This window comes from Oncorhynchus masou, chromosome 13 (genome assembly GCF_036934945.1).
Source record: "Oncorhynchus masou masou isolate Uvic2021 chromosome 13, UVic_Omas_1.1, whole genome shotgun sequence".
NCBI classification, from domain to species: domain Eukaryota; kingdom Metazoa; phylum Chordata; class Actinopteri; order Salmoniformes; family Salmonidae; genus Oncorhynchus; species Oncorhynchus masou.
This window is the reverse complement of record NC_088224.1, coordinates 22925831-22995117: the sequence shown is the minus strand read 5'-3', so window position 1 is coordinate 22995117 and position 69287 is coordinate 22925831. Positions and strand designations below refer to the sequence as shown.

Here is a 69287-nt window from a genome sequence, read left to right as displayed (position 1 = left end):
CTGAGACATGGGCTGACTGAGACATGGGCTGACTGAGACATGGGCTGACTGAGACATGGGCTGACTGAGACATGGGGCTGACTGAGACATGGGCTGACTGAGACATGGGCTGACTGAGACATGGGCTGACTGAGACATGGGCTGACTGAGACATGAGGGCTGACTGAGACATGGGCTGACTGAGACATGGGCTGACTGAGACATGGGCTGACTGACCCATGGGCTGACTGAGACATGGGCTGACTGAGACATGGGCTGACTGAGCCATGGGCTGACTGAGACATGGGCTGACTGAGACATGGGCTGACTGAGCCATGGGCTGACTGAGACATGGGCTGACTGAGACATGGGCTGACTGAGACATGGGCTGACTGAGACATGGGCTGACTGAGACATGGGCTGACTGGCTTATATTTGCTGATTTACTGTATATTGCTGATTTACTGTATATTTCTGCTTTTTGGCAGGGCAGTGTGGTGCTGTGTCTCTGTCTCCTTATGGTAAGAAAGTTATACTGTAAAAGGGGTGAAAGATCAAATGGTTATTACCATCATGAGTTGGCTATATACTGTATATCATGTAGTTACTTTAGGTATTTACTGTGAGGTTATTGCAGTTTTATGTAGAGGAGATATGCGTTTGACCTGGACTTCAACCCTGGATTTCGAATCTTGGAAAAGTACCTGGAAAAGCTCAACTGTATCACAAAGTTCAGTACCGAAGCACACACGGCTGTATTTCTTAAGCTATTGTGGCACCTTGTGGCCAAAGTGATTATGCTGAAAGTACCATGTTTGTGCGTTGTTAGAGCAGGGATTGATCCTTATGGACATGGTCCATTTGAAAGTAATAAACACATTGAAAAACGTTAATTTCTATTTTTAAAGAGGAAGATAAGGATTATCCACATAGTCCCCAAACACACTCTCTCTCTCTCTCTCTCTCTCTCTCTCTCTCTCTCTCTCTCTCTCTCTCCTCTCTCCTCTCTCCTCTCTCTCTCCTCTCTCCTCTCTCTCCTCTCTCTCTCTTGTCTCTCTTGTCTCTCTCTCTGTCTCTCTCTCTCTCTCTCTCTCTCTCTCTCTCTCTCTCTCTCTGTGTCTTAGGGTATTGATATCAGTGTCAGGGCTGCACAGGGAGTAATGCCCCTACTGGACAGAAGGTGTGCTCTACAGGGCTGCAGTGCTGCTGAGTCTCACTGCAGTGTGCAGTGGCGTGTGTGTGTTTACAAGATATGTGTGTCACCTCTGCGGCTGCTGCTGCCACTCTGTCGCGGGAAAGGGAGGGGAGAGGGAGACAGGGAAAAGAAGAAAGAAAGAGGAGAGGGAAGGGGAAAGAGAAGGAGAGGAGGGAGAGAGAGAGAGGGAAGGGGAAAGAGAAGGAGACGAGAGTAGGGAGAGAGAGAGAGGGAAGGGGAAAGAGAAGGAGAGGAGGGAGAGAGAGAGGGAAGGGGAAAGAGCAAGAGAGTCCGGGGCCACGCCAAATAAAGCCATGTGGGCCTGGGCTGGGACGGCATCCCATACACTATAAATACGCTGCGCTCCTGGAGGTTCGGGTTTGGTGGCTGGGGCTTGAGACCTACAAAGACCACAGCAACCTGGTGCCTCGGAAGAGCCTCCTCTGTGATCCTCCGTAACTCAGCCTCCGTTGTAGCAACCTCAGCAACTATGCCCCGCGTAGATGCAGACCTCAAATTGGACTTTAAGGATGTCCTATTCAGACCCAAGAGGAGCAGTCTGAAGAGCAGATCAGAGGTAGGCCTGGAGGGGGCTGGGGACTGGGTGTAGGGGACTGTGGGTCGTGGACTGGAGGTAGGGGACTGGATGTATGGGACTGGGGGTAGGGGACTGGAGGTATGGGACTGGGGGTAGGGGACTGAATGTATGGGACTGGGGGTAGGGGACTGAATGTATGGGACTGGGGGTAGGGGATTGGGGGTTGGGGACTGGAGGTAGGGGACTGGATGTATGGGACTGGGGGTAGGGGACTGAATGTATGGGACTGGGGGGGGGTGAATGGGGATTGGGGGTTGGGGACTGGATGGGACTGGGGGGGACTGGGGGCTGGGGGTAGGGGACTGGAGGTTGGGGACTGGAGGTAGGGGACTGGGGGCTGGAGGGGTATGGGACTGGAGGTAGGGGACTGGAGGTATGGGACTGGAGGTAGGGGGCTGGAGGTATGGAACTGGGGGTAGGGGACTGGAGGTATGGAACTGGGGGTAGGGGACTGGAGGTTGGGGACTGGAGGTATGGGACTGGGGGTATGGGATTGGGGGTAGGGGACTGGGGGTAGTGGACTAGAGGTATGGGATTGGGGGTAAGGGGACTGGGGGTAAGGGGACTGGGGGTAGGGGACTGGGGTATGGAACTGTGGGTAGGGGAATGGGGACAGGAGGTAGGGGAATGGGGGTAGGGGACTGGGGGTAAGGGGACTGGGGTTAGGGGACTGGGGGTAGGGGACTGGAGGTAGGGGACTGGCGGTAGGGGACAGGAGGTATGGAACTGGGGGTAGGGGACTGGAGGTAGGGACAGGAGGTAGGGGAATGGGGAATGGGGGTAGGGGACTGGGGGTAGGGGACTGGAGATGGGGACTGGGGGTAGGGGACTGGAGATAGGTGACTGGGGGTAGGGGGACTGGAGGGGATTGGGGGTAGGGGACTGGGGGTAAGGGGACTGGGGACTGGGGGTAGGGGACTGGGGGTAGGGACCGGAGGTAGGGGACTGGCGGTAGGGGACAGGAGGTATGGAACTGGGGGTAGGGGACTGGAGGTAGGGACAGGAGGTAGGGGAATGGGGGTAGGGGACTGGCGGTAGGGGACAGGAGGTAGGGGACTGGCGGTAGGGGAATTGGGAATGGGGATAAGGGACTGGGGGTAGGGGACTGGAGGTAGGGGACTGGCGGTAGGGGACTGGAGGTAGGGGACTGGCGGTAGGGGAATTGGGAATGGGGATAGGGGACTGGGTAGGGGACTGGAGGTAGGGAATGGGGATAGGGGAATGGGGGTAGGGGACTGGCGGTAGGGGGGACAGGGGAGGTAGGGGAATGGGGGTAGGGGACTGGCGGTAGGGGACAGGAGGTAGGGGACTGGCGGTAGGGGAATTGGGAATGGGGATAAGGGACTGGGGGTAGGGGATTGGCGGTAGGGGACTGGAGGTAGGGGACTGGCGGTAGGGGAATTGGGAATGGGGATAAGGGACTGGGGGTAAGGGGACTGGAGGTAGGGACAGGAGGTAGGGGAATGGGGGTAGGGGACTGGCGGTAGGGGACAGGAGGTAGGGGACTGGAGGTAGGGGAATTGGGAATGGGGATAAGGGACTGGGGGTAAGGGGAAGGGGAAGTTGTGTTCCTCTTGGTTCGCTGTGTGTTGTTTATGTCCTTGGCATTATTACAGGGAACATCTTATTAACTATTTGTAGTGGCTGGTGTTGATGTTATTGATCTGTAACCACAATTCGTTACTGTATCTGAATAAGGAGGACATGTCAGACTACTTGATTCATTTGAGAGTAATTTAGATCAAGGGTACTCAGTATAAATATATGTATGAGTTGTGTATGTGTGCATGATAGAAATTCTGAACAAGAAGAGGGAGGGACTTAGGGGAGTCGGTGACCTTCTCTTGGGTGACAGAGACAAGGGTTTGTTTTAGGCCTGCTGTGTAGAAGCATACAGTCATGTCAAGACATGAGCCAGTAGCCCAGTCTAGGCCTATGGCATGTCAGCTCTTACCTTGCTCTTGGGTCTTAAACTAAACCCAGACACTAAACCATGTAGTTTGGCATCAGGGTTTACTGTGTGTCAATGTAGGGGGCAACATGAGACAGGAGGACGCTTCTTGGAAAATCTGTTTAAAAATAGTCCTGCAGAGCTCTATGTGTTAACTGTCAATGAGAGCATTTTCCACATGCAGAGGGCCTACTGGAATAACACAAAGAGATAAACACACACACACACACAGTCTTGTACAGCTAACCTTGTGGGGACAAAATTCAGTCTCATTCAAAATCCTATTTTCCCTAACCAGTACTCTAACCCTAACCTTAACCCAAAAAACCTAACCTTAAACTTTACTCTAAACCTAAACCTAGCTTCTAACCCTAACACTAATTCTAACCTTAACATTAAACCCCCTAAAAATAACATTTGACCTTGTGGGTACCAACACAATATCCCCAGTTGGTCAAATGTTTGTTTGTTTACTATTCTTATGGGGACTTCTGGTCCCCACCAGAATAGTTTATCACTTCCAGACACACACACACACCATTTAATACACACATCCAAGGGTCCACAGGCGTGATAGGACACATGCATATCTGCTGTAGAGTACTAGACACACTGGAGTGTAACATGGGAGTACACATTTTGTTTCCGCCTATCTGTTCAGTGTTCATTCATTCAGTGCCTGCGGCCAGGCAGCTCTTGTCTTCTCTGCTGAAGTATTCTACTGTCTCTCTGGACAGCCACCGGGTCAAACAGTTTCTACCGTATAACACATGGTTTACTCCTGAGATCCACAACACATCACATCTACAGTATTTTACATCATTACGCATAATAGCTTCCAATTTAACACTGAGACTTCAGTATTGAATGTATGATTGGACATATCATGTACATATAATGATATGCAGATAATCAGCCATGCCCGAGTACTATTGATTAGATAGCCTGCAGCAGAAGAGGAAGCAAAAAGACTGCAGTAGCAGTTGGGATCAGTGTTTAGATGTGAATGGAGATGGTAGCTATATCACGCAGCATGGTATAAGAGATGCTGAAGTGCAGACTCCCTCCCTCCCTCTCTTTCCCTCTCTCCCTGAGCTTCACTGCAGCATGATGTCAGGGTGTGTGTGTGTGGACAACCTGACCTGAAAGACATGACATAGTAAACATAAATCTGTGACACTCAAAATAGTATGATGTTACATTTGGTACGGTTAATCAAATCAAATGTATTTATATAGCCCTTCGTACATCAGCTGATATCTCAAAGTGCTGTACAGAAACCCAGCCTAAAATACCAAACAGCAAGCAATGCAGGTGTAGAAGCATGGTGGTTAGGAAAAACTCCCTAGAAAGGCCAAAACCTAGGAAGAAACCTAGAGAGGAACCAGGCTATGTGGGGTGGCCAGTCCTCTTCTGGCTGTGCCGGGTAGAGATTATAACAGAACATGGCCAAGATGTTCAAATGTTCATAAATGACCAGCATGGTCGAATAATAATAAGGTAGAACAGTTGAAACTGGAGCAGCAGCACGGCCAGGTGGACTGGGGACAGCAAGGAGTCATCATGTCAGGTAGTCCTGGGGCATGGTCCTAGGGCTCAGGTCCTCCGAGAGAGTGAAGGAGAGAATTAGAGAACGCACACTTAGATTCACACAGGACACCGAATTGGACAGGAGAAGTACTCCAGATATAACAAACTGACCCCAGCCCCCTGACACATACACTACTGCAGCATAAATACTGGAGGCTGAGACAGGAGGGGTCAGGAGACACTGTGGCCCCACCCGAGGACACCCCCGGACAGGGCCAAACAGGAAGGATATAACCCCACCCACTTTGCCAAAGCACAGCCCCCACACCACTAGAGGGATATCTTCAACCACCAACTTACCATCCTGAGACAAAGCTACATAAGCTACATAAGACAGAAACCTTAACCCCTAAAATTTACCCCTAACCTTAATCTTTAACCTTAACCATAACCTTAATCCCTAACCATAATCCTAGCCGAGCTAATGTTAACCACCTAGCTAACGTTGGCTACAACACATTTAAATTCGTAACATATCATCCGAATAGTAATTAGTAACATATCACACGAAATGGATGATGGACATCCACAAATTAATACATACCATACAAAACGTAACATATCATACTAAATGGAGGGAGACAGATTTACATTTAATATGTCACATCTACGCCTGAGTCCAGGTTGGTGTGCAGTGGGGAGGCCGGAGTTCCCCCGCTTTGTCAGGCTATTATTTAATGGGCCTACAGTGATGGACTGACCTGCATCCCCAGCATCCCTGCTCCAACCCCTGCCCTCCAGCTCCCAGCTCCCATTCTCCAAGCCCCCCAGCCCTCCAGCCCAGCTCCCAGCCTCCACGCCCTCCAGCCCAGCCTCCAAGCCCCCCAGCCCTCCAACCCAGCTCCCAGCCTCCAAGCCCCCCAGCCCTCCAGCCCAGCCTCCAAGCCCTCCAGCCCAGCTCCCAGGCTCCAAGCCCCCCAGCCCAGCTCCAAGCCAACAAGCCCCCAGCCCAGCTCCAAGCCTCCAAGCCCCCCAGCCCAGCTCTCAGCCTCCAAGCCCCCCAGCCCAGCTCCCAGCCTCCAAGCCCTCCAGCCCAGCTCCCAGCCTCCAAGCCCCCAGCCCAGCTCCCAGCCTCAAAGCCCCCAGCCCAGCTCCCAGCCTCAAAGCCCCCCAGTCCAGCTCCCAGCCTCCAAGCCCCCCAGCCCAGCTCCAAGCCCCCAGCCCAGCTCCCAGCCTCCAAGCCCCCCAGCCCAGCACCAAGCCTCCAAGCCCCCCAGCCCAGCTCCCAGCCTCCAAGCCCCCAGCCCAGCTCCCAGCCTCCAAGCCCCCCAGCCCAGCTCCCAGCCTCCAAGCCCCCGGCCCAGCTCCCAGCCTCCCAGCCCCCAGCCCAGATCCCAGCATCCCTGCTACAGCCTCAACCCCCCAGCCCAGCTCCCTGACTCCCAGTTTTCAGCCCAGATCCCAGCATCCCTACTTCAACCCAACCCCCAGCCCAACTACCATCCTCCTTGACCACCAGCCCAGCTCCAAGCCTCCCTCCTCTCTTCCAGCCCAGCTCCCAGCCTCCCTGCCCCCCAGCCCAGCTCCCAGCCTCCAAGCCCCCAGCCCTCCAACCCAGCCCAGCCTCCAAGCCCCCAGCCCCAGCCCAGCCCCCAAGCCCTCCAGCACAGCTCCCAGCTCCAAGCCCCCAGCCCAGCTCCAAGCCTACAAGCCCCCAGCCCCTCCAAGCCCAGCCCCCAAGCCCTCCAGCACAGCTCCCAGGCTCCAAGCCCCCCCATCCCAGCTCCAAGCCTCCAGCCCACAAGCCCCCCAGCCCAGCCCAGCTCCAAGCCCAGCTCCCAGCCCAAAGCCCCCAGCCCAGCTCCCAGCCTCCAAGCCCCCCAGCCCAGCTCCCAGCTTCCAAGCCCTCCAGCCCAGCTCCCAGCCCCCAAGCACCCCCTCCAGCCCAGCTCCCAGCCTCCAAGCCCCCAAGCCCAGCTCCCAGCCTCCAAGCCCCCAGCCCAGCTCCCAGCCTCCAAGCCCCCGGCCCAGCCTCCCAGCCCCCAGTCCAGCTCCCAGCCTCCAAGCCCCCAGCCCAGCTTCCAGCCCCCAGCCCAGCTCCCAGCCTCCAAGCCCCCAGCCCAGCACCCTGCCTCCAAGCCCCCAGCCCAGCTCCCTGCCTCCAAGCCCCCAAGCCCAGCTCCCAGCCTCCAAGCCCCCCAGCCTAGCTCCCTGCCTCCAAGCCCCCGGCCCAGCTCCCTGCCTCCCAGCCCCCAGCCCAGATCCCAGCATCCCTGCTACAACCTCAACCCCCAGCCCAGCTCCCTGCCTCCCAGTTTTCAGCCCAGATCCCAGCATCCCTACTTCAACCCAACCCCCAGCCCAACTACCATCCTCCTTGACCACCAGCCCAGCTCCAAGCCTCCCTCCCTCCCTTCCAGCCCAGCTCCCAGCCTCCCTGCCCCCCAGCCCAGCTCCCAGCCTCCCTCCAGCCCAGCCTCCAGCCCAGCTCCCAGCCTCCCAGCCCCTAGCCCAGCCCCCAGCCCTCCAGCACAGCTCCCAGGCTCCAAGCCCCCATCCCAGCTCCAAGCCTCCCCCCCAGCCCAGCTCCAAGCCTCCCTTCTTTCCAGCCCCCCCAGACTCCCTGCTCCAACCCCAGCTCCCAGCTTCCAAGCCTCCAGCCCCTCCCAGCCTCCAAGCCCTCCAGCCCAGCTCCCAGCCCCCTGCTCCCCAGCCCAGCTTCAAAGCCCCCAGTCCAGCTCCCAGCCTCCAAGCCCCCAGCCCAGCTCCCAGTCACCCAGGGCAGCTCCCAGTCCAAGCCCCCCAGGCACCTGCCTCCAAGCCCCCAGCCCCTCCCTCTCCAGGGCTATTGATCCAAGCCCCCAGCCTAGCTCCCCTGCCTCCAAGCCCCGGCCCAGCTAGCCTCCCAGCCCCCCAGCCCAGGCATCCCTGCTACAACCTCAACCCCCCAGCCCAGGCCTCCCAGTTTCCAGGATCCCAGCATCCCTACTCAAGGGAGACCATCCTCCTGACCACCAGGGAGAGCCTCCCTCCCTCCCTTCCAGAGAGGGCCCAGCTCCCAGGGAGAGCCTCCCAGCCCCCCAGCCCAGCTCCCAGCCTCCTTGACCACCAGAGCCTCCAAGCCTCCCTCATTTCCAGAGAGGAGCCCAGCTCCCAGCCTCCCTTCTTTCCAGAGCTCCCAGAGCTCCAAGGGAGAACACCCAGAGCCCTCTGCCTCCCAGGAGCTTTAGTCCAGGTGATCTACAGCCATAGTCACTCCAGGGCTGAGGGAGAAGGGGCCAGGCACCTACCATTAGAGGGCTATTGATCTAGGAGAGGGAGAAGGAGAGGGAGAAGAATAGGGAGAGGGAGAAGAAGAGGGAGAGGGAGAAGAAGAGGGAGAGAGAGGGGGAGAGGGAGAGGGAGAGAGAGAGAAGAAGAGGGAGAGGGAGAGGGAGAGGGAGAAGAAGAGGGAGAGGGAGAGGGAGAAGAAGAGGGAGAAGGAGAAGAAGAGGGAGAGGGAGAGGGAGAAGAAGAGGGAGAGAGAGGGGAAGAGGGAGAGGGAGAGAGAGAAGAAGAGGGAGAGAGAGAGGGAGAGGGAGAAGAAGAGGGAGAGGGAGAGGGAGAGGGAGAAGAAGAGGGAGAGAGAGAGGGAGAGGGAGAAGAAGAGGGAGAGGGAGAAGAAGAGGGAGAGAGAGAGGGAGAGGGAGAGGGAGAAGAAGAGGGAGAGGGAGAAGAAGAGGGAGAGGGAGAGAGAGAAGAAGAGGGAGAGGGAGAGGGAGAAGAAGAGGGAGAGGGAGAAGAAGAGGGAGAGAGAAAGAGAGAGAGAAGCGAAAGAGACACAGGCCACTGAAACCCCATTAAACAGAGAGACTAGTGGACGTCCAGTCACAGGTGGAGTTCACAGGAAACGCTCTGTGACTTATTGATTTCCTGTTGGGAGGAATTCACAGCAACAGAGCAGAGGCAGAGGGAGTTTTTTCATCTAACCGGAACATTGGTAATTCATACTCTCACCTCTCCCACCGTCCAGCCCCATGTCTCCTTGACTGGACATGTAATACTGGCATAATGAAATGTGGGGCTATAAAATGTTGCTCCCTCGAGGGAGTAATTTAATATGGAGATGAAACAGTAAGTGCTGTCTGTGAAATGAAGAGGAGGCTGGCAATTTCAGCAGAAATTATATTCACTTTTGGTGGGAGTTAAATAAATATTAGCTATTGATCAGCAAACACTTACTGGTGTCAAGCTATGAGTGATGTCCTTTTTAGAGAACCATGTTTAAACCAGTCAGTCACTCTCCAGCCAACTGAGCTCCTAGATAAGAACCAACCAATCAACCTGCCGCTGAATAGACAGAGCTTTGAGCTGTGCAATACCTGATACCCTTGGCCAATCTCTCTCTCTCTCTCTCTCTCGCTCTGTCTGTCTCTCTCTGAGATCACCAGGGGTCCGGTTACAGGCTGCCAGAGCTAATCTAAATGATTCAGCACATCCCCTTCAACACAGTGAATTGTTCTCTGTCTCAGCAGCACAGACACATATTGTGAGTTGGATAAAGCCTGAAGCTTCACCCTCACGCTGGTGTACAGTATGTAACCCATCCTACTGTGTGTTTATCGAAGGCCTTGGCCTGTACTTTGGGTCAGGGAGATTAAGGTACAGGCCATTGGTATCAGGTGGAATCAGGTAGCTTTACCTTTCAGGAAGTAATACGGGTGTTTTAATAACTTGTGTTTTTTGCCTGCATGATGTGCTGTACTCAGACCTCCTCTAAAAATAGGTTATCCAGGCTGCGGTCAAAGATCCCTAATCGTGAAGAACCCTGTGGAGGAGGTCCCTATTTAATCAGGTCCATCATTGTATTACATCCCGTATCCACCTCCTCTGTTCTGGGGGGTGATTAAATTGAGCTCCTGGCTTGGCCTCGGGCCCAAGCCTGGTTGTAACTGTAGCACTGAGCTGACTCATACTCCACTCAGTTTAACTCAAGCCCAGAAAGGCCTTCACATGACGACAGGATATCACTAACCCTAACCCTGGCTTGATGTCCACTTGTGTCTGCATGCTAAATCAACATATATCTCAATGCTTTCAGGTTGACCTGGCAAGGACGTTCACATTCCGTAACTCTAAGCAGACCTACCATGGCATCCCCATCATCGCTGCCAACATGGACACCACAGGGACCTTTGAGATGGCCCGGGTCCTCAGCAAGGTGAGAGTAACACACTGACAGTCTTTCACTTTCATCCCACTCTGACTGGCTGACTGACTGACTGACTGACTGGCTGACTGACTGACTGGCTGACGGATAAACGGACGGACTGACAGACTGACTGACTCTCTCTCCATATCTCCCTCCAGCACACACTCTTCACGGCTATGCAGAAGCACTACTCACTGGATGAGTGGAAGACCTTTGCAGTCAACCACCCAGAATGCTTAGAGGTAAAACAGGAAGTCCCCACAGATACTCTTTCATGTCCCCCATGGTGTGAACATCGTCTATGGTGTCTGAGGCTTGTAAAGTACTAAAGTCATTTCCTCTTGGGGATTAATGAAGTGTTTTGATTGAATGAATTGCTCATACTGCATTATTGTATTGTTGACCTCCAGCACATAGCAGCCAGCTCTGGCAGCGGTAAGGCTGATCTAGAGAGACTGTGTGAGATCTTGGAGGCTATCCCTGACATAAAATACATCTGTCTGGACGTTGCCAACGGTTACTCAGAGTACTTTGTGGAATTCGTGAAAACCGTCAGGGACAAGTTCCCCAAACACACCATCATGGTAAGATGAGAGTTCTCTGCATTTTCTTTATGGATTTTAGCTTAGTGATCAAATGTTCTTTGTTTATTAATAATACATTTGAGCAAACATGAATACAGATATACAAAATATATATAGTTTAATCCAGGTTTATATGTATTATGTGTCCACATCATGATCTATCTTTAGCTGGCGGATGATCAGGAAATAGTTTGCCATTCAAGTCTTGAGCCCTTGATAGTTACCATTGCCTTGTTTATACCTGGTTCTAACATGCATCCTTTTATCCTGATCTTATCCACATTCTGATGGTGCCCACGTTGTAGCCATTGCATCTACACATGGCAAAGATGTCTCTTTGGCTGCGTTTACACAATAGCTGGGCAAAAGCTGGGCCAATAGCTGGGCAAAATATCAGAATTGGGCTGCCTGTATAAACACAGCCTTAGTCAACCACAACAGTTTGTTTTATGTCTTCTGCTTGCTTCATGTATGTATGTATAAAGAATTTTAATAGGTCATGAAAGGTGTGAGGTTGTACCTTCTAAAAGGTCATGGAGGGTATGAAGTTGTTCCTTCTAAAAGGTCATGGAGGGTATGAGTTTGTACCTTGGTCATGGAGGGTGTGAGGTTGTACCTTCTAAAAGGTCATGGAGGGCGTGAGGTTGTTCCTTCTAAAAGGTCATGGAGGGTATGAGGTTGTACCTTCTAAAAGGTCATAGAGGGTGTGAGGTTGTTCCTTCTAAAAGGTCATGGAGGGTATGAGGTTGTACCTTGGTCATGGAGGGTGTGAGGTTGTTCCTTATAAAAGGTAATGGAGGGTGTGAGGTTGTTCCTTCTAAAAGGTTATGGAGGGTATGAGGTTGTTCCTTCTAAAAGGTCATGGAGGGTATGAGGTTGTACCTTCTAAAAGGTCATAGAGGGTGTGAGGTTGTTCCTTCTAAAAGGTCATGGAGGGTATGAGGTTGTACTTGGTCATGGAGGGTGTGAGGTTGTCTTATAAAAGGTAATGGAGGGTGTGAGGTTGTTCCTTCTAAAAGGTTATGGAGGGTATGAGGTTGTTCCTTCTAAAAGTTCATGGAGGGTGTGTGAGGTTGTTCCTACTAAAAGGTCATGGAGGGTATGAGGTTGTTCCTACTAAAAGGTCATGGAGGGTATGAGGTTGTACCCTCTAAAAGGTCATGGAGGGTTTGAGGTTGTTCCTTCTAAAAGGTCATGGAGGGTTTGAGGTTGTTCCTACTAAAAGGTCATGGAGGGTATGAGGTTGTACCCTCTAAAAGGTCATGGAGGGTGTGAGGTTGTTCCTACTAAAAGGTCATGGAGGGTTTGAGGTTGTTCCTACTAAAAGGTCATGGAGGGTATGAGGTTGTACCCTCTAAAAGGTCATGGAGGGTGTGAGGTTGTTCCTACTAAAAGGTCATGGAGGGTTTGAGGTTGTTCCTACTAAAAGGTCATGGAGGGTATGAGGTTGTACCCTCTAAAAGGTCATGGAGGGTGGAGGGTTCCTTCTAAAAGGTCATGGAGGGTATGAGGTGTCCTCTAAAAGGTCATGGAGGGTTTGAGGTTGTTCCTTGGTCTGTTTAACAAGACAGAAGTGTCCTAATAATTACTATTATCTAACCTGGAGGCCTGTGTCTCTTTATTTTCCCTGTGAGTGTGTGTGTGTGTGTGTGTGTGTGTGTGTGTGTGTGTGTGTGTGTATGTGTGTGTGTATGTGTGTATGTGTGTGCGTGTATGCGCAGGCTGGTAACGTGGTAACAGGGGAGATGGTGGAAGAGCTCATTCTCTCTGGCGCTGACATCATCAAAGTGGGCATCGGGCCAGGTGGGTGCGTCAGTCAAAGTGTTCCCCCTGGCAAGGTGGGTGCATAAATCTAAGTGTTCCCGGAGGCAAGGAGACTGTCCACATCTGTTCCATCTCTACACACACGCCAAGCTACCTAACTGCTTCGGGCAACAAACAAAGACATTCAATAAATCCTCTAATGTAGCATAAAGGGATGTTGTAATGACCGGGGTGAGGAATTACAATAGACTATATTATGGTGTTGTATTAATGAACTTCTTTGATATGTAACAGTAATAATGAATAACGTCTCTATTGACAGGCTCAGTGTGCACAACCCGTATCAAGACCGGGGTGGGCTACCCTCAGCTCAGCGCTGTTATCGAGTGTGCAGACTCCGCCCACGGCCTCAAGGGACATATTATCTCAGTGAGACCCCCTCCCCCTCATTGCCTTTGAATACACACACTAGACTGTAGATATGCTATCCAGTTGTTTGAGGCATCTCTCTATTAAGTTGTCTTGGGGTTGGCTCAGGGACTGACAAAGTATTGGATGACAGTTGTTTGAGTCATCTTTCTATTAAGTTGTCTTGGGGTTGGCTCAGGGACTGACAAAGTATTGGATGACAGTTGTTTGAGTCATCTCTCTATTAAGTTGTCTTGGGGTTGGGTCAGGGACTGACAAAGTATTGGATGACAGTTGTTTGAGTCATCTCTCTATTAAGTTGTCTTGGGGTTGGGTCAGGGACTGACAAAGTATTGGATGACAGTTGTTTGAATCATCTCTCTATTAAGTTGTCTTGTGGTTGGCTCAGGGACTGACAAAGTATTGGATGACCAGTTGTTTGAGGCATCTCTCTATTTGTAATACAGAAGCAGCCATGACAAACACATTTTGGTGCGATCTCTGTAGCAACGTGTTACCTCTAGAGGGCAGTATTAGTCTTGCAAATGGAAAGAAGCAAACATTTTTATTTGATTTTTTAAATAGGCAAGTCAGCTAAGAACAAATTCTTATTTACAATGACGGCCTAAGAACAGTGGGTTAACTGCCTTATTCAGGCCATAATGACAGATATTTACCTTGTCAGCGCGGGGATTCGATCTAGCAACCTTTCGTTTACTGGCCCAACGCTCTTAACCATTATTGAAATTGCAAAGTGATGACCACATTAAAATGTAAAAGCTGGACAACACCAACAATGTATTTCTCTTCCACAGGATGGTGGCTGCAGTTGCCCAGGTGACGTGGCTAAAGCTTTTGGTATGTGGACCCCCTAACACACGTGTCAAACACATTCCACCAGAGGGCCGAGTGTCTGCAGGTTTTAGCTCATGCCTTGTACTTGATTGATGAATTAAGGTCACTGATTAGTAAGGAACTCCCTCACCTGGTTGTCTCGGTCTTAATTGGAAGGAAAAAACAAAAACCAGCAGACACTATCCTAACAGAACCACCTGACTTCATAACTGCCTTTAGTACATCGAGTGTGAATGGTCGTTAGACTATATTAAAACTTCTTAGGGCTGCAATCCGTTAACGGGATCGATATGACAACAGCCAGTGAAAGTGTAGGGCGCCAAATTCAAAACAACAGAAATCTCATAATTAAAATTCCTCAAACATACATGTATTTAATACCGTTTTAAAGGTAATCTTGTTGTTAATCCCACCACAGTGTCCGATTTCAAATAGGCTTTACAGCGAAAGCACCACAAACGATTATGTTAGGTCACCACCAACTCACAGAAAAACACAGCCATTTTTCCAGCCAAAGAGAGGAGTCACAAAAAGCACAAATAGAGATAAAATTCATCACTAACCTTTGATGATCTTCATCAGATGACACTCATAGGACTTCATGTTACACAATACATGTATGTTTTGTTTGATAAAGTTCATATTTATATTAAAACATCTCAGTATACATTGGCGCGTTATGTTCACTAGTTCCAAAAACATCCAGTGATATTGCAGAGCCATATCATTTTACAGAAATACTCATGATAAATGTTGATGAAAATACAATTGTTAGACATGGAAATATAGATATACCTCTCCTTAATGCAACCACTGTGTCAGATTTTTTTTTATTACGGAAAAAGCAAACCATGCTATAATCTGAGACTCAGAAAAAGAAAAAAATGTATCCGCCATGTTGGAGTCAACAGAAATCAGAAATAACATTATGAGTATTCCCTTTGATGATATTCATCAGAATGCACTCCCATGAATCCTAGTTCCACAATAAATGTTTGTTTTGTTTGATAATGTCCATTATTTATGTCCAAGTAGCTACTTTTGTTAGGGCGTTTAGTACACCTATCCAAACGCTCGTGCAGGTCCAGCCGAACGTCGGACGAAAACTTAAAAAAGTTATATTACAGGTCTTAGAAACATTTCAAACTAAGTATAGAATCAATCTTTAGGGTGTTGTTATCATAAATCTTCAATAACATTCCAACCGGAGAATTCCATTGTCTGTAGAAAAGCCATGGAGCGCAGGTCGCTCTCATGTGAAATACACATGACCAGGACCTGGCTCTCTGCAAGACCACTGACTCAAAGAGCTCCCATCTGGCCCCACATCACAGTAGAAGCCTCATTCAAGTTTCTAAAGACGGTTGACATCTAGTGGAAGCCTTAGGAAGTGCAACATAACCAATATCCCACTGTGTATTCAATAGGGTCTGGGTTGAAAATCGACCAATCTCAGATTTCCCACTTCCTGTTTGGATTTCTTCTCAGGTTATTGCCTGCCATTCGAGTTCTGTTATACTCACAGACATCATTCAAACAGATTTAGAAACTTCAGAGTGTTTTATATCTAATGATAATAATAATATGCATATATTAGCAACTGGGACTGAGGAGCAGGCCGTTTACTCTGGGCACCTTTCATCCAAGCTACTCAATACTGCCCCTGCAGCCATAAGAAGTTACAGCAGGGCCTTGTTCAACGAGGAGACACCATTTTGAACTACCTGAACTTGTCCTTGGCTGGTTGCTGATTGGCTTCCATCCTCATCCACAGGTGCAGGGGCTGACTTTGTGATGATGGGGGGCATGCTGGCGGGACACGACCAGTGTCTGGGTGAGGTCGTCCAGAAGGATGGCAAGAAGGTCAAACTGTTCTACGGGATGAGCTCAGACACCGCCATGAAGAAATACGTAGGGGGAGTGGCCGAGTACAGGTGAGACACAGTCACCTACCAACCACTATCTGTCAATATGGGCAAGAGCATGCTAAATGACCTGTTGAATGTTACTGTGAAGAGGCCTGCTAAATGACCTGTTGGATGTTACTGTGAAGAGGCCTGCTTAATGACCTGTTGAATGTTACTGTGAGGCGGCCTGCTAAATGATCTGTTGAATGTTAATGTGAGGGGGCCTGCTAAATGACCTGTTGGATGTAACTGTGAGGGGGCCTGCTAAATGACCTGTTGAATGTTACTGTGAGGGGGCCTGCTAAATGACCTGTTAGATGTAACTGTGAGGGGGCCTGATGAATGACCTGTTAGATGTTACTGTGAGGGGGCCTGCTAAATGACCTGTTGAATGTTACTGTGAGGGGGCCTGCTAAATGATCTATTGCATGTTACTGTGAGGGGGCCTGCTAAATGACCTGTTGAATGTTACTGTGAGGGGGCCTGCTAAATGATCTATTGCATGTAACTGTGAGGGGGCCTGCTAAATGATCTATTGCATGTAACTGTGAGGGGGCCTGCTAAATGACCTGTTGGATGTAACTGTGAGGGGGCCTGCTAAATGATCTGTTGAATGTAACTGTGAGGGGGCCTGCTAAATGACCTGTTGGATGTAACTGTGAGGGGGCCTGCTAAATGATCTATTGCATGTAACTGTGAGGGGGCCTGCTAAATGATCTATTGCATGTAACTGTGAGGGGGCCTGCTAAATGGCCTGTTGGATGTAACTGTGAGGGGGCCTGCTAAATGATCTATTGCATGTAACTGTGAGGGGGCCTGCTAAATGATCTATTGCATGTAACTGTGAGGGGGCCTGCTAAATGACCTGTTGAATGTAACTGTGAGGGGGCCTGCTAAATGATCTATTGCATGTAACTGTGAGGGGGCCTGCTGAATGATCTATTGCATGTAACTGTGAGGGGGCCTGCTAAATGACCTGTTGGATGTAACTGTGAGGGGGCCTGCTAAATGATCTGTTGAATGTAACTCTGAGGGGGCCTGCTAAATAACCTGTTGGATGTAACTGTGAGGGGGCCTGCTAAATGACCTGTTAAATGTTACTGTGAGGGGGATGTAATGTTATTGTGAGGGGGCCTGCTAAATGACCTGTTGAATGCAACTGTGAGGGGGCCTGCTAAATGATCTATTGAATGTTACTGTGAGGAGGCCTGCTAAATGACCTATTGGATGTTATTGTGAGGGGGCCTGCTAAATGACCTATTGGATGTTATTGTGATGGGGCCTGCTAAATGACCTATTGGATGTTATTGTGAGGGGGCCTGCTAAATGACCTATTGGATGTTATTGTGAGGGGGCCTGCTAAATGACCTATTGGATGTTATTGTGATGGGGCCTGCTAAATGACCTATTGGATGTTATTGTGAGGGGGCCTGCTAAATGACCTATTGGATGTTATTGTGAGGGGGCCTGCTAAATGACCTATTGGATGTTATTGTGATGGGGCCTGCTAAATGACCTATTGGATGTTACCGTGAGGGGGCCTGCTAAATGACCTATTGGATGTTATTGTGAGGGGGTCTGCTAAATGACCTATTGAATGTTATTGTGATGGGGCCTGCTAAATGACATATTGGCTGTTATTGTGAGGGGCCCTGCTAAATGACCTATTGGATGTTACTGTGAGGGGGCCTGCTAAATGACATATTGGCTGTTATTGTGATGGGGCCTGCTAAATGACCTATTGGCTGTTATTGTGATGGGGCCTTCTAAATGACCTATTGGATGTTACTGTAAGGGGGCCTGCTAAATGATCTGTTGAATGTAACTGTGAGGGGGCCTTCTAAATGACCTGTTGAATGTAACTGTGAGGGGGCCTTCTAAATGACCATGTTATGAGGTGGCTGTAAATGATCTGTTGAATGTAACTGTGAGGGGGCCTTCTAAATGACCTATTGGATGTTACTGTGAGGTGGCCTGCTAAATGATCTGTTGAATGTAACTGTGAGGGGGCCTTCTAAATGACCTGTTGAATGTAACTGTGAGGGGGCAGATGGAGAATTAGTCCTTAGAAGATTGAACTTGTTAATGTGAAGTTGCATGGTATCTTTGTTTTTTTGTTGTATAATACCCCGTGAAATACATTTATTTTACCCACCTTTGTTATTCAAAATCCAACTGCTGCTACCAATGTGATGTAAAAGACAAAGTTTAAGTGTCCTCTGAATAAAAATGATTTGTAATCGTGATCAGTAACATCACCATGATGTTGCTTGAACATTGTCTCAGCGTTATCAGATATACTGAGTTGGTGCTGATGTTCTCCTCTCCCTCTGTAGGGCGTCAGAGGGTAGGACCGTGGAAGTTCCTTACAGAGGAGATGTTGAGATCACCATCAGAGATATCCTAGGGGGGCTCCGTTCCACCTGTACCTATGTAGGAGCTGCCAAACTGAAGGAGCTTAGTCGCAGAACCACCTTTATCAGAGTCACACAGCAGGCCAGCACCATGTTCCACTAATCACACACGAACAGGAAAACACACTACCGCCATCACTACAAATGTGTTTCTCTCTGGACCTCTGTTGCAACATGCTCTGCATATTTGGTTATTATGTAAAATTGTGAGTAATATTATCAGAACATGATTTAAAACATTCAGTCTGCTCTGCAGAAATAAAATATGCAAGAGCCTGTTAGGGTTGCTTGAAACCTTACTACTCTGTCCATACTCAGTGTATATTACTTATTGCAATAACTGCATGCTGGCTTTGAGTGCTTTCCATGGTGTTTCCTCTCTAGACTGATAATATTAAAGGTCCAATGCAGACGTTTTTATCTCAATATCAAATCATTTCTGGGTAACAATGAAGTTCCTCACTGTGATTGTTTTCAATTAAAGTGGTCAAAAAGAAACAAAATAGCTTCTTAGCATACATTGTTTTGCTAGGACTGTCTGGGAGTGGTCTGAGTAGGTAGGTGAAAACTGAAAACTAGCTGTTATTGGCAGACAGGCTTGTAACTCTCTTTCTTATCGGTCTATTCTGTCATTTACCGCCTGGTTATAGGCTGGCGAAACTCTATGCCACCAGAATAGGTGGTCTTTTCAGGTGGTCTTTTCAAACAGCTCTTACACCAAAAGACATTATCATAATTGTCACAATCTCACAGTATTATTCCTATCTCATAGTGTGGAAAAATATATAAAACACAGGAAACTGACGTTTTTTTGATTGCACTTGGCCTTTAACTTTATGAAGCCATTGCTGAATGTAATGTTATGATGTGTTGTACTTTATAGTAGCTCTTAATGTGTCTGACTAAATAAGATCAGGCTTCAGCACATTGAGAGGGTTAATACAGTGTGGTAGTGCCTGCTTTTCTCTGCTTTCTGTGTGACTGTGAAAGTGCTGTTCTGGGTGTGGCGGGAAGAGAAGGGAAGCACCATCAGGGCAGAGGAATGTCAGGAATGCTGGGTTAACTAACTGCGGGACTGTGGACTCACTCACTGTATTACACTGCTGTGGGTTAACTTACTACATCGCTGTATTATACTGCTGTTGGGTTAACTAACTGCGGGACTGTGGACTCACTCACTGTATTACACTGCTGTTGGGTTAACTTACTACATCGCTGTATTATACTGCTGTTGGGTTAACTTACTACATCTCTGTATTATACTGCTGTTGGGTTAACTTACTACATCGCTGTATTATACTGCTGTTGGGTTAACTTACTACATCGCTGTATTATACTGCTGTTGGGTTAACTTACTACATCGCTGTATTATACTGCTGTTGGGTTAACTTACTACATCGCTGTATTATACTGCTGTTGGGTTAACTTACTACATCGCTGTATTATACTGCTGTTGTTACATCTCTGTATTATACTGTTGGGTTAACTTACTACATCGCTGTATTATACTGCTGTTGGGTTAACTTACTACATCGCTGTATTATACTGCTGTTGGGTTAACTTACTACATCGCTGTATTATACTGCTGTTGGTTTAACTTACTACATCTCTGTATTATACTGCTGTTGGGTTAACTTACTACATCGCTGTATTATACTGCTGTTGGGTAAACTTACTACATCTGTTGTGTTTGTTCAGCTGTTGAAACTGTGGAACACTGCAAGCAGGTAATAAGCATTGATATGTGCAGTAGTCAATGTCTTCATTTTTCATATTGAGGATAATAGCCACAGAAGAATGTTGTTTGTGATAGATTCAGACTCAGTGCAATTGCAAGCATGTACAAGTGCACAGGGTCTCAATATGTATCCATATGAACACCCTACTTACAATGCAAGCCCAATACGTTGCTACATTCTAAGTAGTAGTCTATGCCAGTGGATATAGTGGAACTCAGCCAGCCATGAATGGCAAGTCTGGCCTGGTTGTAGTCAGCAGATGTAGTAACAGCCCTGATCTGTTTTCAGTGCAGTCCTCTACACTGACACTAACTCAAATGAATGAGCCCAGATCTAATGCATAATGATACTCCAGACAGCCACGTCTGTCTGTCTGCTTACACCCACAGCCCATTAACGAGCTACTTTACAGTACACAGTGTACCTAGGACTCTCTGGGAGAACATATCTGTACATGCACAGAGAACATGCAGTGAGTGGATGTGTAGATATTTGCCTGTGCGTATGTGTGTGACGGGTGGATCTGTGTGTGTGTGTATGTGTGCCTGTGTCAGGTAAGTGTGTGTGTGCGCATGTGTGTGCCTGGAGCATGGGTGTGTGTGTGTTAGTAGAATTACAATGAGTCAGCCAAGGTTACACAGTTTGAATGTGAAATGGAAGGCCCTCTTTTGATGAGAAACATCTAGCTACGTGTTTGTTGGATGTAGAGGATATTGGTAATTACATGTTTGCTGGCAGTAGAGAGCTATTTCCACAGACCCTCTGCAGACAAAACAGGCCACAGATGTGTTGTCTACTGTAAGGTAGATTCCTCTCATAGTTACTGAAGAATGCATCTGGAAACGAGTGCCACAGAATTAGTTTTGGTTAGCAAACACGCTAAATGCTAATTGTAATCAAAAGGCTCGAACTTGCATTGGCACTGTTATTTTATTAGTTTGTGTATACTGAAACAATACACTGGAACTGGTATACAGACATTTTATTTTTTAACAAATTTGTTCACAAATGTTGTTTTATTATTCGTAATAATAATGAAATTAATTCTAACTAGAAAACCTGCAAGCACCATCAAAGAAAATAACCATAAAATCCAAGAAACTTGAGACTTGAGTGTATCCTACAAATAGACACACCACAATTAGAAAATAGAATTTCAATTGTAACCTTTTTTAAAATCGTTTTTTTTATATATAAAAAGCTAGTGCAAATACAATATTTTACACAAATTACAGAGTATGCACGCATATGGTAACAAAACAAAAGAAGAAAGGTTTTCTCTTTTCCCCGATACCAGCTCCTAACTATCTAAAGCCTGTACGCACTTCGTGTGGTTTCATATTTGATTGAGTAAGGTACAAACCATTTCCCCCTCTCCAAAGACCTCCACTTGATACAGGCCAGAATCCTCCGTGTCCACATCATGGACATACAATACCTAGATTTGGCTCAACATACTTTCACATTGACACTTTCTAACATGGCTCCTGCAATATTTCACATACAATTTACAATACTCTCTAAAAAATACCTTGATTTATACATTATCATTGGGGCCCTGAGTTTCTCCTGAATATGTGATCTGACCAGAGTTTTTCCTTTTCAAAGTCACATGGTCAGGGAAAACTCAAACCCCTAGTCATCTTGTCTGACTCTTCCTATATGCAATATGAACATACAGTTCACATATACAGTACCAGTGAAAAGGAAACACCTACTCATTCAAGGGTTTTTCTTTATTTATACTAGTTTCTACATTGTAGAATAATAGTTAAGACATCAAAACTATGAAATAACACATGGAATCATGTAGTAACCAAAAAGTGCTATATTTTATATCTGAGATTCTTCAAAGTAGCCACCTTTGCCTTGATGACAGCTTTGCACACTCTTGGCATAGAAAATAGTAAACATAAAGAAAAACCCTTCAATGAGTAGGTGTGTCCAAACTTTTGACTGGTACTGTAGGTCCAACCATTATTATCACACTGTGGCCAATCTAGAGTTTCTTCATCTATGCCTTTTTCTGCCCAGTATCAAGTGAGCAAAAATTAAAAACATCCTCCACGTCCTCCTCAATGGAGGAATTAATCTCATTACGACAACATCCTCAACACCTGTATACTAGGCCCTGGGACTAGAGCTCTGTCCAACATCCCCACTAGCACACGATTTAGAATGAAGCAAAGTATTGGGCATGTATCCTTAGTGGTATGCTAGTATTGACATGTGAACAAAGCCTAGCTACTACTGCAATGTTTTAAATACATTAGACCACTCCTTCCATTGGAATGACCTCTGTGTCTTCTTCCTAGCCCAAAGGCCAGCAGATGGAGACATTGAGTCATTTTCATCTTACCGTCCAAACGCATTGTATACAGCCGGAAATAAATGAGTATCCCTCGTTGACCGGTTCGTACCTGAAACATTCTCCATTCAGGCAGGAGAGGCTTTGGTATCCTCTTTAACTTTATTTAATGATGGGAAAAAGGGGGTAAATATGCATACCTTTTTCAACCACAATGCTTAATCCCGGATGGTGTGTCGTGTTCAGCCAATCAAGTTGAAACTATCAAAACAGGGTGCATCGCATTAGTGGAAACCAAGACTGTTCTCAGGGTAGACCTGGTTGTAGCTAGATGTGTTTGAGTCGAGTCAGGGACAATTTTTCCATTTTAGCTAACCCTAACCCTTTTCCTAACCTTAACTTAATTATCCTAACCCAGCCACGTTAATTCTCCTAACCTGCTACGAAAAGTAACTTCTGCTAGTCAAAACCGGCAGACCCGCCCTGAGAACAGCGTTGGTTTCCACTAATGCGATAAAGTGCTGCGTAATGTTAGGGGGGCTGCTTCCTGCAACCTGATTGGCTGAACGGCATACACAACATCCGGGACTAATGTTTAGTCACCCTAGTGGTGTAAAATGGTCCGCATATTTCCCCATTCTTGTTTTAGTTACGAACCAGTCCACGAGGGATATTAATGTATTGTCGGCTGCATACAATGCGTTTGGACAGTAAGATGAAAATGACTCAATGTCGCCATCTGCCGTCCTTCTTCCCGTATCCTCGTACAATACAATCTGTTTACCTGTTTTGATTCGATCAACAAAATGAACTGGGGGAAAATACACATGAAAAACAACAACAGCAAAAAGAACCAAGAGGTTGGAAATGCGTAACAAGTTGTAATGAACACCCATTGTTTTCTCTCCCCCTCAACACCAGTTAAGAGATGACACTGTCCAACAGGGGAGTAGTAGGGAGTCGTGTGGTGTCGTGTCACTGGGCAGACACTAGGGGGAACTCCTGTTTCTACCATTACAGAACTCACCGCTACAAACTCACCTCTGTTTTTATTTTAGACCCTTTTATCAAACATTGTCAGTTAGGTTGAGGAGTGGGGACGTAGGGGCTTTGTCTTTTTGTGTGAAATATTATATTACAGAAGTACAATATCGTGTAGAGCATTCATTGGCAGCATTTAAAAAAATCCTAGGACATTTATTTGCCCATTTCTTTAAGATATTTCAAGTCTTATTTTCTTAAGAGGTGTGTTCTTACAGATCTCAAATACATACACTGACAGTTTGGATTGCTATAGAGGTCTGTGACAGACACGGGTTGGTGGTGATGGAGTACATCATCTATATAACATGAGTTGGTTGTTGGTTGGTTCTGATTGGCTCCGTCTCTCATCATGTCCAAGTTTGTCTTTGCCCACCTTGCCAGTCCTTGTGTTGTGTCTCAGCTCTCTGTGTGACTTGCAGCCTGCAATGCGGATGCCACTCTCCACTTACATCTACACATATGTCCAGGTTGACCAGCAGCCAAACCAAAGGTCGACGGAGAGAGTCCAACTCCCAGACATGTCTTTAGCCACAAGGCTGTGCATTCTGACCAGTAGACAACATTTACTGACCCCAGCTGACAGAAGACCCTTTTCTGGACTTCAGCGTGTGTAGGGGTCAAAGGTGAGAAGTCAGAGAGCACAGAACAGGCCGCATCTCTGAGTGAGTGAGTGTCTGTCAGCTGGTCGTTATAGATAGAGTGGGATAAAGATAGATGTGCTGAATGATGGCCCTTCACTGCAGGACTAGGACAACCGGTGCCTCCTCACTAAACGTCCACACTAAGAGCACGTAGCCATCTCCAGCATATAACAGTACAATAAGAATCCTAATCATAATAATCCATATAATAAATTAGATTTATATATTTATTATATAAATATAATAACTAATTATGGTAATAACCCATATCGAACAGCCCACCAACATTAAATCGGGGGACGATGGCGACTTAACCATTCTGGTTAATGGGCGTGTTGAAGTTTTCTATGCCTGAGTTGGTTTTCCAGCGGTACGGACATTTATTGACAAGACGTCAAACAACAGTCAAGTTTCAACAAAGGAATCCTGATTGAATTCTGTTCAGTTTAAACACAAAAAGGTGCCAAAACCATTCTCTTTTTTTTGCCAAGAAATAAACAAAAATAAAACAACAACATGTCAATAAACAATAAAAACAACAACACATGCCTTTTCTTTTCAAAATGCTGAAGCTCACACCAACATTCATTATATTTGTCATTTGTGCAAGAAGTAAATAAGCAATTTTTAAAAAAGACAACAAGGTCAGTTGTGTGTGCTCCTCCAATGAGGAGGCTTGTCACAAAGTCACATGAAACATTCCCCAAACAGACGTCCAATCACGTCTCCTGACAGAGTCGAGTGCTACAAAGGAGACTAAGACAAGGAAAAGGTCCTATTCCGAAAAGGTAGGTAAATAAAGAAAGCAAAAGTCTTTTATACAATAGGACCAAACTGAACACAAAAGAAAGAGGGTGCGTCCATGAGAAAGGTACTTCCTGGTTATAATGTGGAACCAGGAAACCCGCCTAGCGTCTTAGCTCGTTGGACCCAAGAACGTGCCGGACGCTAGGCGGGATGGAGCCAATAGAGGAAACACTACTGTTTACAACACGGCCATGTGCAAAAACTGAATCCAAACAGTCTCCCCATTGTCTGTTTGTCTCTCTCTCTCTCTCTCTCTCTCTCTCTCTCTCTCTCTCTCTCTCTCTCTCTCTCTCTCTCTCTCTCTCTCTCTCTCTCTCTCTCTCTCTCTCTCTCTCTCTCTATATATATATATATATATATATATAATGAATGTTATACCTCTGGAAAGGCCTTGGTCTGAGATGAGGGTTTAGACACTAGACCTTTCCTCTGGGTTTAGAAAGTGCTGAAACAGTATCAAGTCTCCGCCGTTAGTCGGCTACTCTAAATGTGCATCTTTATTGGTTGGTTTTACAAAAGTGGTCCCCACTAATATATTAGGTTATAATAACTCTGTCAACTGTCTTTTCTCTCTGGACCTTATTGAGGGTTAGGGCTAGTGATCTCAAAGTCCATAGGAGAACACCACACACACACACATACGCACACAGAAAATAAACAACATCTGTATGAAAGGCTGCTGGGGACAACCTATCTCAAGTTTAAACAAAAACGTGTCCACACATATTTCCACATACCTGTATGCAACTAGCCTTAGGCAAACATGTCTCTCCACACGCTCACACAGCCGTTGACATGATGCAGATGAACAACACACAGTAGAAACTGGACAGAGGCCAAGAGTACTAACACAGAGCACACAAGTCTTTCTAAGGAAACAGGAATGTCTCCTTACTTCACCAGAAGCTGATAAACATTGTAAATCCACCTGAAAGCCAACAGCTCCCAGGGCAGGGAGACTTTCTATGTCAACACTACATACATACCTCTCTTCCACTGACATCATACTACTGCCATGTCACCTGTCCTTCACCTCTCCCTCACAACAACACAAACATACCAAGAATGGCTCTCCAATGACAAGCACAGTACACCTCTCCCTAGCCAGGCGCATGTCTCTGTCTTTCGATATCACTCATTATTTCTTTTTCTTTATCTCTATCTTACATCACTCTCTCTGACTGACAACTTTCCGGACTGCAGAATGAATCATCGTTTAGTGTATCCAGACTCTTGACAGTCAGACTGTAAATGAACTTCTAGCTGGAGCGTTGACTGACAAAGCATTCCGTTTACTGAGGTCAAAGACATACTTCTACATACCGGTAGGCGTGCGTATGCTGCCAGCTTGACACACCAACACACAGGTAATACGCTCACTCAATCTCCATTCTTATCCACCCACTCTGCACTAAACCTTCCTGAGTTAAAGAAATCTGTCTAGTGTGAGGCAAATGAAATTGAAGACATTTTAGGGGCACAGTACATGGCTAACAAACATCAGACAGGGACAATGCTACATACACTTGGCACAACAATGGGAGAGAAAAAGTATAAACAAAGACAACTATTGCACATACAGTATGATTCCAAGGGCAACGGGAATCATTATCCTGATAGATAAGAACTGGGACTACCTGAACTAGAAATAAAAAAACACAAAATAAAATAAAAATATAAGGGGTAATTGCCACAAGCTCTGCTGTCCCCTCCATCTAAATACTACTTTATTTTAACCTCACACAATTTTAGTACAACTTGAATACAACCTTATAACAAACCACTACATTGTATTATATATTAGGCTAAATCTCCTGACTGCATTCCCCTTACTTGTAGTCCTGGCCTCTAACATCTACCTGTCCTGCCCACTACGCCTCTCACCTCTCCAACTAACCTGACACACTTGTAGTCCTGACCTCTAACATCTACCTGTCCTGCCCACTACGCCTCTCACCTCTCCAACTAACCTGACACACTTGTAGTCCTGGCCTCTAACATCTACCTGTCCTGCCCACTACGCCTCTCACCTCTCCAACTAACCTGACACACTTGTAGTCCTGGCCTCTAACATCTAGCTGTCCTGCCCACTACGCCTCTCACCTCTCCAACTAACCTGCCACACTGCTTTGATTGTAAAGCTGACCTAATCAGACATTGCATCTTGGGTGAACGTGGCTTCCTGTATGTGTGTGTGTTTGTTTATTTTGTTTACTCCTAAAACAAGAAAAACAAACTGTGGTGAATCTCTGGGTTCACTTAACACTCATCTCAACATGCAAGCATCCCCACTGGAGCGTGAACACTGTTACTTAATATGTCTCTAACAGAAAATAAAAAGTGAGTGTGTGTGTGGGAACTAGAGAGCAAAAGGAAACTGTGCTAGTGGGAAGAAAAAGGCAGTTGCACATGTAAGGCCAGGCCATTGATAGAAGGTAGCTAGCGGTTGCTGAGGGTAAACTAACTAACTGGTTGCTGAGGTTCTAGAGAGGGTATGACAGAGGCTGGCTGGCCATGGATACCTGAACTAGTAGTCAGAGGTTAGAGGTCACTAGTGGGTGTAGCATCATGGGTACTTTCGTCCTTACTGGACAGTCTGTCACTGCATATGTGAAAATCTCCCTGAATGTTTTGAATGGCAGGCCGTGCAACTGCAACAACTTAATAGGAATTGAAAGTTGCTGAAATGACTAGGCGGGTATGTTAAAGGGGGTATGTGAAGGGGGTAGAGCCTGTGATGTGTGTGTGTGTGTGTGTGTGTGTGTGTGTGTGTGTGTGTGTGTGTGTGTGTGTGTGTGTGTGTGTGTGTGTGTGTGTGTGTGTGTGTGTGTGTGTGTGTGTGTGTGTGTGTGTGTGTGTGTGTGTGTGTGTGTGTGTGTGTGTGTGTGTGTGGATGTGTGTGTGTGTGTAAGCAGCTCTTTATTTTGGTTCTAACATTGAGGGAGAAGGTTTTTATTGCAGAGAGCTTCTAGAAGGAACGATTGACATGTTATAGCTAGCCAGCCAGAGAGAGATGAGAGGAAAGGCTTTTAACTAGTGCGCTCTCTAGAGACACAGCTTCACCCCTCATCTGTGGCTGGCCATAAAAGGGAGGTATGAGAGGAGGAGCACTCTAATGGGTTATAATGTATGCTTGTTGTCTGACTATTGCTATTGGAAAGCAGCCCACACACAACTGCCATGATGCTATGCATTTGCACTAGAAAACATTACCTGAAAAGGTTTGAGTGGTGTGTGTGTCATTGTTTTGCTGTATTTTCCCATAATGAGAGTTTAGGAGGGGTAAGTCAGTCAGAACAATACTTAACTCAACCAGGGTCTCATTTTGGTTCAATGTGTATGAATGCAAAACCATATACAGATTCCATATCTTAATTTGAGCCAGTTTCACAGAGCAGGAAAATAATCCTGCAGCAAATTATACATTTTATGTAGATTATAATTAATAGATTGTTTTGTAGCGGTTGATACATTTTTCATCAGGGAAAATCAAGTCTGAAATTTGAAAGTGGAAATTACAAACGTAAGACGCATTTTTAAACCTTAAATACACTACAAGTTTGAATTTCTTGCTGTGCAGGGATACTCCTGCAACAACAAGATGATCAAATTTAGATACGGCATCTGTATCTAATGGTTAAAATACCTGCTATTTTACCCAGTTTGGTGAAGCTCTAGAAGGAACAGTCATTAATATACCCATCCTGCCCTTACAAAAAGACAAAAAGATTCTCACAAAAACACACACATCACACACATACATATACACACATACATATACACACACACACACACACACATGCACATATTCATGAACTACCTTTAGAATACATAATAAAACAATGCTATAAAAGAACAAATGAAGATGCACTGCCGTGGTGTTGATCTGAGAAACCCTGTTTTATTATAAAAAATAAAGCATTTTCCAACCTATACGTGGTATATACTCACTCACCATCACCCATCTGTCTTCATCCATCCATCCAAGTCACACATCCATCCGTCCATCACTACGCCGATCACCCGCATCCATCCTCCTATTTCACCACAGTCCACGTAGGAGTTGTTCTTAACCACAGATCTAGGATCAGATTGGCCTACACCAAAGGAGGCTGGTGGGAGGAGATATAGGAGGACGGGCTCATTGGAATGGATGGAATGAAATATATGGAACAGTATCAAACATGGAAACCACATGTTTGACTCCATTCCAACATTCCAGCAATTACAATGAATCTGTCCTCCTATAGCTCATCCCACCAGCCACCTCTGGCCTGCACCCACTTCTAACACTAACCATTAGCAGGATGAACTAAACATTTGAACCTAGAGCAGTAGTTAGAAGCAACTTCTACATACTTCTAGTTCTCTGCCACATCTTCTACCACCTGAACACACCTGAAAAACACGGCCAATCAGAGAGCTCAACAGGTGTACCTGCTGGTGGCCCCGCCCCGGCTCCACAATGTCTCTCAACCAAACACGCAACAAGTGGGCGGGACTTGGAGATGCCACAGGTGTGGTCCAATGAGGAGCAGAGCAGAGAGCATTGGAGACAATCAGCATGGATCACACTTGTTAAATAACTGCTACAATTCAGTAAAATGGGGTTTCAGTTCGTGTGTATGTGCAACCTAGCTGAAAACATAGTTCTGTCTGAAATGGCATCCTATTCCCTATATAGTGCACTACTTTTGGCCAGTGCACTGTATAGAGAAAAGTATATTTTGAACACAGTCAAAAAGTAATGTCACCCAACTGACTACCTCTCCAGATGTGCAAATTGCAAGATTCTCTTAAGTAGAACTCCAAAAACAGAAACACTGGACATTTTACATTGGATATATCATATTAAGTTATATGATATTTCTATACACATATACAAACACACGTACACACACGCCAACAAACACACTGCACAGAGCACTGAGACTAACTATCATCTTCGTCTGCTACTCAAATATCTTGGCTTCTCTACATCATCAAGGGGAAATATCTATGCCACAACAGTATTTATATACATACTAAATGTATATCATCAAGTATGAAATACATACAATCCTCTCCTTTAGGAAAGTGCCTGTCTGTGTGGGTACTGTATTCCGTGTGTGTGTCTGTGTGAGTGTGTGTGCTCTTGTGAGTGTGTGTGCCCTAACACATACCTGCATTCATGCACACTTGCATACATACATTATGTATATGACGCCCTTCACAAATTCTGTGGCCAGAACGTCTATAACTGTCTCTCAATCTCGTCCACAACATACCTGGACATTCCCACAATTATTCCCATTCTTTACCCATTCTTCTTTTGGATTTCATTGACATTTGATATCCTTGACAAGGCAGTTTATGTGTCAAAAGGTACATTTTTTGACCGCACACATATTTTGAAAAGCATGTTTTGATTTGAGTAAAGTGCCTCAACAAAAGCACTCTCTGATATTATACCTTCTTCCATATTCCTCTTCTCTCTTTCCCTCCCTCCCCTAACTGGCACTCACTCCATCACATGTCACATTCATCCCTTTCAAAGGTTGTGTGACCCCAAGACACCAGGACATCAACATGACCCCCTTCATCGTTCAAAAGTGCTGCTGCCACAGAGTTCTACTTCTTCCTTAAGTCAAAATAACAAAAACATACAGTACTGTGTTAATGAAGAGATCAATAATAATAATAATGTAATAATAGTTGTGATATCATCAGTTGGTGAGTGTGACAGGTGTGCAAATGAAAGTGCTTCAACACAACATCCTGTCCCTCTCCTCTCTAAAGACTCAACACTGACTTTCTGACAGAGTCCAAAATGGCAACCTATTCCTTACATAGTGCACTATTTTTGATCCGGGCTCATAGAAATAGGGCCTTGGTCAAAAGTTGTGCACTATGTTGAAATAGGGTGCCACTTTCTTCTGCCTCTCTCCATAAGATCAAAAGGTCGCACAAGTAAAAGGATGGAGTATAATCATCTTCCTATTTTCATAGTTCATTTCAACCCAGTGTGACTGCAAATGTATGCATCATTAGGGTATAAAGGAATAACATAGACATTTAACTTTACCACCTTGGTTCAAACTATACGTACATAAATGTGACCCCTGATCTCAAAGTTCTAGACAATCATCAAATATATCATTATCAACTCACTGGGCAAGATAGGATGAAAGGTCAAAATTGACAAGCAAAACTAAATTAAAAAGTTAAAATAAAAATGTTTCAATAACAAAAATAATAACATAATGAGATCAGTGTCAGCAAAACATAACAAAGGAAGGAAGAGTTCCCTCTTTCTAGAGGCACACTGGCGCCGCTCGATGACCTCACCTGGCTAGACTGGCCTGCAGGATGACATCACCTAGCTAAGTGGTCGAGATGCATGAGTGTCGAGGCTTCCGGTGACCCCTTGTTTTTGATTAGATGTGTTGTCATGAGGGTTTAAAATGGTTACAGACACTGTTTGAACTGTCTTATCTAAAGACGTCTTGAGTCACTTGGGATAAATGACATCATATCAACTCAGTCTGCCACCATGGCAACTGGGTGGCGTCGAGAGTGATTAAGTCCAGACCCCTGAACACTCGTCAGTAGTGCCTGTATCAGGAAGTGACATCACAAAGGAAGTGACATCACTCACGGGTCTACATTACACCCGTTTAGTCATGCCCCTAGCCGCGATCGGAAAGCTAACTACATGTTTTATTCATTTTATGTATTTGTCCACCTGCAGCCGTCACATGACCAGAGAGGTATCACGCAGTGCTCTTGTGTGCCACAAAAACCACCAATAAAACATCTACAAAACTTCACAAAACCCTCGCCCAGAGATTTGTGGGGGAAAAAACTAAACAATTGCACCGTTTGCTTGTTTACCTAATATCGAACGCATCTATTACAATGTTATTACCAACTTAACTTAATGTAAGGTGATAACATGTAAGTACTGTGTAAAATTTTGCCTACAGTACAGAAATCCGGGTAGAAAATAAAAACAAGAAAACAATCTAAAATTAACATTTCATGTGGGCTTTCTTTCTTTCTTTCTTTTTCGAATCTCCATCCAATCCCATATTTCAATTAACAGTCTTGTTTAAATCTCCTGCCTTCACTACTTGCCTATATTTGACCTGCCTTCGATGCTGATCTTTACCTCCTGAGTGATAAAGGAAGGTTTGGGCAGAGTCAACGGGGGGCTCCTTCTCGCTCCTCTCCACCTTACGGCCCTCGGGGGCCGACCACCTCCTCTTGCGACTCACCGGCTTGGCGGCACCACCACAAGATTCTGAATCTCCAGGCTGGCCTCCTTTCGAGTTGGCCTCTCCCCCCGGCGCCGAACCTCAGTTCCCCATTCTCTGAGGCGATCTGAACACCTCCACCTACTCCAACCACCACTCTCCCACATCCACTCCTGGAGCCTCTCTGGCCCACCCCGTTCTCCTGCTCCCCGTGCCTGGCTGACCTGGAGGATTTGAGGGGGCCGTGGATGGAGCCCATATTGCAGCTGGTAGTGATCTCAGTAGCCTGGTTCTGGGTCTGCTGGGTCTTCTTCAGGGAGCCGTTCCTCAGGTTCTTCAGGGTGAGGGAGATGCAGACATCCCCTACTGAGAGCTTGGTGCAGGGTAGTTCTAACAGCTGAGTGGTCCGGTCCGGGCAGCACGATGACCAGCCCTGGCCGAATACGAAGAAGGGATACTCCACCAGCACCTCCACACTCACCTAGAGGATTGAGGAGACGAGAGAATGAGAGATCGAGAGAGAGAACAGACAGTAGAAAAACAAGTTAAACATCAGACATCATATACATGAACTCAGAGAAGAAACTACCTCAAAAGAAAAAATCTGAAAAGCACAGAAGATGAGAAGAGAGAAAAGAGATAAGAATGGAAGTCTTTGATACAGTAATGCTCTGAGGCTGTCCATGTTTCAGAGACAGAGAATGGGGGCAGATAGACAGAAGCTGGTTCGAGTGGTTGGCTGAACCGGAGAACAGACATGAAAAAGATGAGATTTTAACAGAGCCCCTGAGAGAGAGAGACAGAGGGAGAAAGACATTGAGAGACAGAAAGAATAAAAGAAAGAACAAAAAGATAGATGGAGAGAGAGAGAGAGAGAGAGAGAGGTGGAGAGGTGGAGAGGGGGAGAGACGGTATATATATATATATATATATATAATATGACATTTGTAATGTCTTTATTGTTTTGAAACTTGTGTGTGTGTGTAATGATTACTGTTAATTTTGATTGTTTATTTCACTTTTGTATATTATCTACCTCACTTGCTTTGGCAATGTTAACACATGTTTCCCATGCCAATAAAGCCCCTTGAATTGAATTGAATTGAATTGAGAGAGAGAGAGAGAAAGAGAGAGAGAGAGAGAGAAAGAGAGACAGAGACAGAGAAAGAGAGAGAGAGATTTGAAAAAAACAGATCCATGACAATCCACATGTGGTCATATATATAGCTAGCTGAGTAGCTCACATTCTAGTACTTCATCTTTAAACTCCTTTGAACCTCCTACACATGTCATGATTCCTCATCATCTTCACACACTGAGAAGGTGTGTGGAAAAAGTCTTATGTTGTTGGAGCAAGCTTTGTTGTCGCGTGTAATGTGGATATACAGTGCCTTGCGAAAGTATTCGGCCCCCTTGAACTTTGCGACCCTTTGCCACATTTCAGGCTTCAAACATAAAGATATAAAACTGTATTTTTTTGTGAAGAATCAACAACAAGTGGGACACAATCATGAAGTGGAACGACATTTATTGGATATTTCAAACTTTTTTAACCTCTTACACTTATGGTGGCGCTATTTCATTTTTGGAAGAAAAACGTTCCCGTTTTAAACAAGATATTTTGTCACAAAAAGATGCTCGACTATGCATATAATTGCTACTGTTCGAAAGAAAACACTCTGACGTGTCCAGAAATACAAATATCTTCTCTGTGCGTGCCCTTTAACGTGAGCTTCAGGCAAAACCAAGATGACTTGGCATCCAGGAAATGACAAGGATTTTTGAGGCTCTGTCTTTCATGATCTCCTTATATGGCTGTGAACGCAAGAGGAATGAGTCTGCCCTTTCTGTCGTTTCCCCAAGGTGTCTGCAGCATTGTGACGTATTTGTAGGCAGATCGTTGGAAGATTGACCATAAGAGACCACATTTACCACGTGTCCGCCCGGTGTCCTGCGCCGAAATTGGTGCGTAAAAGTCACCTGCCAGTATTTTTCCATGGGGCACAGAGAGAGAAGCAAGAAGAGATATGTGAAAAAACACCTTGAGGATTGATTCCAAACAACGTTTGCCATGTTTCGGTCGATATTATGTAGTTAATCCAGAAAAAGTTTCACGTTGTAGGTGACTGCATTTTCGGTTCGTTTCGGTAGCCAGGCGCAATGTAGAAAACGGAACGATTTCTCCTACACACAGACGCTTTCAGGAAACACTGCGCATTTGGTATGTGGCTGGGAGTCTCCTCATTGAAAACATCAGAAGCTCTTCAAAGGTAAATGATTTTATTTATTTGGTTATCTGGCTTTTGTGAAAATGTTGCGTGCTACATGCTACACAAAATGCTATGCTAGCTTTGCATACTCTTACACAAATTAGTCAATTTCTATGGTTCAAAAGCATATTTTGAAAATCTGAGATGACAGTGTTGTTAAGAAAAGGCTAAGCTTGAGAGCAAACGCATTATTTTAATTTTATTTGCGATTTTCAGAAATCGTTAACGTTGCGTTATGCTAATGAGCCTGAGGCTTAGTCACAATCCCGGATCCGGCATGGGGAGTTTCAAGAGGTTAACAAATCAAAAACTGAAAAATTGGGCGTGCAAAATTATTCAGCCCCCTTAAGTTAATACTTTGTAGCGCCACCTTTGGCTGCGATTACAGCTGTAAGTCGCTTGGGGTATGTCTCTATCAGTTTTGCACATCGAGAGACTGAATTTTTTTCCCATTCCTCCTTGCAAAACAGCTCGAGCTCAGTGAGGTTGAATCGAGAGCATTTGTGAACAGCAGTTTTCAGTTCTTTCCACAGATTCTCAATTGGATTCAGGTCTGGACTTTGACTTGGCCATTCTAACACCTGGATATGATTATTTTTGAACCATTCCATTGTAGATTTTGCTTTATGTTTTGGATCATTGTCTTGTTGGAAGACAAATCTCCGTTCCAGTCTCAAGTCTTTTGCAGACTCCATCAGGTTTTCTTCCAGAATGGTCCTGTATTTGGCTCCATCCATCTTCCCATCAATTTTAACCATCTTCCCTGTCCCTGCTGAAGAAAAGCAGGCCCAAACCATGATGCTGCCACCACCATGTTTGACAGTGGGGATGGTGTGTTGTGGTTGATGAGCTGTGTTGCTTTTACGCCAAACATAACGTTTGGCATTGTTGCCAAAAAGTTCAATTTTGGTTTCATCTGACCAGAGCACCTTCTTCCACATGTTTGGTGTGTCTCCCAGGTGGCTTGTGGCAAACTTTAAACAACACTTTTTATGGATATCTTTAAGAAATGGCTTTCTTCTTGCCCTCTTCCATAAAAGCCAGATTTGTGCAATATACGGCTGATTGTTGTCCTATGGACAGAGTCTCCCACCTCAGCTGTAGATCTCTGCAGTTCATCCAGTGATCATGGGCCTCTTGGTTGCATCTCTGATCAGTCTTCTCCTTGTATGAGCTGAAAGTTTAGAGGGACGGCCAGGTCTTGGTAGATTTGCAGTGGTCTGATACTCCTTCCATTTCAATATTATCGCTTGCACAGTGCTCCTTGGGATGTTTAAAGCTTGGGAAATCTTTTTGTATCCAAATCCGTCTTTAAACTTCTTCACAACAGTATCTCGGACCTGCCTGGTGTGTTCCTTGTTCTTCATGATGCTCTCTGCGCTTTTAACTGACCTCTGAGACTATCACAGTGCAGGTGCATTTATACGGAGACTTGATTACACACAGGTGGATTGTATTTATCATCATTAGTCATTTAGGTCAACATTGGATCATTCAGAGATCCTCACTGAACTTCTGGAGAGAGTTTGCTGCACTGAAAGTAAAGGGGCTGAATAATTTCGCACGCCCAATTTTTCAGTTTTTGATTTGTTAAAAAAGTTTGAAATATCCAATAAATGTCGTTCCACTTCATGATTGTGTCCCAGTTGTTGATTCTTCACAAAAAAATACAGTTTTATATCTTTATGTTTGAAGCCCGAAATGTGGCAAAAGGTCGCAAAGTTCAAGGAGGCCGAATACTTTTGCAAGGCACTGTATGGATGGAGATAGGTGTCCTATGTAATAGACAGTAGAGAGAGGAGATGGTTTTAGAAGTGTTTTGAGAACTCTGAGAAGTTTTTCCACCAGAGGCTATGAGGCATGTAGGATCCTCATAGGTGGCAAACAAGAGGGAAAATGACTATAGAACACCATTATAGTCTATGGAGTAAATGTGATGTAAATACTATGATTGCCAAGTGTTCTTGATGTAACATTTAATGTCATTCTAAGCATGGACATTAAGGACCCTGTCTGTCTCTTACCTGTGATTATAAATGTTATCAATGTTACTATTGTTGAGCATGCTCAGTGTTTGTTTGGACAAATTTTTTCCTTCATAAGTACGTGTTCTCCTACCTGAGCGCGGTGCTCGCCCACGGAGAACTGTACGATGGCGAAGTTGGACGTGTGGCTGCCATCGATGCGTTCCACGGTGGACGAGTCTATCTTCAGCTCGCTGCTGATCTCAGCACTCTGGATGAAGTCCTCCGTCTTCAGGTCCTCCACGCGCTTCAGCTCCCCGTCTGCCAGCTGGATGATAGAGCCCTTGATGAAGTAGGGAGGCAGCGACGGGGCCGAGGAGGGGGCTGAGGAGGGGGCCGTGGGAGCTGGGATCACCGGGAGGTGTAGCTGGGCCTGGACCACAGTGCCTCCAACCCCGGCAGGGTGGGAGAGAGGGGGGTAGGGCGCCGGGACCTCAAATAGATGCTCATCTTTAGGGTTGGGGTTAGGGTTGGTAGTGTTGGTGAAGTAAGTGTGGGGTAGCGTGGTGGGGAAGGACTGTGGTTGGGTTGTAGTGGCTATGTGGGCAGCATGGCCAGCCTCCAGGCTGGTGACCCCGGCCCCACTGACGGGGATGATGATAGGTTGAGACCCTGGGCCCCCTGGGATGAGCAGGTGCTGGGGCAGACTGGTGTGGTACCGCTGCCCTCCTGCACTCCCAGCCAGGTAGCCGATGATGGGCTGCCCGCCGGGGCCAGCCTGGTAGAAGTTGGTGTTGGTGGAGAGTTGGCCCAGGGAGAGGGGCGAAGCCTCGCTGGCGCTGTGTGTGGTCTGGATGACTGTGTGGGTGTGAGGGGACAGGGAGCTGACGGCCGCCTTAAGACTCTCCACACTGAGCGGAGGGGGAAGGTGAACGTGGAGGAGGAGGAAGGGGTGCAGGACACAGGTTTACCCAGAAGGAGGCTGCCTTTCTCTGTGTGCGAGGCGGCGGATGGCCGTAGTTTGTCGGGGCTGTGGTTGTCTGATCCTCCGCGGCTGTTGGGCACTAGCATTAGAGAGGTCCGTTGCCCTGATGCATCATGGGAGGTGTAGGCCTCATAGTGATGCTGCGCGCTCTGCTGCTGGTGGAGTTGGTGGTACTGAGAGGAAGAGGAGGAAGAAGAGGAGGGGGTTCCTTTGCTTTCCTTTCTCTCATAGCGACCCCTCTGATCTCCGTTGTGCAACTCCCTGGGCCGGCCCTCCTCTCTCTTAGTCAGGGGCCCCTCAGGGCCGGGGCCTGTGTACTGGACCAGCACCTGGGAGCCCCCGCTGAGGGCCAGGGTGTGGTGGGGGTGGGAGTGCAGGTGGAGGGGCAGGTGGTGGGTCCCACCGTGTGGCGAGGGAGCAGTCTGGGGGGCCACGCTCAGAGAGGAACCAGAGATCTGGGAATGGGAGGTGATGGTGGTGTTGGGGTACGGGTCAGGGTGGGAGCGTTGGGATGTGGAGGTGGGTGGAGGGGGAGAGAGGAGCTGGGAGGAGATGTAGCCAGCGTAGGGGCCTGTGTAAGGGGAACTGATGAACTGGACGTTGGGGGGCAGCTGGGTGTACTGGATCGTCCCCCCTGGTTGGGACAAAGCAGAGGTGTACATGGCAGGGAGGGATGTGGTCACCACTCTGGACTGATGTGAAGAAGAGGAGGAGGAGGAGATGGAACAGATAGAGGAAGGGACCAGGAAGTCTGTGTGTGTGGTGATGTTGGAGCATAGCGGTTTGTACTGTGGCCCGTCAGACTCAATGGGAGTGCTGATACGCTGCCCACCTCTACTGCCATCGAGGCCACCTCCGCCACTGTCTCTATCGTGCCCACTGTTGTGCCCGCTGGCTACGCTGGCCAGCCATGCCAGGTTCTCTCCGCGCTGGCTCTCACTAGCAGGCGCCATCACCAGGGGCCTCTCGTCCACAGTGCTAGCTGGGAAATCTCTCTTCTTGGGGGGCAGACACTCGTTGCTGCGCTCCTGGTTGGACTTCATACTGTTATCTTTTCTCTATCAACTTCCTGTTACATACACTAGTCTTGGCTCGTCTCGCTCACACTATCACTTTAGAACTCTCTTTCTGTTCCTATCTCGGTCTCTCCCTCGTTCACTCTCTATTTCACTCCTGTCTTTGGCTGTCTCCCTCACTCTCTCTCTCTCTCTTAGCTTTTCCTCGTTGACAGAATAGGCCCTCCTGCTGGTTGTGTGGGTGGCTGGGGTCAGAGGACCACAAGGTTGGAGGGGGTAAGTTAGAGGGGGTAGGGTGGAGGGAGTAGAGAGGGACGGAGGGGGTCTGTCCTGTCCTTTAGCTCAGCGTCTGTTGGACGCCTGGCTCTGGCTCAGCGAGAAGCAGAGAGGGGCACACCTGCTGTTGTCGTGGGAGCAGCGAGAGTCACACCTGCCGTTTCCGTGGAGAGAGGAAGAGAGCCGTCCGTCAACTTCATGCGGAATCATTTCCCTCTGAGAGCGAGCCTCCTGGATGGCAGCGGGAACCTGGGGACAAGAAGAACACACATTAGGCTCTCCAACACACACACACACACACACACACACACACACACACACACACACACACACACACACACACACACATTAGAAACTCACACACACACACACACACACACACACACACACACACACACACACACACACACACACACACACACACACACACACACACACACACACACACACACACATTAGAAACTCGTCACACACACACACACACAAGCACATACAAACAAAATCAAAATGTATTTGTCACATGCGCGGAATACAACAGCTATAGATAGACCTTACTACAAGCCCTTAACCAACAATGCAGTTCAAGAAAGAGTTAAGAAAATATTGACTAAGTAAACTAAAGTTCAATTTTTTTTTAAAGTAACAGTAACGATATACAGGGGGTACTGGTAACGAGTCAATGTGCGGGGGTACACGTTAGTGGAGGTAATTTATACATGTAGGTAGGGGTAAAGTGACTATGCATAGAGAATAAACAGCAAGAAGCAGCAGTTTAGAAACAAAGGGGGTGGGGGGTGTCAATGTAAATAGTCTGGAAGGCCATTTGATTAATTGTTCAGCATTGTTTTTTTTGTTTTTTTTTACATTTTACCTTTATTTAACTCGGCAAGTCAGTTAAGAACAAATTCTTATTTTCAATGACGGCCTAGGAACAGTGGGTTAACTGCCTGTTCAGGGCAGAACAAATTATTTGTACCTTGTCAGCTCAGGGGTTTGAACTTGCAACCTTCCGGTAACTAGTCCAACGCTCTAACCACTAGGCTACCCTGCCAGGCTTGGGGGTAGAAGCTGTTAACTTTTTAAGGTATAGGGGCAGCATTTTTACTTTTGGATAAATAGCGTGCCCAATTTCAACTTCCTGTTACTCATGCCAAGAATATAAGGTATGCATATTATTAGTAGATTTGGATGGAAAACACAAGTTTCTAAAAATAATTACCACAATGGAAGAGCATTCTAACCAAAATGGAAGAGAATACTAACCCCAAAAACCACACTGGAAGAGAATACTAACCACACTGGAAGAGAATACTAACCATACTGGAAGAAAATACTAACCACACTGGAAGAGAATACTAACCCCAATAACCACACTGGAAGAGAATACTAACCACACTGGAAAAGAATACTAACCACACTGGAAGAGAATACTAACCACACTGGAAGAGAACACTAACCCCAATAACCACACTGGAAGAGAATACTGACCCCACTGGAAGAGAATACTAACCACACTGGAAGAGAATACTAACCACACTGGAAGAGCACACTAACCACACTGGAAGAGAATACTGACCCCACTGGAAGAGAATACTAACCACACTGGAAGAGAATACTAACCACACTGGAAGAGAATACTAACCACACTGGAAGAGAACACTAACCCCAATAACCACACTGGAAGAGAATACTAACCACACTGGAAGAGAATACTAACCCCAATAACCACACTGGAAGAGAATACTAACCACACTGGAAGAGAATACTAACCACACTGGAAGAGAATACTAACCACACTGAAAGAGAATACTGACCACACAGGAAGAGAATACTAACCACACTGGAAGAGAATACTAACCACACTGGAAGAGAATACTAACCACACTGGAAGAGAATACTAACCACACAGGAAGAGAATACTAACCACACTGGAAGAGAACACTAACCACACTGGAAGAGAATACTAAATCAAATTTCAAATCAAATCAAATTTATTTATATAGCCCTTCGTACATCAGCTGATATCTCAAAGTGCTGTACAGAAACCCAGCCTAAAACCCCAAACAGCAAGCAATGCAGGTGTAGAAGCACGGTGGCTAGGAAAAACTCCCTAGAAAGGCCAGAACCTTGGAAGAAACCTAGAGAGGAATCAGGCTATGTGGGGTGGCCAGTCCTCTTCTGGCTGTGCCGGGTGGAGATTATAACAGAACATGGCCAAGATGATCAACCACACTGGAAGAGAATACTGACCCCAATAACCACACTGGAAGAGAATACTAACCACACTGGAAGAGAATACTAACCCCAATAACCACACTGGAAGAGAATACTAACCACACTGGAAGAGAATACTAACCACACTGGAAGAGAATACTAACCACACTGGAAGAGAATACTGACCACACTGGAAGAGAATACTGACCACACTGGAAGAGAATACTAACCCCAATAACCACACTGGAAGAGATTACTAACCACACTGGAAGAGAATACTAACCACACTGGAAGAGAATACTAACCACACTGGAAGATAATACGAACCACATTGGAAGAGAATACTGACCACACTGGAAGAGAATACTAACCACACTGGAAGAGAATACTGACCACACTGGAAGAGAATACTAACCACACTGGAAGAGAATACTAACCACACTGGAAGAGAATACTAACCCCACTGGAAGAGAATACTAACCACACTGGAAGAGAATACTAACCACACTGGAAGAGAATACTGACCACACTGGAAGAGAATACTAACCCCAATAACCACACTGGAAGAGAATACTAAACACACTGGAAGAGAATACTAACCACACTGGAAGAGAATACTAACCACACTGGAAGATAATACGAACCACATTGGAAGAGAATACTGACCACACTGGAAGAGAATACTAACCACACTGGAAGAGAATACTGACCACACTGGAAGAGAATACTGACCACACTGGAAGAGAATACTAACCACACTGGAAGAGAATACTAAACACACTGGAAGAGCATACTAACCCCACTGGAAGAGAATACTAACCACACTGGAAGAGAATACTAACCACACTGGAAGAGAATACTGACCACACTGGAAGATAACACGAACCACATTGGAAGAGAATACTAACCCCAAAAACCACACTGGAAGAGAATACTAACCACACTGGAAGAGAATACTGACCACACTGGAAGATAATACGAACCACACTGGAAGAGAATACTGACCACACTGGAAGAGAATACTGACCACACTGGAAGATAATACGAACCACACTGGAAGAGAATACTAACCCCAAAAACCACACTGGAAGAGAATACTAACCACACTGGAAGAGAATACTGACCACACTGGAAGAGAATACTGACCACACTGGAAGATAATACGAACCACACTGGAAGAGAATACTGACCACACTGGAAGAGAATACTAACCCCAAAAACCACACTGGAAGAGAATACTAACCACACTGGAAGAGAATACTGACCACACTGGAAGATAATACGAACCACACTGGAAGAGAATACTGACCACACTTGAAGAGAATACTAACCCCAATAACCACACTGAAAGAGAATACTGACCACACTGGAAGATAATACGAACCACACTGGAAGAGAATACTAACCCCAAAAACCACACTGGAAGAGAATACTAACCACACTGGAAGAGAATACTAACCACACTGGAAGAGAATACTAACCCCTATAACCACTGAAAGAGAATACTGACCCCACTGGAAGAGAATACTAACCACACTGGAAGAGAATACTAACCCCAATAACCACACTGGAAGAGAATACTGACCACACTGGAAGAGAATACTAACCCCAATAAGCACTGGATGAGAATACTGACCCCACTGGAAGAGAATACTAACCACACTGGAAGAGAATACTAACCACACTGGAAGAGAATACTGACCACACTGGAAGAGAATACTAACCCCAATAACCACACTGGAAGAGAATACTAACCACACTGGAAGAGAATACTAACCACACTGGAAGAGAATACTAACCACACTGGAAGAGAATACTGACCACACTGGAAGAGAATACTGACCACACTGGAAGAGAATACTAACCCCAATAACCACACTGGAAGAGATTACTAACCACACTGGAAGAGAATACTAACCACACTGGAAGAGAATACTAACCACACTGGAAGATAATACGAACCACATTGGAAGAGAATACTGACCACACTGGAAGAGAATACTAACCACACTGGAAGAGAATACTGACCACACTGGAAGAGAATACTAACCACACTGGAAGAGAATACTAACCACACTGGAAGAGAATACTAACCCCACTGGAAGAGAATACTAACCACACTGGAAGAGAATACTAACCACACTGGAAGAGAATACTGACCACACTGGAAGAGAATACTAACCCCAATAACCACACTGGAAGAGAATACTAAACACACTGGAAGAGAATACTAACCACACTGGAAGAGAATACTAACCACACTGGAAGATAATACGAACCACATTGGAAGAGAATACTGACCACACTGGAAGAGAATACTAACCACACTGGAAGAGAATACTGACCACACTGGAAGAGAATACTGACCACACTGGAAGAGAATACTAACCACACTGGAAGAGAATACTAAACACACTGGAAGAGCATACTAACCCCACTGGAAGAGAATACTAACCACACTGGAAGAGAATACTAACCACACTGGAAGAGAATACTGACCACACTGGAAGATAACACGAACCACACTGGAAGAGAATACTAACCCCAAAAACCACACTGGAAGAGAATACTAACCACACTGGAAGAGAATACTGACCACACTGGAAGATAATACGAACCACACTGGAAGAGAATACTGACCACACTGGAAGAGAATACTGACCACACTGGAAGATAATACGAACCACACTGGAAGAGAATACTGACCACACTGGAAGAGAATACTAACCCCAAAAACCACACTGGAAGAGAATACTAACCACACTGGAAGAGAATACTGACCACACTGGAAGATAATACGAACCACACTGGAAGAGAATACTGACCACACTTGAAGAGAATACTAACCCCAATAACCACACTGAAAGAGAATACTGACCACACTGGAAGATAATACGAACCACACTGGAAGAGAATACTAACCCCAAAAACCACACTGGAAGAGAATACTAACCACACTGGAAGAGAATACTAACCACACTGGAAGAGAATACTAACCCCTATAACCACTGAAAGAGAATACTGACCCCACTGGAAGAGAATACTAACCCCAATAACCACACTGGAAGAGAATACTGACCACACTGGAAGAGAATACTAACCCCAATAAGCACTGGATGAGAATACTGACCCCACTGGAAGAGAATACTAACCACACTGGAAGAGAATACTAACCACACTGGAAGAGAATACTGACCACACTGGAAGAGAATACTAACCCCAATAACCACACTGGAAGAGAATACTAACCACACTGGAAGAGAATACTAACCACACTGGAAGAGAATACTAACCACAATGGAAGAGAATACTAACCACACTGGAAGAGAATACTAACCACACTGGAAGAGAATACTAACCACACAGGAAGAGAATACTAACCACACTGGAAGAGAACACTAACCACACTGGAAGAGAATACTAAATCAAATTTCAAATCAAATCAAATTTATTTATATAGCCCTTCGTACATCAGCTGATATCTCAAAGTGCTGTACAGAAACCCAGCCTAAAACCCCAAACAGCAAGCAATGCAGGTGTAGAAGCACGGTGGCTAGGAAAAACTCCATAGAAAGGCCAGAACCTTGGAAGAAACCTAGAGAGGAATCAGGCTATGTGGGGTGGCCAGTCCTCTTCTGGCTGTGCCGGGTGGAGATTATAACAGAACATGGCCAAGATGATCAACCACACTGGAAGAGAATACTGACCCCAATAACCACACTGGAAGAGAATACTAACCACACTGGAAGAGAATACTAACCACACTGGAAGAGAATACTGACCACACTGGAAGAGAATACTGACCACACTGGAAGAGAATACTAACCCCAATAACCACACTGGAAGAGAATACTAACCACACTGGAAGAGAATACTAACCACACTGGAAGAGAATACTAACCACACTGGAAGATAATACGAACCACATTGGAAGAGAATACTGACCACACTGGAAGAGAATACTAACCACACTGGAAGAGAATACTGACCACACTGGAAGAGAATACTGACCACACTGGAAGAGAATACTAACCACACTGGAAGAGAATACTAACCACACTGGAAGAGCATACTAACCCCACTGGAAGAGAATACTAACCACACTGGAAGAGAATACTAACCACACTGGAAGAGAATACTGACCACACTGGAAGATAACACGAACCACACTGGAAGAGAATACTAACCCCAAAAACCACACTGGAAGAGAATACTAACCACACTGGAAGAGAATACTGACCACACTGGAAGATAATACGAACCACACTGGAAGAGAATACTGACCACACTGGAAGAGAATACTGACCACACTGGAAGATAATACGAACCACACTGGAAGAGAATACTAACCCCAAAAACCACACTGGAAGAGAATACTAACCACACTGGAAGAGAATACTGACCACACTGGAAGAGAATACTGACCACACTGGAAGATAATACGAACCACACTGGAAGAGAATACTGACCACACTGGAAGAGAATACTAACCACACTGGAAGAGAATACTAACCACACTGGAAGAGAATACTGACCACACTGGAAGAGAATACTAACCCCAATAACCACACTGGAAGAGAATACTAACCACACTGGAAGAGAATACTAACCACACTGGAAGAGAATACTAACCACACTGGAAGAGAATACTGACCACACTGGAAGAGAATACTAACCACACTGGAAGAGAATACTAACCACACTGGAAGAGAATACTGACCACACTGGAAGATAATACGAACCACACTGGAAGAGAATACTGACCACACTGGAAGATAATACTCACCACACTGGAAGATAATACGAACCACACTGGAAGAGAATACTAACCCCAAAAACCACACTGGAAGAGAATACTAACCACACTGGAAGAGAATACTGACCACACTGGAAGAGAATACTGACCACACTGGAAGATAATACGAACCACACTGGAAGAGAATACTGACCACACTGGAAGAGAATACTAACCCCAAAAACCACACTGGAAGAGAATACTAACCACACTGGAAGAGAATACTGACCACACTGGAAGAGAATACTAACCACACTGGAAGAGAATACTGACCACACTTGAAGAGAGTACTAACCCCAATAACCACACTGAAAGAGAATACTGACCACACTGGAAGATAATACGAACCACACTGGAAGAGAATACTAACCCCAAAAACCACACTGGAAGAGAATACTAACCACACTGGAAGAGAATACTGACCACACTGGAAGAGAATACTAACCCCAATAAGCACTGGATGAGAATACTGACCCCACTGGAAGAGAATACTAACCCCAATAACTACACTGGAAGAGAATACTGACTACACTGGAAGAGAATACTAACCCCAATAACCACTGGAAGAGAATACTAACCCCAATAACCCCTGGAAGAGAACACTGACCCCACTGGAAGAGAATACTAACCCCAATAACCACACTGGAAGAGAATACTGACCCCAATAACCACACTGGAAGAGAATACTGACCACACTGGAAGAGAATACTAACCCCAACAACCACTGGAAGAGAATACTGACCCCACTGGAAGAGAATACTAACCCCAATAACCACACTGGAAGAGAATACTGACCACACTGGAAGAGAATACTAACCACACTGGAAGAGAATACTAACCCCAATAACCACACTGGAAGAGAATACTGACCACACTGGAAGAGAATACTAACCACACTGGAAGAGAATACTAACCACACTTGAAGAGAATACTAGCGACACTGGAGGAGAATACTAACCACACTGGAAAATGATACTAACCACACAACTCCTTCACACATTACAACTAGAGAAGAGATTATTGGGGTTAAATGGCACGCCAATGCCCATCCTAGGTGAGACGCGTGTGTGTGACGCGTGTGTGTGGGCATCGATTTTTGCAATCTGTGGGCGCTGTGAGTGCTGCGTCAGTGAGAGGACCTCCCGCTGAGGGAGAGGGAACACTCCGTGTGAAGCTCATTAATAATGTACAGGCAGCTCCACACAAAATATGTGTGTGGGTGAGTGTGTGCACACACATGCAGCATCCACCAAAGCTGCGAATGTGTGTCTGTGTGTTTGGAAGGTATGCACTCTGCCTTCCGTCCCCTGGTGCTGTGGCACTGCGACACCTCATAGATCACGGGCCCCTGTTTGAAATGCAAAACGAGCCATACACACACACACACACTCTTTCTCTGCCCTTGCTAACACATGCTTGCACAGAAACCCAACTACCTCTGGATTTCTGACACATATTCAACTTCTCTCTGCAAACACATTCTAAAATGATATGAACATTGACAAGAGACAGGTTATGCACTACTAAGACACAGGCTGAGCATATCAACACAGCTAACTGTTAACTCAGTCCAAACCTAAATAGGCAGCGTTTGTGTGTGTGTGTGTGTGTGTGTGTGCAGCCATTAAGCTTTTATTTATTGCTTACGTACACAACCTTGTTTGAAGGCAGACACTGCAGCCAGCTAAACCATATCAACAGCCGAACAGGCACTAAAGCTTTAGTGTGTGTGTGTGTGTTCTATAGCTTTATCGCCTATCCACCCACTGGTAAAGACAACTGGCAGCAAACGACACGGACAAAGAACCCATGTTTTATCCTGTCATGGCTGGTTGGATATTCCCCTATATTGATTGCAACCCCCCTGTGTATGTTTGTGTGTGTGTGTGTGTGTGTGTGTGTGTGTGTGTGTGTGTGTGTGTAGGTGTGTGCGTGTATGGTTTTTTTTCGCGTTTCAAACAGGAGCCCATAATCTATAAGTTTTCACAGTGCTACAGCAGCAGGGGACGTCAAATGGAGTGCGCACACGCATTTTCTTCTTCTGCGATGCATAGTGCTGAGTGATTAGAGCTTTTTGAAGTCAGTTCGGTTTTCGGTTCGATTATAAAAAAATAATCAAAGTTTTCAATTTCCGTTTCGAATTATAATTTTTTTCATTAAATGCACTATGCATTATGTGGGTTGAATGCTGTAATAACACAGAATAAACAATGAATACAATTCCCATGGTGGTAGTGATGCCCATTACTGCTTATCACTTATTACCCATCATTTAGTCACATTACTTTACTTTAATAACATATTCAAGTTGATGTGTATATTAGAGGTCCACCGATTAATCAGAATGGCCGTTTAATTAGGGCCGATTTCAACTTTTCATAACAATCAGAAATCTGTATTTTTGGACGCCGATTTAGCAGATTTAAAAATATATATATATTTTTTTTACACCTTTATTTAACGAGGCAAGTCAGTTAACACATTCTTATTTTCAATGATGGCCTAGGAACGGTGGGTTAACTGCCTTGTTCAGGGGCAGAACGACAGATTTGTACCTTGTCAGCTCAGGGATTCAATCTTGCAACCTTACAGTTAACTAGTCCAACGCTCTAACCACCTGCCTCTCATTGCACTCTACGAGGAGACTGCCTGTTACGCGAATGCAGTAGAAGCCAAGGTAAGTTGCTAGCTAGCATGAAACTTATCTTATAAAAAACAATCAATCATAGTCACTAGTTAACTACACATGGTTGATGATATTACTAGTTTATCTAGCGTGTCCTGCGTTGTATATAATCGCTGCGGTGCGCATTCGCAAAAAAGGACTGTCTTTGCTCCAACGTGTACCTAACCATAAACATCAATGCCTTTCTTAAAATCAATACACAGAAGTACATATTTTTAAACCTGCATATTTAGGTAAAAGAAATCCAGGTTAGCAGGCAATATTATATATAACCAGGTTAGCGGCAGAGTAACCTAGTGGTTGGAGTGTTGGGCTAGTAACGGAAAGGTTGCAAGTTCAAATCCCAGAGCTGACAAGGTACAAATCTTTCGTTCTGCCTCTGAACAAGGCAGTTAAACCACTGTTCCTAGGCCGTCATTGAAAATAAGAATTTGTTCTTAACTGACTTGCCAAGTTATATAAAGGTAAAATAAAAAATACAATTAACCAGGTGAAATTGTGTCACTTCTCTTGCGTTCATTGCACGCAGAGTCAGGGTATATGCAACAGTTTGGGCTGCCTGGTTCGTTGCGAACTAATTTGCCAAACTTTTACGTAATTATGACATAACATTGAAGGTTGTGAAATGTAACAAGAATATTTAGACTTAGGGATGTCACCCGTTCGCTAAAATACAAAACGGTTCCATATTTCACTGAAAGAATAAACGTTTTGTTTTCGAGATGATAGTTTACGGATTTGACCATATTAATGACCTACGGTTCGTATTTCTGTGTGTTATTATGTTATAACTAAGTCTATGATTTAATAGAGCAGTCTGACTGAGCGATGGTAGGCACCAGCAGGCTCGTAAGCATTCATTCAAACAGCATTTTCGTGCATTTTGCCAGCAGCTCTTCGCAATGCTTCAAGCAATCTGCTGTTTATGACCTATCACCTCCCGAGATTAGGCTGGTGTAACCGATGTGAAATGGCTAGCTAGTTAGCGGGGTGCGCGCTAATAGGTTTCAAACGTCACTCGCTCTGAGACTTGGAGTAGATGGCTTTTGTGGAGCGATGGGTAACGCTGCTTTGAGGGAGGCTGTTGTCGATGTGTTCCTAGTTCGAGCCCAGGTAAGAGCAAGGAGAGGGACAGAAGCTATACTGTTACACTGGCAATACTAAAGTGCCTATAAGAACATCCAATAGTCAAAGGTATATGAAATACAAATCGTATAGAGAGAAATAGTCCTATAATTCCTATAACAACTACAACCTAAAACGTCTTAACTGGGAATATTGAAGACTCATGTTAAAAGGAACCACCTCTCATGGTTTGAGCAAGGAACTTAAACGTTAGCTTTCTTACATGGCACATTTTGCACTTTTACTTTCTTATCCAACACTTTGTTTTTGCATTATTTAAACCAAATTGAACATGTTTCATTATTTATTTGAGGCTAAATTGATTTTATTGATGTATTATATTGAGTTAAAATAAGTGTTCATTCAGTATTGTTGTAATTGTCATTATTACAAATAAATAAAAAAAATCGACCGATTTATCGGTATTTGACTTTTTTGGTCCTCCAATAATCGGTATCGGCGTTGAAAAATCAGTCGACCTCTAGTGTATATTACATTTGTTTTATTTGTTGACTTTAATATTTCATTCCAAGTCATCATCTCTGCTACTCATGCTGCCTGATAAAATCACTATTTTAGTAGTTCTTCAATGTAAATAAGGCATACTTTTATAACTGCTGAATACCATCTATCAATCACTGAGACCATGTATTTTCGGGTAGAGATAAATTGTGAAGCAACTGCTCTCTATACCTCTCCATCGCTCATTTCTCTCTCTTCTCTCCTTCTCCGTGACTGCTCCACATATACCGGACAAGTAGCCGCGCAATAGAGTATGGTCATTGTATTTAATTACCACATTTTCTGCGTTAAACCAGTTGTTCCCAAACTGATTTTTTTAAAGGAATTCAGTCCAGCTTTAAACCTACTCTTGTAAGTTGTAATAGTAGAATGCACAAATTGCAATTTAGAAATTGGGCAGTGCATCATCAGTTCCTCATCATGTTAGTCATTGAATACCTTAGAGAGCTATTTATAACTTGTCAGAAATGTCCAGATCAACTTGTATTTTTTAAAACTTATTTTCCACCATAATTTGCAAATAAATTCATTAAAAATCCTACAATGTGATGTTTTTTTTTCTCATTTTGTCTGTCATAGTTGAAGTGTACCTATGATGAAAATTAGTGGGAGAAGTGGGAGAACTTGCACAATTGGTGGCTGACTAAATACTTTTTTGCCCCACTGTTTATACAGTGTGTGCAAATGGCGTGAGGAGGTAGGCAATAAATAGGCCATAGTAGCGAAGTAATTACAATTTAGCAATTAACACTGGAGTGACAGATGAGCAGATGGTGATGTGCAAGTAGAAATAGTGGTGTGCAAAAGAGCAGAAAAGTAAATAAAAACAATATGGGGATGAGGTAGGTAGATTGGGTGGGCAGATGGGCTATGTACAGTTGCAGCGATCGGTTAGCTGCACAGATAGCTGATGTTTAAAGTTAGTGAGGGAAATATAAGTCTCCAGCTTCAGAGATTTTTGCAATTCGTTCCAGTCATTGGCAGCAGAGAACTGAAAGGAAAGGTGACGAAAGGAGGTGTTGGCTTTGGGGATGACCAGTGAGATATACCTGCTGGAGCGCGTGCTACGGGTGGGTGTTGCCATCGTGCCTGTGGGTCTGGCGAGGGCCAGCCGACTAGAACATACAGGTCGCAGTGGTGGATAAGGGGCTTTGGTGACAAATTGAACCAACATCGGTAAAAAACAAAAAATCCCCGAAATTTAGCTGTGTGACCCTGGCTCGGTGCGACCCTGACTCTGTGTGACCCTGGCTCGGTGCGACCCTGACTCTGTGAGACACTGGCTCTGTGTGACCCTGGCTCGGTGTGACCCTGGCTCTGTGTGGCTCTGTGCGACCCTGGCTCTGTGTGGCTCTGTGTGACCCTGGCTCTGTGTGGCTCTGTGCGACCCTGGCTCTGTGTGGCTCTGTGCGACCTTAGCTCTGTGTGGCTCTGTGAGACCCTGGCTCTGTGCGACCCTGGCTCTGTGCGATGCTGGCTCTGTGCTGCTCTGGCTCTGGCAAACCCTGTCCCTGTGCAACGCTGGCTCTGTGAGACCCTGGCTCTGTGCGATCCTGGCTCTGTGCGACCCTGACTCTGTGCGACCCTGACTCTGTGCGACCCTGACTCTGTGAGGCTCTGGCTCTGTGCGAACCTGGCTCTCTGCGACCCTGGCTCTGTGCGACCCTGGCTCTGTGCGACCTTGGCTCTGTGCGACCCTGGCTCTGTGAGGCTCTGGCTCTGTGCGACCCTGGCTCTGTGCGACCTTGGCTCTGTGCGACCCTGGCTCTGTGCGACCCTGGCTCTGTGCGACCTTGGCTCTGTGCGACCCTGGCTCTGTGCGACCCTGGCTCTGTGCGACCCTGGCTCTGTGTGGCTCTGTGCGACCCTGGCTCTGTGCGACCCTGACTCTGTGCGACCCTGGCTCTGTGCGACCCTGGCTCTGTGCGACCCTGACTCTGTGCGACCCTGACTCTGTGAGACCCTGGCTCTGTGTGAACCTGGCTCTCTGCGACCTGGCTCTGTGCGAACCTGGCTCTGTGCGACCCTGGCTCTGTGTGACCCTGGCTCTGTGCGACCCTGACTCTGTGCGACCCTGACTCTGTGAGACCCTGGCTCTGTGTGAACCTGGCTCTCTGCGACCTGGCTCTGTGCGAACCTGGCTCTGTGCGACCCTGGCTCTGTGCGACCCTGACTCTGTGCGACCCTGACTCTGTGCGGCTCTGGCTCTGTGCGACCCTGGCTCTGTGCGACCCTGGCTCTGTGTGGCTCTGTATGGCTCTGTGCGACCCTGGCTCTGTGTGGCTCTGTGCGACCCTGACTCTGTGCGACTCTGGCTCTGTGAAACCCTGGCTTTGTGAAACCCTGGCTCTGTGCGACCCTGACTCTGTGCGGCTCTGGCTCTGTGCGACCCTGACTCTGTGCGACCCTGACACGGTGCGACTCTGGCTCTGTGCGACCCTGACTCTGTGCGACCCTGACACGGTGCGACTCTGGCTCTGTGCGACCCTGACTCTGTGCGACCCTGACACGGTGCGACTCTGGCTCTGTGTGACCCTGACTCTGTGCGACCCTGACTCTGTGCGACCCTGACACGGTGCGACTCTGGCTCTCTGCGACCTGGCTCTGTGCGAACCTGGCTCTGTGCGACCCTGGCTCTGTGCGACCCTGACTCTGTGCGACCCTGACTCTGTGCGACCCTGACTCTGTGCGGCTCTGGCTCTGTGCGACCCTGGCTCTGTGTGGCTCTGTGTGACCCTGGCTCTGTGTGGCTCTGTGCGACCCTGGCTCTGTGTGGCTCTGTGCGACCTTAGCTCTGTGTGGCTCTGTGCGACCCTGGCTCTGTGCGACCCTGGCTCTGTGCGATGCTGGCTCTGTGCTGCTCTGGCTCTGGCAAACCCTGTCCCTGTGCAACGCTGGCTCTGTGAGACCCTGGCTCTGTGCGATCCTGGCTCTGTGCGACCCTGACTCTGTGCGACCCTGACTCTGTGCGACCCTGACTCTGTGAGGCTCTGGCTCTGTGCGAACCTGGCTCTCTGCGACCCTGGCTCTGTGCGACCCTGGCTCTGTCCGACCTTGGCTCTGTGCGATCCTGGCTCTGTGAGGCTCTGGCTCTGTGCGAACCTGGCTCTCTGCGACCCTGGCTCTGTGCGACCCTGGCTCTGTGCGACCCTGGCTCTGTGCGACCCTGGCTCTGTGCGACCCTGACTCTGTGCGACCCTGCCTCTGTGCGACCCTGGCTCTGTGCGACCCTGGCTCTGTGTGGCTCTGTGCGACCCTGGCTCTGTGCGACCCTGGCTCTGTGCGACCCTGGCTCTGTGCGACCCTGGCTCTGTGCGACCCTGGCCCTGTGCGACGCTGGCTCTGTGAGACCCTGGCTCTGTGCGACCCTGACTCTGTGCGACCCTGACTCTGTGAGACCCTGGCTCTGTGTGAACCTGGCTCTCTGCGACCTGGCTCTGTGCGAACCTGGCTCTGTGCGACCCTGGCTCTGTGTGACCCTGGCTCTGTGCGACCCTGACTCTGTGCGACCCTGACTCTGTGAGACCCTGGCTCTGTGTGAACCTGGCTCTCTGCGACTCTGGCTCTGTGCGACCCTGACTCTGTGCGACCCTGACTCTGTGCGACCCTGACACGGTGCGACTCTGGCTCTCTGCGACCTGGCTCTGTGCGAACCAGGCTCTGTGCGACCCTGGCTCTGTGCGACCCTGACTCTGTGCGACCCTGACTCTGTGCGGCTCTGGCTCTGTGCGACCCTGGCTCTGTGCGACCCTGGCTCTGTGTGGCTCTGTATGGCTCTGTGCGACCCTGGCTCTGTGTGGCTCTGTGCGACCCTGACTCTGTGCGACACTGGCTCTGTGAAACCCTGGCTTTGTGAAACCCTGACTCTGTGCGACCCTGACACAGTGCGACTCTGGCTCTTTGCGACCCTGACTCTGTGCGACCCTGACTCTGTGCGGCTCTGGCTCTGTGCGACCCTGACTCTGTGCGACCCTGACTCTGTGCGGCTCTGGCTCTGTGCGACCCTGACTCTGTGTGACCTTAGCTCTGTGTGGCTCTGTGCGACCCTGGCTCTGTGCGACTTTAGCTCTGTGTGGCTCTGTGCGACCCTGGCTCTGTGCGACCCTGGCTCTGTGCTGCTCTGGCTCTGGCAAACCCTGTCCCTGTGCGACGCTGGCTCTGTGAGAAACTGGCTCTGTGCGACCCTGGCTCTGTGCTGCTCTGGCTCTGGCAAACCCTGTCCCTGTGCGACCCTGGCTCTGTGCGACCTTAGCTCTGTGTGGCTCTGTGCGACCCTGGCTCTGTGCGACCCTGGCTCTGTGCGACGCTGGCTCTGTGCTGCTCTGGCTCTGGCAAACCCTGTCCCTGTGCAACGCTGGCTCTGTGAGACCCTGGCTCTGTGCGATCCTGGCTCTGTGCGACCCTGGCTATGTGCGACCTTGGCTCTGTGCGACCCTGGCTCTGTGCGACCCTGGCTCTGTGCGACCCTGACTCTGTGAGACCCTGGCTCTGTGCGACCCTGGCTCTGTGCGACCCTGGCTATGTGCGACCCTGGCTCTGTGCGACCCTGGCTCTGTGTGGCTCTGTGCGACCTTAGCTCTGTGTGGCTCTGTGCGACCCTGGCTCTGTGCGACCCTGGCTCTGTGCGACCCTGGCTCTGTGCGACCCTGGCTCTGTGCGACCCTGGCTCTGTGCGACCCTGGCTCTGTGCGACCCTGGCGGTGTACGGCCCTGGCTCTGTGCGACCCTGGCTCTGTGCGACCCTGGCTCTGTGCGACCCTGGCTCTGTGCGACCCTGGCTCTGTGCGACCATGGCGGTGTACGGCCCTGGCTCTGTGCGACCCTGGCTCTGTGCGACCCTGGCTCTGTGCGACCCTGGCTCTGTGCGACCATGGCGGTGTACGGCCCTGGCTCTGTGCGACCCTGGCTCTGTGCGACCCTGTCTCTGTGCGACCCTGGCTCTGTGCGACCCTGGCTCTGTGCGACCCTGGCTCTGTGCGACCCTGTCTCTGTGCGACCCTGGCTCTGTGCGACCCTGGCTCTGTGCGACCCTGTCTCTGTGCGACCCTGGCTCTGTGCGATCATGGCTCTGTGCAACCCTGGCTCTGTGCGACCCTGGCTCTGTGCGACCCTGGCTCTGTGCGACCCTGGCTCTGTGCGACCCTGGCTCTGTGCGACCCTGGCTCTGTGCGACCATGGCGGTGTATGGCCCTGGCTCTGTGCAACCCTGGCTCTGTGCGACCCTGGCTCTGTGCGACCCTGGCTCTGTGCGACCCTGGCTCTGTGCGACCCTGGCGGTGTACGGCCCTGGCTCTGTGCGACCCTGGCTCTGTGCGACCCTGGCTCTGTGCGACCCTGGCTCTGTGCGACCCTGGCTCTGTGCGACCATGGCGGTGTACGGCCCTGGCTCTGTGCGACCCTGGCTCTGTGCGACCCTGGCTCTGTGCGACCCTGGCTCTGTGCGACCCTGGCTCTGTGCGATCATGGCTCTGTGCGATCATGGCTCTGTGCGACCCTGGCTCTGTGCGATCATGGCTCTGTGCGATCATGGCTCTGTGCGACCCTGGCTCTGTGCGACCCTGGCTCTGTGCGACCCTGTCTCTCTCTCTCTCTCTCTCTCACTCTTTCTTTCCATCCTTTTCGTCTGTTTTCTTTGCTGTACACTTATCATCCGGGTGCAAAAGTTAATGTTTAGTAGCCAATTATCATAATTGTTTTGAGATACAAAATGTTATTTTCTTGAGTTAAGGACACAATAACGTCTAATTATAACTTGTAATTATATTGGTATTACGGTGTCCGAGCTGACTCCATGTTTATTATATCAGGTAGAATAGGTAGAGGAGAGAATTCTCATCAAGACGCTAGCTTCTCCATCTTAAATAAAACCTTTATCTGTTCATTCAGTCTGAGACCTAAGTCTATTCACCTCAATCCAACCTCTCATCAGGCACCAATTCTAGCTACGTCTCAAAGCTTTCTGCTTTCTCTTGTCATGATCCCATTTGTGATAGTTCATGGTTGCTTCAGTCAAGACAGTTACAATGCAGGGTGGCAAGGAGATGGAGAGAGATCATATAGAATATCCTTACTGGATTAATACAAAAACACAATCACACACACAAACACATACACACACACACACAAGAGAAACAACAAGCCCCACACATGACAGATGCAGATACCCAAAACACAGTTGAACTAGGGTCAAGAGCGCGCGCACACACACACACACACACACACACACACACACACACACACACACACACACACACACACACACACACACATGCATGTACACACACAGATTAGTGCAGTGTGTCTCTCCATCCCAGCGGTATCCCGGGGAAAGCCAGCCCCTAATCTTTCACGCTTGGGCCCTCCTCTATCTTTCTATCCCTCCTCTCCTGCTTTATCATGCAGGATTAAAGAGAGAGCTGAACCACTGTGCTATAACTCCCCTGGAGAGAGAGAGATGGATGGAGGGAGAGTGAGTGAAAGCAAGAGAGCGAGAAGGGGGGAGGGAGAGAGGGAGATATGGAGAGAGAACGAGAGGGAGAGAAAGGGAAAGAGAGACAGGGAAAAAGAGAGAGAGAGAGCGAGCAGCCGCTACTGACCTACATTAGAGAAAAAGAGAGTAATGGTTCACTGACAGATACCCATTCAACATAAACACACACACACATAATACACATACACCCACGCGCGTGCGCACACACACACACACACACACACACGTGCACACACACAGAAAAGGTTACGTTCACATACACAGAAGAGCTACACGCTCTACAGAGAGTAATCACTCTGAGAGATGCAATCATACACACACATACACATACTCCCCCCCCCCCCGCCCACCCCCCACACACACACTACCACAAAAGCCTGAAAGCTGTGTCATCTGAACCTAGCTGAGTGCTGCATGGGTTTGAACAGTGAGAGCTGTGTGTATCAGATGATCTGTAACCCAAGCTGCCTGCCTGTCCTGCCCTCCATCAGACTGCATGAACCACACACACACACACACTCACTCACTCACTCACTCACTCACTCACTCACTCACTCACTCACTCACTCACTCACTCACTCACTCACTCACTCACTCACTCACTCACTCACTCACACACACACACACACACACACACACACACACACACACACACACACACACACACACACACACACACACACACACACACACACACACACACACACACACACACACACACAGCTACACTACATGTGGACACCTGCTCGTCAAACATCTCATTCCAAAATCATGAGCATTAATATGGATTTGGTCCACGCTTTGCTGCTATAACAGCCTCCACTCTTCTGGGAAGGCTTTCCACTAGATGTTGGTACATTGCTGCAGAGACTTTCTTCAATTCAGCCACAAGAGCATTAATGAGGTCGGGCACTAATGTTGGGGGATTAGGCCTGGCTCGCAGTCTGCGTTCCAATTCATAACCAAAGGTGTTTGATTGGGTTGAGGTCAGGGCTGTGTGCAGGCCAGTCAAGTTCTTCTACACTGATCTCGACAAACCTTTTCTACATGGACCTCACTTTGTGCATGGGGGCATTGTCATGCTGAGACAGGAAAGGAACATCCCCAAAGTTGGAAGTCATTGTATGAAGATTTCCCTTCAATGGAACTAAGGGGCCAAGACCAAACCATGAAACAGCCCCAGATCATTATTCCTCCCACACCAAACTTCACAGTTGGCACTATGCATTCGGGCAGGTAGTGTTCTCCTGGCATCCGCCAAAACCACATTCATCCGGACAAAAAGTTAACATTTTTGAATTTATTGTGGAGTAATTCCAATGCCATTAAACTGTGTAACTGTTTTCAAGTCCCCATGGGCCTCATTGGTTTCCTTCCTCTCCGGTAAGTGAGTTAGGAAGGAGGCCTGTATCTTGGTAGTGACTGGGTATATTGATACACCATCCAAAGTGTAATTAACTTCATCATGCTCAAAGGAATATTCAATATCTACTTTTTTTTTAAATGATCCATCTACAAATAGGTGACCATCTTTGAGAGGAATTGGAAAACCTCCTGGTCTTTGTGGTTGAATCTGGGTTTGAAATGCACTGCTCGACTGAGGGACCTTACAGATAATTGTATGTGTGGGGTACAGAGATGAGGTAGACATTAACAAATCATGTTAAACACTATTATTACACACAGAGTGAGTCAATGCAACTTCTTATGTGAATTGTTAATCAAACGTTTAATCCTGAAATGATTTAGTCTTGCTATAAAAAAGGGGTTGAATACTTGACTCAAGACATTTTAGCTTTTAATTTTTGATTAATTTGTAAACATTTTGAAAAACATACTTCCACTTTGACATTGTGGGTTATTGTATGTAGGCCAATTACAAAACAGCTCTATTGGAAAAGTCAAGATGTGTGAACACTTTCTGAAGGCACTGTATAATAAATAGGTGATACCACCCAGTATATCTGTTGTCATTAAATATGCATGTTTTGGAGAATATGTTATCTTTCACTAATGTATTCATGTCAATATGGAGTGAAAGGTCTTTAGGCCAGCAGCAGTAGCTTAGACTAGCCTAGTATATTGTCAACAAGAACATGGATGTCAGAAGGTGAATTCACCAATTTGTAAGTCGCTCTGGATAAGAGCGTCTGCTAAATGACTTAAATGTAAATGTAAATGTAAACATGTTGGAACAAACATAAATAACATGCAAACTGTGTTCTCAACTGTCATAGAGATGTTGGTGTGTCTGTACAAACTGACTGCTTGTGTGTGAGTGTGTAATACAGTACATATAGTGTGTGTGTGAGTACTCTCCCCTGTCCAGTCCTCACAGGGATAACTACAGCGTGATACATTATCTCAGAGCTAAATATAGTTTGAGTTCTCTAGCTCTTGTGGTGCGTAGTACAACTCTGCACCAGGAGTACCTCTCTCTCTCTCTCTCTCGCTCTCTCAATTCAATTCTCTCTCTCCCTTCACCTCTTTCTCCCTCGCTCTCTCCCCCTTCTCCCTTCCCTCCTTCCTCCACCTTAGTCTATCTCGCCCTCTTTCTTTCTCCTTTCCTCTCTCTCTCTGTCAGTGTGTGTCTCTTTAAGGTGAGGGCAGGCAGGCATGCCCTCTCTTCTTCCCCTGCTCACTTACACACCATGTAGAGTAGAGAGAGAGAGAGAGAGAGAGAGAGAGAGAGAGAGAGATAGAGAGAGAGAAATAAAGAGAGAGAGACAGACAAACAGACAGACAGACAGACAGAGAGAGAGATTGAAAGAGAGAGAGAGAGAGAGAGAGAGAGAGAGAGAGAGAGGTGTAGGACAGGAGAGAGAGAACAGAAGACAGAGGAAACACCTTGTGAGAGGAACCTCAGACAGACAAGACACTTCAGTACAGTATAATACAGTACAGTACAGTACAGTACAAAGAAACAGCAGACAGCATACACAGGACAGATAGACAGACAGACGCTCAGTGTGAGGACAAAGTGTCTGAAGTGGCTTACCAGTGTGTCTGGAGTAGCCTTCTGGAGTAGCCTTCTCCTGCTGCATACTACCAGCCTGCCTCTCACTGTCACTCTCTCTCACTCTCTCTGCCTCTCACTCTCCCTCTCTCTTCTTAGCTCACACTGTCCTTCTCTTACAAAAAGCCCTAGAGGGTGCCTCTCTCTCTCACACTCTCTTTCTAGCTTTCTTTCTCTCTCTCCCTCCACCCGGAACGAAGCGTAAAATCCCAAACAGAGTCCTGGTGGAGAGGGGTGTGCTCCGTAGAAGAGAGCAGAGCACGCACACACAGACACGGCTCCTCCCACGCCAACTTCATCAGGTATTCATTCAAAAAACACACATGCCAGCTGGCAGGCTGCCCACACTACACTCACACGTAGAGAGGGAGACAGAGAGGAGGGGAGGGAGGGATAAGGAGTCATTGAGAATGAGAAAGGGAAGGTGACATACTGAGAAGGGGAGAATGAGAGAGATAAGGAGGGAGGAAGAAGTAAGGAAGGAATGAAGGATGGATGGAAGGATGGATGGAATAAAGGAAGAAGGCATGAAGGAAGGAAGGAAGGAAGCAAGGAAGGGATAAAGAGAGCAATAGAGATTAGAGAGATTATGAGAGAGGCCATTGAAAGAGAGTGATACACACACACATACACACACACACACACACACACACACACACACACACACACACACCGTGAAATAGTACTGCGACATTCAAAGATATGCAGAGTAAAAGCTTTTCACTAACAATATGAAATGCAACACAGAGACAGAACATGCATCCCTCCCGTACACACCTCCATAACCAAGCTACCGGCCCTCACAAACACACAGGTAAAATATCTAGAACCCATACCAGTAAAAAAAATTAAATGAATGAACCCATATCAATTACTAAAGCTACTACTACTGCAGAGAGAAACCACAGTGCCCATTTCAGTGCACCGTCCCTCCTCCCCACTAGAGGGTAGAGGGCCATCTCCCTCCTCCCCACTAGAGGGTAGAGGGCCATCAGCTTCCTCCCCCCAGAAAGCAGAACTACACTACAAGCAGCACTGTTGTGTTAGCTGACCTAAATAAAGGTGATTTCCAAACAAATATAAAATTCTGCAGTGAGGAGATGAGTGTTATAGTAGGAAGCACGGACACACAGTGCTAATGCGCCCCAGTAGACATGCCAGACCCACCTAGGCCTAAACACATCGCGGCTTCCTGTCTGTGTTGTGGGGTTGACTTCTGTTCTTACTTACTGTCTCTCTCCCTGGGGAGTAGGTAGATGTTATCCCTAACCACTGACTTAGGGTCAGTTTCGAGTTTAACTCCTCTAATTGTTTAGGTTAGTATTGGCGTTGGGCGAACTGTTCTTAGAATTGCCTAAGGTCTCCTTCTGCTTCAAGCCTCTCATGGTTACATGGTTACCTCATATACTACCAAATCAGAGCCCATGTTATCGGTGGGCTCTTACTGTAACACTGTTCATTCTGACATCTCTATTTGTAGTAGGTCAAAGGGAGACATGACAGAGGACTTTTTACAAGTCAGCCAATTAGCATTGGGATAGTGGCCCTCTGTCTTTGTGGGTTAATCTGTTTTAGATCTATGGTCAACAGAGCTACATTGGGGGCTGATCTAGTAAAATGTGTTTTCAGATCTACGGTCAACTCAGTTCACAATAACAGCTCCTGCATTGTGAGGAAGGCTTGCCTGTTACCGTAGCAGCAAATTAGCCACGCTCTGTAATTCAATTAGTTAGTGTGTTGTTTATTTAGATGCGAGTGCAGTCAACTGAAACTCACTGAGAGGGAGAGGAGGAGAGGGGTAGCAGAACAGTCAACCATACTGAAACTCACTGAGAGGGAGAGGAGGAGAGGGGTAGCAGAACAACAGTCAACCATACTGAAACTCACTGAGAGGGAGAGGAGGAGAGGGGTAGCAGAACAACAGTCAACCATACTGAAACTCACTGAGAGGGAGAGGAGGAGAGGGGTAGCAGAACAGTCAACCATACTGAAACTCACTGAGAGGGAGAGGAGGAGAGGGGTAGCAGAACAGTCAACCATACTGAAACTCACTGAGAGGGAGAGGAGGAGAGGGGTAGCAGAACAGTCAACCATACTGAAACTCACTGAGAGGGAGAGGATTAGAGGGGTAGCAGAACAGTCAACCATACTGAAACTCACTGAGAGGGAGAGGATTAGAGGGGTAGCAGAACAACAGTCAACCATACTGAAACTCACTGAGAGGGAGAGGAGGAGAGGGGTAGCAGAACAGTCAACCATACTGAAACTCACTGAGAGGGAGAGGAGGAGAGGGGTAGCAGAACAACAGTCAACCATACTGAAACTCACTGAGAGGGAGAGGAGGAGAGGGGTAGCAGAACAGTCAACCATACTGAAACTCACTGAGAGGGAGAGGAGGAGAGGGGTAGCAGAACAGTCAACCATACTGAAACTCACTGAGAGGGAGAGGATTAGAGGGGTAGCAGAACAGTCAACCATACTGAAACTCACTGAGAGGGAGAGGATTAGAGGGGTAGCAGAACAACAGTCAACCATACTGAAACTCACTGAGAGGGAGAGGAGGAGAGGGGTAGCAGAACAGTCAACCATACTGAAACTCACTGAGAGGGAGAGGAGGAGAGGGGTAGCAGAACAACAGTCAACCATACTGAAACTCACTGAGAGGGAGAGGAGGAGAGGGGTAGCAGAACAGTCAACCATACTGAAACTCACTGAGAGGGAGAGGAGGAGAGGGGTAGCAGAACAGTCAACCATACTGAAACTCACTGAGAGGGAGAGGAGGAGAGGGGTAGCAGAACAGTCAACCATACTGAAACTCACTGAGAGGGAGGAGGAGAGGGGTAGCAGAACAACAGTCAACCATACTGAAACTCACTGAGAGGGAGAGGAGGAGAGGGGTAGCAGAATAGTCAACCATACTGAAACTCACTGAGAGGGAGAGGAGGAAAGGGGTAGCAGAACAACAGTCAACCATACTGAAACTCACTGAGAGGGAGAGGAGGAGAGGGGTAGCAGAATAGTCAACCATACTGAAACTCACTGAGAGGGAGAGGAGGGGAGGGGTAGCAGAACAACAGTCAACCATACTGAAACTCACTGAGAGGGAGATGAGGAGAGGGGTAGCAGAATAGTCAACCATACTGAAACTCACTGAGAGGGAGAGGAGGAGAGGGGTAGCAGAATAGTCAACCATACTGAAACTCACTGAGAGGGAGAGGAGGAGAGGGGTAGCAGAACAACAGTCAACCATACTGAAACTCACTGAGAGGGAGAGGAGGAGAGGGGTAGCAGAATAGTCAACCATACTGAAACTCACTGAGAGGGAGAGGAGGAGAGGGGTAGCAGAACAGTCAACCATACTGAAACTCACTGAGAGGGAGAGGAGGAGAGGGGTAGCAGAACAACAGTCAACCATACTGAAACTCACTGAGAGGGAGAGGAGGAGAGGGGTAGCAGAACAGTCAACCATACTGAAACTCACTGAGAGGGAGAGGAGGAGAGGGGTAGCAGAACAACAGTCAACCATACTGAAACTCACTGCGAGGGAGAGGAGGAGAGGGGTAGCAGAACAACAGTCAACCATACTGAAACTCACTGAGAGGGAGAGGAGGAGAGGGGTAGCAGAATAGTCAACCATACTGAAACTCACTGAGAGGGAGAGGAGGAAAGGGGTAGCAGAACAGTCAACCATACTGAAACTCACTGAGAGGGAGAGGAGGAGAGGGGTAGCAGAATAGTCAACCATCAACCATACTGAAACTCACTGAGAGGGAGAGGAGGAGAGGGGTAGCAGAACAGTCAACCATACTGAAACTCACTGAGAGGGAGAGGAGGAGAGGGGTAGCAGAACAGTCAACCATACTGAAACTCGCTGAGAGGGAGAGGAGGAGAGGGGTAGCAGAACAGTCAACCATACTGAAACTCACTGAGAGGAGAGGAGGAGAGGGGTAGCAGAATAGTCAACCAACAGTCAGGACCATACAGAAACTCACTGAGAGGGAGAGGAGGAGAGGGGTAGCAGAACAGTCAACCATACTGAAACTCACTGAGAGGGAGAGGAGGAGAGGGGTAGCAGAACAGTCAACCATACTGAAACTCACTGAGAGGGAGAGGAGGAGAGGGGTAGCAGAACAGTCAACCATACTGAAACTCACTGAGAGGGAGAGGAGGAGAGGGGTAGCAGAACAGTCAACCATACTGAAACTCACTGAGAGGGAGAGGAGGAGAGGGGTAGCAGAACAGTCAACCATACTGAAACTCACTGAGAGGGAGAGGAGGAGAGGGGTAGCAGAACAGTCAACCATACTGAAACTCACTGAGAGGGAGAGGAGGAGAGGGGTAGCAGAACAACAGTCAACCATACTGAAACTCACTGAGAGGGAGAGGAGGAGAGGGGTAGCAGAAACTCACTGAGAGGGAGAGGAGGAGAGGGGTAGCAGAACAGTCAACCATACTGAAACTCACTGAGAGGGAGAGGAGGAGAGGGGTAGAAACTCACTGAGAGGGAGAGGAGGAGAACAGAACAGTCAACCATACTGAAACTCACTGAGAGGGAGAGGAGGAGAGGGGTAGCAGAACAGTCAACCATACTGAAACTCACTGAGAGGGAGAGGAGGAGAGAGGGTAGCAGAACAACAGTCAACCATACTGAAACTCACTGAGAGGGAGAGGAGGAGAGGGGTAGCAGAACAGTCAACCATACTGAAACTCACTGAGAGGGAGAGGAGGAGAGGGGTAGCAGAATAGTCAACCATACTGAAACTCACTGAGAGGGAGAGGAGGAGAGGGGTAGCAGAATAGTCAACCATACTGAAACTCACTGAGAGGGAGAGGAGGAGAGGGGTAGCAGAACAGTCAACCATACTGAAACTCACTGAGAGGGAGAGGAGGAGAGGGGTAGCAGAACAGTCAACCATACTGAAACTCACAGGGGTACAGAACAGTCAACCATACTGAAACTGAGAGGGAGAGGAGGAGAGGGGTAGCAGAATAGTCAACCATACTGAAACTCACTGAGAGGGAGAGGAGGAGAGGGGTAGCAGAACAGTCAACCATACTGAAACTCACTGAGAGGGAGAGGAGGAGAGGGGTAGCAGAACAGTCAACCATACTGAAACTCACTGAGAGGGAGAGGAGGAGAGGGGTAGCAGAAACAACCATACTGAAACTCACAACCATACTGAAACTCACTGAGAGGGAGAGGAGGAGAGGGGTAGCAGAACAGTCAACCATACTGAAACTCACTGAGAGGGAGAGGAGGGGAGGGGTAGCAGAACAACAGTCAACCATACTGAAACTCACTGAGAGGGAGAGGAGGAGAGGGGTAGCAGAATAGTCAACCATACTGAAACTCACTGAGAGGGAGAGGAGGAGAGGGGTAGCAGAACAACAGTCAACCATACTGAAACTCACTGAGAGGGGGAGGAGGAGAGGGGTAGCAGAACAGTCAACCATACTGAAACTCACTGAGAGGGAGAGGAGGAGAGGGGTAGCAGAATAGTCAACCATACTGAAACTCACTGAGAGGGAGAGGAGGAGAGGGGTAGCAGAACAGTCAACCATACTGAAACTCACTGAGAGGGAGAGGAGGAGAGGGGTAGCAGAACAGTCAACCATACTGAAACTCACTGAGAGGGAGAGGAGGAGAGGGGTAGCAGAACAGTCAACCATACTGAAACTCACTGAGAGGGAGAGGAGGAGAGGGGTAGCAGAACAGTCAACCATACTGAAACTCACTGAGAGGGAGAGGAGGAGAGGGGTAGCAGAATAGTCAACCATACTGAAACTCACTGAGAGGGAGAGGAGGAGAGGGGTAGCAGAATAGTCAACCATACTGAAACTCACTGAGAGGGAGAGGAGGAGAGGGGTAGCAGAATAGTCAACCATACTGAAACTCACTGAGAGGGAGAGGAGGAGAGGGGTAGCAGAATAGTCAACCATACTGAAACTCACTGAGAGGGAGAGGAGGAGAGGGGTAGCAGAACAACAGTCAACCATACTGAAACTCACTGAGAGGGAGAGGAGGAGAGGGGTAGCAGAACAGTCAACCATACTGAAACTCACTGAGAGGGAGAGGAGGAGAGGGGTAGCAGAATAGTCAACCATACTGAAACTCACTGAGAGGGAGAGGAGGAGAGGGGTAGCAGAACAGTCAACCATACTGAAACTCACTGAGAGGGAGAGGAGGAGAGGGTAGCAGAACAGTCAACCATACTGAAACTCACTGAGAGGGAGAGGAGGAGAGGGGTAGCAGAACAACAGTCAACCATACTGAAACTCACTGAGAGGGAGAGGAGGAGAGGGGTAGCAGAACAGTCAACCATACTGAAACTCACTGAGAGGGAGAGGAGGAGAGGGGTAGCAGAACAGTCAACCATACTGAAACTCACTGAGAGGGAGAGGAGGAGAGGGGTAGCAGAACAGTCAACCATACTGAAACTCACTGAGAGGGAGAGGAGGAGAGGGGTAGCAGAACAGTCAACCATACTGAAACTCACTGAGAGGGAGAGGAGGAGAGGGGTAGCAGAACAACAGTCAACCATACTGAAACTCACTGAGAGGGAGAGGAGGAGAGGGGTAGCAGAATAGTCAACCATACTGAAACTCACTGAGAGGGAGAGGAGGAGAGGGGTAGCAGAACAGTCAACCATACTGAAACTCATTGAGAGGGAGAGGAGGAGACGGGTAGCAGAATAGTCAACCATACTGAAACTCACTGAGAGGGAGAGGAGGAGAGGGGTAGCAGAATAGTCAACCATACTGAAACTCACTGAGAGGGAGAGGAGGGGAGGGGTAGCAGAACAACAGTCAACCATACTGAAACTCACTGAGAGGGAGAGGAGGAGAGGGGTAGCAGAACAGTCAACCATACTGAAACTCACTGAGAGGGAGAGGAGGAGAGGGGTAGCAGAACAGTCAACCATACTGAAACTCATTGAGAGGGAGAGGATGAGAGGGGTAGCAGAACAGTCAACCATACTGAAACTCACTGAGAGGGAGAGGAGGAGAGGGGTAGCAGAACAGTCAACCATACTGAAACTCATTGAGAGGGAGAGGAGGAGAGGGGTAGCAGAACAGTCAACCATACTGAAACTCACTGAGAGGGAGAGGAGGAGAGGGGTAGCAGAATAGTCAACCATACTGAAACTCACTGAGAGGGAGAGGAGGAGAGGGGGTAGCAGAATAGTCAACCATACTGAAACTCACTGAGAGGGAGAGGAGGAGAGGGGTAGCAGAACAGTCAACCATACTGAAACTCATTGAGAGGGAGAGGAGGAGAGGGGTAGCAGAACAGTCAACCATACTGAAACTCACTGAGAGGGAGAGGAGGAGAGGGGTAGCAGAACAGTCAACCATACTGAAACTCACTGAGAGGGAGAGGAGGAGAGGGGTAGCAGAACAGTCAACCATACTGAAACTCACTGAGAGGGAGAGGAGGAGAGGGGTAGCAGAACAGTCAACCATACTGAAACTCACTGAGAGGGAGAGGAGGAGAGGGGTAGCAGAACAGTCAACCATACTGAAACTCACTGAGAGGGAGAGGAGGAGAGGGGTAGCAGAACAGTCAACCATACTGAAACTCATTGAGAGGGAGAGGAGGAGAGGGGTAGCAGAACAGTCAACCATACTGAAACTCACTGAGAGGGAGAGGAGGAGAGGGGTAGCAGAACAGTCAACCATACTGAAACTCACTGAGAGGGAGAGGAGGAGAGGGGTAGCAGAATAGTCAACCATACTGAAACTCACTGAGAGGGAGAGGAGGAGAGGGGTAGCAGAACAGTCAACCATACTGAAACTCACTGAGAGGGAGAGGAGGGGAGGGGTAGCAGAACAACAGTCAACCATGAGGCATCAAAGCCGAAACTACATTCTATTAAAAAATGCTATAGATGGAAGGAAGGAAGCGTAGAAACCTACCAAAAAACTATTGGCAAACAACAAATCCAATCCCTCCTAGGAATTTTGAACAATATATATGACCTATAAGCTAACATATAAAAATCTGATAGAAAACATAACAAAACTAACCACAATGAGAAATGGTTTGATGAAGACTAGATCAAATCTAAGAAAGAAAAAACATTCCAACCAAAAACACTAGACTCAGAAAACCACGGTGAAACACTAAAACAATAAAGAAACAGCACATTAGAAAACAGATATATGTGATTAAAGAATCCATAGAATCAAATCACTTCTGTGAAAATTTTAACACACTAAACAATAACACCACGAAGAGCCACCTATCCAAAATGAAGATGTATAGATAAACCACTTTTCCAACCTTTACGGCCATATATCAAAGAACCAATAACGAAAACGTATACATGATAATTTACTAAATTTAGAATTAGCTATTGAAGACTACCAGAACCCACTGGATTCTCCAATTACATTGAATGAGCAACAGGACAAAATACAAACCCTCCAACCCAAAAAGGCTTGTTGTGTTGATAGCTGTCAAGCTCTACGACCACCTAAAAGGAAGCGATGCCCACACATTCCACCACAAAGCTCTCACCTATAGAGAGATTAACCTGGAGAAGAGTCCCTTCAGCCAGCTAGTTCTGGGACTCTGTTCACAAACACAAACACTAACAAACCCCACAGAGCCCCTGGACAGCAGCACATTTAGGCCCGATCAAATCAAGAGAATGATTGACACACTGGAAAGAATCAATCATAAAACAGAGCAAATTGGAATTCCTTCTTCCTTCTACACGTTTTCATTTCTAACCCTCACCCTCACCCTAACCCTCACCCTCACCCTCACCCTAACCCTCACCCTAACCCTCACCCTCACCCTAACCCTCACCCTAACCCTAATCCTCACCCTAACCCTCACCCTAACCCTCACCCTAACCCTCACCCTAACCCTAACCCTAACCCTCACCCTAACCCTCACCCCCCCTAACCCTCACCCTCTAACCCTCACCCTAACCCTCACCCTAACCCTCACCCTAACCCTCACCCTCACCCTAACCCTCACCCTAACCCTAACCCTCACCCTCTAACCCTCACCCTCACCCTCTAACCCTCACCCTCACCCTAACCCTCACCCTCTAACCCTCACCCTCACCCTAACCCTCACCCTAACCCTAACCCTCTAACCCTCACCCTCACCCTAACCCTCACCCTAACCCTAACCCTCACCCTCACCCTAACCCTCACCCTAACCCTAACCCTCACCCTCACCCTCACCCTAACCCTTTCTCAACTGTGTTTCCTCTCTTCTTCTCTTTCTCATTGGTAAGCAGGAGAGGAGAGCATTGTCAGTAAGAATCAGAAGGAATCTCTGCTTCTATCTTTCTTTCTTCCTGCTTCTCTCCATCTTTATATCTCTCTATATATATTTACCTCTCTCTCTCTCTCTGTCTCTCTCTCTCTCTCTGTCTCTCTCTCTCTCTCTCAATTCAATTCAATTCAATTCAAGGGGCTTTATTGGCATGGGAAACATGTGTTAACATTGCCAAAGCAAATAAGGTAAATACAGAAGTTTCAAAACAATAAAGACATTACAAATGTCATATTATATATATATATATATATATATATACAGTGTTTTTACAATATACAAATGGTAAAGTACACAAGATAAAATAAATAAGCATAGATATGGGTTGTATTTACAATGGTGTTTGTTCCTCACTGGTTGCCCTTTTCTCGTGGCAACAGGTCACAAATCTTGCTGCTCTGATGGCACACTGTGGAATTTCACCCAGTAGATATGGGAGTTTTTCAAAATTGGATTTGTTTTCGAATTCTTTGTGGATCTCTC

At 47.0% G+C, this 69287-nt stretch overlaps 1 protein-coding gene and 1 pseudogene across 1 annotated transcript; one reads left to right on the top strand and one right to left on the bottom strand.

Annotated features, from left to right (window-relative positions):
- The first annotated feature begins 1397 nt into the window (after positions 1-1397).
- On the top strand, positions 1398-18788 carry LOC135551921 (GMP reductase 1). The gene is made up of 9 exons (XM_064983202.1): positions 1398-1751; positions 10334-10453; positions 10603-10686; positions 10855-11028; positions 12750-12831; positions 13115-13221; positions 14016-14058; positions 15830-15989; positions 18299-18788. The coding sequence occupies exons 1-9, from the start codon at positions 1665-1667 to the stop codon at positions 18477-18479; spliced, it is 1038 nt and encodes a 345-aa protein (XP_064839274.1). The 5' UTR covers positions 1398-1664; the 3' UTR covers positions 18480-18788.
- A 12979-nt stretch (positions 18789-31767) lies between these two features.
- LOC135551914 (ataxin-1-like) lies at positions 31768-59563 on the bottom strand (annotated as a pseudogene).
- Between the last annotated feature and the right edge of the window lie 9724 nt (positions 59564-69287).

Excerpts from the sequence above, each read along its gene's own strand:
- LOC135551921 (XM_064983202.1), top strand. The coding sequence starts at position 1,665 with ATGCCCCGCGTAGATGCAGACCTCAAATTGGACTTTAAGGATGTCCTA. Across the intron at positions 1,752-10,333 it reads GTCTGAAGAGCAGATCAGAG|GTTGACCTGGCAAGGACGTT; the intron begins GTAGGCCTGGAG and ends CAATGCTTTCAG. Across the intron at positions 10,454-10,602 it reads TGGCCCGGGTCCTCAGCAAG|CACACACTCTTCACGGCTAT; the intron begins GTGAGAGTAACA and ends ATCTCCCTCCAG.